At 39.9% G+C, this 71,619-nt stretch overlaps 5 protein-coding genes across 8 annotated transcripts; 3 read left to right on the forward strand and 2 right to left on the reverse strand.

Annotated features, from left to right (window-relative positions):
- The first annotated feature begins 7,106 nt into the window (after positions 1–7,106).
- Positions 7,107–9,457, forward strand: LOC5576229. Its single transcript, XM_001655957.2, has 4 exons — positions 7,107–7,510; positions 7,572–8,546; positions 8,612–8,851; positions 8,964–9,457. Exons 1-4 carry the CDS (start codon positions 7,478–7,480, stop codon positions 9,327–9,329), a joined length of 1,614 nt encoding a protein of 537 aa, XP_001656007.2. The 5' UTR covers positions 7,107–7,477; the 3' UTR covers positions 9,330–9,457.
- On the reverse strand, positions 9,156–42,600 carry LOC5576228. 2 transcript variants are annotated; one of them, XM_021853795.1, is made up of 5 exons: positions 42,506–42,600; positions 42,092–42,442; positions 11,081–11,217; positions 9,938–11,014; positions 9,156–9,871 (listed from the first exon to the last, which is right to left on the reverse strand). In XM_021853795.1, the coding sequence occupies exons 3-5, from the start codon at positions 11,123–11,125 to the stop codon at positions 9,479–9,481; spliced, it is 1,515 nt and encodes a 504-aa protein (XP_021709487.1). In that variant the 5' UTR covers positions 11,126–11,217; positions 42,092–42,442; positions 42,506–42,600; the 3' UTR covers positions 9,156–9,478. The 2 variants fall into 2 exon arrangements, with proteins under 2 accessions (XP_021709487.1, XP_001656006.2); XM_001655956.2 differs by having other exon boundaries at positions 42,092–42,564.
- Positions 42,601–48,990: 6,390 nt separating this feature from the next.
- LOC5576227 (actin-related protein 5) lies at positions 48,991–51,125 on the forward strand. The gene has a single exon (XM_001655955.2). The coding sequence runs from the start codon at positions 49,129–49,131 to the stop codon at positions 51,094–51,096; it is 1,968 nt and encodes a 655-aa protein (XP_001656005.2). The 5' UTR covers positions 48,991–49,128; the 3' UTR covers positions 51,097–51,125.
- Positions 51,126–59,264: 8,139 nt separating this feature from the next.
- LOC5576226 (protein angel homolog 2) lies at positions 59,265–61,948 on the reverse strand. Of its 3 annotated transcripts, none has more exons than XM_001655954.2 (4): positions 61,680–61,948; positions 60,909–61,536; positions 59,991–60,425; positions 59,265–59,933 (listed from the first exon to the last, which is right to left on the reverse strand). In XM_001655954.2, exons 2-4 carry the CDS (start codon positions 61,530–61,532, stop codon positions 59,550–59,552), a joined length of 1,443 nt encoding a protein of 480 aa, XP_001656004.2. In that variant the 5' UTR covers positions 61,533–61,536; positions 61,680–61,948; the 3' UTR covers positions 59,265–59,549. The 3 variants fall into 3 exon arrangements, with proteins under 3 accessions (XP_001656004.2, XP_021709488.1, XP_021709489.1); XM_021853796.1 differs by having other exon boundaries at positions 60,909–61,515; positions 61,680–61,947; XM_021853797.1 differs by having other exon boundaries at positions 60,909–61,515; positions 61,584–61,681.
- Positions 61,949–64,846: 2,898 nt separating this feature from the next.
- Positions 64,847–70,332, forward strand: LOC5576225 (zinc finger protein 850). Its single transcript, XM_001655953.2, has 2 exons — positions 64,847–65,117; positions 68,801–70,332. Exons 1-2 carry the CDS (start codon positions 64,890–64,892, stop codon positions 70,250–70,252), a joined length of 1,680 nt encoding a protein of 559 aa, XP_001656003.2. The 5' UTR covers positions 64,847–64,889; the 3' UTR covers positions 70,253–70,332.
- Positions 70,333–71,619: the final 1,287 nt, after the last annotated feature.

A 71,619-nucleotide genomic window follows, 5' to 3' on the forward strand; every position in this document is an offset into this window, starting at 1 on the left:
TCAATATTGAAGGTAAAGAATTAGAAATGGAGGTTGATTGTGGTGCATCAGTTTCGGTGATTAGTAAAAAGCGATATTTGTCGAAGTTTAAGAATCCTTTGCGCAACTATAGTGAACAACTAATTGTTATGAAAGGAGCAAAATTAAAAATTGAGGCAGGGGCAACGGTCTTTGTTAAATATAATAGTAAAGAGGCTTTAATGCAATTATTGGTTCTCGATTGTGAAAATAATTTTATTCCTTTATTAGGCAGAACATGGCTGGACTTTTTTTTTCAGAATTGGAGACAATTTTTTTTTCTTTGGAAATAAATAACTTAAATAATGATGGTGGCAAAATCGCTCTTGATGACATTCAAATGAAGTATTCCAATGTTTTTACTAAGAATTTTTCTCGCCCTATTACCGGATTCAAGGCAGAATTGGTTATAAAGGACGAAACTCCAATTTTCAAAAAAGTTTATGACGTTCTTTATAGATTAAGGGGCAAAGTTGGTAGTTATGTGGATAAATTGAAGAAAGAAAAGGTTATCACACCTATTGATACGAGCGAATGGGCCTCACCAATAATAATTGTAATGAAGAAAAATGACGAGTTTAGATTAGTAATTGATTGTAAAGAATCTATTAACAAATCGATTGTCCCAGATTCATATCCTTTGCCATCAGCACAGGATATTTTTGCAAATTTATCTGGTTGTTACATTTTCTGTGCTCTGGATCTTGAAGGAGCATATACACAGTTGGAATTGACGGAAAGGTCCAAAAAGTATGTAGTCATCAATACCATGGAAGGCCTCTATAAATTTTGAAGCATCTTCAAGTGCATCTATTTTCCAACAAGTTATGGATAAAGTTTTGGAGGGAATTGAGAACGTTTCTTGCTACTTAGATGACGTTTTAATTGCCGGAGAGACCGTCGATGAATGTAAGACCAAACTACTAGCTGTGTTGGAGCGTTTAGCTATTGCTAATATTAAAGTCAATTTAGAAATGTAAAAGAGCTCACACATTTGGGGCATGTAATAAGTGGACAAGGACTCAAGCCCTGTCCGAACAAGATATTGACCATAGAGAAAGCAAAGGCGCCGAAAAATGATTCGGAATTGAAGTCGTTCCTTGGAATTTTGGGTAAAGTAAACTCAAAAATTAGGTAAAAATATTTCTCCGTGTAGTGTTTCTTCAGCCGTGAAACATTTCGAAAATTCCAGAACATTCTATGAATTAGAGAGAATAACATTCTACTGAATAGCTGTTGCAGTGTTCCATAATTTATTGTTGTCTTTCAAAATCACAGTTGTAATGACGCAGGGAAATATCGACTCATAGAACAGGGATTTCCAAAGCTGTTATGGGGGACCATCATAGTAAACATGAAATGTTGTTTTTAGTTTCACTGTAAATAAAATAAAAAACTATTTGGCGGACAATAATCTGATTCAAACTCGTGTTTTTAGGTTAGAACTGTTGAAACTCCTTCTGAATCACATATATAATTCCAACCCAATCCAAGTTCGACCGAACTACAATTTGCTTGAAGTTGGTTTATTTACGATTAGATCACCGAACAACACATATATCGAAGTCACACAAAATTGAGAACGATTTACACAAAATCGAGCATTTCAACCAACATATCATTTGGGTTATGTCAATACATTCTGAAAAACTGCTTTTTTGTTGATTTTTTTCGCTTTGAAATATTAGGCTTATCAATGTAACATGGAATTTTTGAAAAAAGCATATATCTGCACAAAATTGCTTTTGCAGCTTGAGTGAACATAGATATATTGGTTCAGATGAGCTCGATTTTGTTTAACTTTTTCAAAAGAGAAGTTTCCAAAAATTAACACAACAACGATGAAAAGTCTAAAACATTCTACGAATGGGGAATAAACATGGTCCATAAAACTCTAGAAAATTCTGTCAAATAACTGTTAGAGTGTTCTACAATTTGAAATTACAATGCTCAAACAATCAAATTTACTGTAGTAGTGCTCTAAAATTTCTGTTGTAGCTCTCAGTGAAACTTTTCGGTGAAATATTTCAAAGCGTTACTGACAGACAGACAACTCTGGGATATATATATATATATATATATATATATATATATATATATATATATATATATATATATATATATATATATATATATATATATATATATATATATATATATATATATATATATATGATTAGTTTAATTTACAAGTGTACGTTGCATATTCCCTTATATATGTGATCTTTTCGCGATGGCTTACCCTATTAGCACTCACACCAACCAAAGATATGTTCAGTAGTGGTAGTATCCCATCAGTATCGATTGAATGTCAGTGTGCAACGTACCTTCGTGCTGTGCGTTCACGAATTCTTTCTGCTCTTGGAAGTTTTCTTAAAAACTACCTAAAGCAATAAAACAGTACTTTTCAGTGCTACAAAAACAGTACTTTTCAGAGCTAAAATTGAAAACGGTACTTTTCAGTGCTACTAAAACAGTACTTTTCAGTACTATTTTTTCTACTATTGATCCCTTTACGATCCTTGTTTGGACCCGAGCCTTCGATTTTTCGTTGGACCCGTTGGCGTGAGCTAGCGGTAGTAATCCTTCTTGGACACCGTCTTGGGAAAAAACCTCTTAGGAGGTCTCGTCTTCTTATTCACTAAACATGGTTGCAACAACAAATAAAAGGAAGGGTGAAATTCTGAATTCACAACTTCCTTCCAAAAAAATGGGATTTAAAACTGTCACTAAACGTGGCAAGAATGGAAGAAAGGACGTTTCTCCGGAATGCGAACTTTCTTCCAAGGGTGAAATGAATAATTGTATTGAAATGAGCAATCAGTTCGATGCTCTAGACAAATTTTCCGAACACCAAATCGAAGCAGCTTCTAGCCCAGGCTCTTTGATTCAAGTGAGGAAGCAAAGAGTGCCGCCTATCGTGGTCAGTTGTTCCGAATTTGGGGGTTTTAGACAGGAGATCTTGAACTCCATTAGGGGAATCAAGGTTTTCTTCCAAATCGCAAAGAAAGGAGACTGTCACGTTTTGCCGAAAACTCTCAAAGATCGCCAACTTCATCTCTAAAATCTTGAAGAAAAGAAGCACATTTTTTTTTTACTTATGACGACAAAACGGAACGTTTGTTCAAAGTTGTCTTGAAAGGTCTCTCAAGTGACTATAAGTCACCTGAAGAGATCAAAAATGGAATAAATTATTTACTTGGATTTTCCCCGGTCCAAGTAATTATTATGAAAAAGAGAACCCAATTTGGCATTCTTCGGAAAGGGCTTTCTCAAGAATATTATTTAGTTCACTTTAACAAACAAGAATTGAATAATATAAAGCTTTAGAAAAAGCAAAACTTTTGTTCGGTGTCCGTGTGACATGGGAACATTTCCATAAACCTGGAGGAAATTACCAGAACCCCACTCAGTGCCGTCGGTGCCAAAAGTGGAGTCATGGTACAAAAAATTGCCGCATGGATGCTAAATGCATGATTTGCGGAGGTTCTTCTCATGCCAAGGACGTCTGTCCAGTGAAGGAAGATACCGATAAGTTCATATGCGTCAATTCTGGTGGCAATCATAAGTCCAATTTATGGGCTTGCCCTTCGCGTAGGCGAGTCGTCGAGGCTCGTGCCAGGCAGATGAAAGATAATATCCGTTACGATAACGGTCGTTTCCGGAATTTGCCTGGTAGAGTATCGAACAATGCTCATTTTTCAGTTAACGATCGCTTGATCAAGAATCATACCCACCAGGAAGATCATAATCATGCTCGTTCGAATCTTTTAATTTCGAATGTATCTACCCACGGAAAATCCTTCGCCGATGTCGTAGCAGGTAATTTGAACTCCTCCCCTATTCGTACTATGATTTCAATTTTCTAAGTGAACAACTGAATCTATTGATTGATGCAATGTTCAAAGCCACCACTATGACTGAAGCAGTTCAAGTTGGTGTAAAATTTACTTATCAAATTGTTATTGGGTTACGTTTATCTAATGGATCCAATAAATAATAATTTAAATATTTTTGATTGGAATGCTCGTTCTTTGAATGGTAAAGAGGACGAGCTGTTTAATTTTCTTACAGCTAATAACGTGCATATAGCACTTATTACTGAAACATATTTAAAACCTGGATCCAAACTTAAAAAAGACCCTATTTTTTTTGTTTATCGTAATGATCGACTTGATGGGGCATGTGGGGGAGTTGCAATCATCATTCATAGGCGGTATAAAACATCAACTGTTTTCGTCATTTTGAAACTTGAATAAAACTTGAAACTTCAGGTGTTTCAGTTAAAACACAGCTTGGTCAATATACTTTCATAGTTGCCTATTTGCCTTTTCAATGCTCTGGACAGCAAGTTAATTTGCTCCAAACTGACTTGCGAAAATTGACTCGTAATAAGTCAAAATGTTTTGTCATTGGTGACTTAAATGCCAAACATCGGTTATGGAATAATTCTCAAAGTAATTCCAAAGGCAGCATTTTTTTCGATGAGTGCTCTTCTGGATATTTTTCAAATCCTTCAACGATTGTTTTGGTCTTGACCAACTCTATTCATCTTTGTAGCCAATTAGTTACTCATGCTAATTTTGAGTCTGATGTTCTTGTTACGTTTCAAATATCCCATGAATCGATTCTCAATCCTATCAGCTCCATTTTCAATTATTTTCGAGCCGACTGGAATATATATGAAACATACATTGACTGTTATCTTGATGTTAACATTACTTTACAAAAAAAAACTTGACATTGACAACGCTCTTGAAACTTTAACAAATTCCATTCTTGAAGCCAGGAGCATTGCAATTCCAAAATGTGAAGTAAAATTTGAATCCGTGATTATAGAAGATTATCGTAAAGTCTTGATCCATCTTAAAAACATGAGGAGGGCCCATTCACAAATTTCATAATGCTGAAGGGGAAGGGTGGGTGTCTTTAGAATGTTACAGCTCATACAAAATTTGTAGATCATTCATACAAAATGCGTTACGAGGGGGTGGGTGAGTGTCAAAAATGGTCATTTTTAGCGTTATGAAATTTGTGAACAAACCTGGAGAAGGCAATTTCAACGTAGTTTTTCTCAATAAAAAAAAAATTGAAGATAAAATAAAAAAAAAAAAATAAAAAAAAATTGAAGATAAAAAAGCCAATACCGGCATTGAAAGAGGAAAACAAATTATTAGTAACTAATTGCGAAAAAGCTCAAAAGCTTGCTACGCAGTTTAAAAGCGCGCACAATTTTAATTTAGGACTTACTAGTCCAATTGAAAATCAAGTTACTCAGGACTTCGAAAATATTCTCAATCAAGAGAACATTTTCGAAAATTCCTGGGAGACTGATTTGGAAGAAGTGACAACTATTATTGAAAAATTCAAAAATATGAAAGCTCCTGGCGATGATGAAATTTTTTACACCTCATCAAGAAACTTCCAAAAAGTAGCTTATCATTCTTAGTTGATATGTTTAACAAATGTTTTTGATTAGCATATTTTCCTGACAAATGGAAAAATGCTAAGGTTGTACCAATTTTAAAACCAGACAAAAATCCTGCAGAAGCTTCTAGATATCGTCCAATCAGTTTGCTTTCCTCCGTCAGTAAACTTTTTGAAAAGGTTATTTTGGACAGAATGATGGTCCACATCAACGAAAATACAAATTTTTGCGAATGAACAGTTCGGATTCCGCCATGGACATTCGACCACTCATCAACTTTTACGTGTAATAAATTAGATCAGTTCCAAGAAATCTGAAGGCTATTCTTGCTCTTCTAGGCATAGAAAAAGCATTCGGCAGTGTTTGGCATGAAGGTTTGATCGTAAAATTAAGAAACTTTGATTTTTCAACATACATTGTTAGAATAATTCAAAGTTATCTGTCAAATCGTACACTTCTGGGTAATAGGGTCCTAACAGCCTGTCCCAATTATAATACCAAACGCTTAAGTTTAGGCCAAAAACACATGTTTACTCAAGTTTTTAATGTTTTTTTTTTGTTTAAGTCCAAAAAACATTTTTTTTAGATTTTGTCACACTCATTGGCTTAAACTCTAATTTTGGGTGTATTTTGCTTTCAGTGTCCCTTCCGAAATGTCAGATAGGAACAACCCCAGTGTTAAAACTATAAGCCCTGTGGTGTTTTTGTCGATTAAGCGAACGTCAAACATGATCAAAAGTGTCAAGGTTCATTTATGGACCCAATTTTTGAATTAAAGTTTAAGTATGATGTAGCCGTTATTTGAGCGGGAAAAATTGCTAAAATAGTTGCAGTAACATGCTTTTTCGTGTCATTAAATAAAAACAAGATTTCGTTAAACATTTTAGGACCCAATTATCAGAACTCCAAATCTGAAAGACTTCCTGTAAGAGCAAGGCAGCATTTTGGGACCAATATTATACAATATTTTCACATCTAACTTACCTGAGTTACCTCAGGGATGTCAAAAATCCTTGTTTGCGGATGACACAGGCCTCTCTGCCAAAAGAAGAAGTCTGCGTGTCATCTGTAGTCGATTGCAAAAAAGTTTGGATATTTTTTCTTCATACTTGCAAAAATGGAAGATTTCTCCTAATGGTTCCAAAACTCAACTAATAATATTCCCACATAAACCAAAAGCTCTTTATTTGACACCTTCAAGTAGACATGTTGTCACGATGAGAGGGGTTCCAATAAATTGGTCAGATGTTCTTCTTCTTTCTGGCGTTACGTCCCAACTGGGACAAAGCCTGCTTCTCAGCTTAGTGTTCTTATGAACACTTCCGCAGTTATTAACTGAGAGCTTTCTTGCCGATTAACCATTTTTGCATGTGTATATCGTGTGGCAGGTACGATGATACTCTATGCTCTGGGAATCGAGAAAATTTCCTTTTACGAAAAGATCCTCGACCAGTGGGATTCGAACCCACGACCCTCAGCATGGTCATGCTGAATAGCTGCGCGTTTACCGCTACGGCTATCTGGGCCCCTTAGTCTAAATTATAGTTTCTTTAGTCAGATGAAGTTAAGTATCAAGGGTTCATGCTAGATAAGAATTTAACTTTCAAAAATCAGATATAAGAAATGAATGAAATGTTTAAAAAAATGACGATCTTGAAAACTTCTAAACATGTTCGTTACAGTTTATTCGAATCTTTATGGTGTCTTCTGTGCAATTATTGCTAATTGTAAAAGGAATGATCACACTGAATTCACCAAGACGATTTGAAGTAACAGCGACGATCAACACGATTTTTTCGCGTCACGAACGATAATACATTATAGTCTTACGGCCTATTCAAAGCGTGCTCTCAAAGTAGGAAAAAAATATCTTATTTTCAGTTGGCCCATTGATTTGACACCGGCCTTGAAGTCAGCTGTTCATAAAAGGGATGCGAAGAAAGTGTGAAACGTGGTGTGAAGCACGATACGACGAACGGTTGTGATGGTCAAAACAAAACGCAGTTAAAAACTTTCAATTGCTGTCCATCAATGGCTATGTCAATAAATTCATTGCCGGTCGAGGTATGTATCAAACGCCATAATCAATGCATAGGAGCAACTAATGACGATCTGTTTGCCGCAGGTTTTGGAGAAAATTTTTATCTACCTCCCATTCAAGGACATCCGCAACGTTGGTCAAGTTTGCCATATTTGGAAAGATGTTCTTAGCGGTTTACGGTTTCAACGAAGAATCCGGGTGAAACTCCAGGGTGACTTTGGGGAAGAAGTTTCACCGGCGAGCATGAAATTCTTAAGCACATGTAAGAATCTGTCCATAGTACAACTCTATGCCGATAAGGATGATTCCGAAGGAGATAATGAGAATGGCGTCGAACCATCCTCACCCTGTGCAATGCATCATGAGGAAGACTCTACGGCGGAAAAAAATATTGCAAACATTTTGTTTGGAACAACGGAGCTTTCTAGTTTGCACATATTTAGCAAATATAATAGTTTGAAAAGAATAATACAAAATAGATTAGGAGAATTGTCGCAGCTGAAAGAGTTGAACGTTTCGTTCAGTTATAATGGAGAATCTTGCAAGGTTGACGATCAGACCTGGTTGCTGAAGAGTACCAGCTTGGAGAGCTTCAACATTGGGTTACCATATTCGATTGGGTCTTTGCAGCTTGAGGCTCCTAATTTGAAGGAATTACATCTAACAGTAAATTGTGACGCTACGTGGAAGCTTGTAGAGCAGTATAGCAAACGATTGGAATCACTGAACGTAAATCTGTACGACATCGAAACGCTGGACCAAATAATGACTTGTAGTTTCCCGTGTTTGCAACATTTGGAATTAGGCATATATGATGACAAAGAGCTGCAGTACAGCTATTCCCAAACAGCAGACCGCGCGGCAGACGATGAACAATCACGAAAATTTACTAAGCAGATGCCTTTGCTCAAAACATTTTGTTTGCATAGCAATGTAGCTTTCTACAAAATCTTCCCCACATGGTGTTCACTCAGGACGAGTTTGGAGAGCCTTGAATTGCAGAACATGGAAGTCGACGCCAATGTGCTGATTAATGTTCTATTGATCCAACCTCTGAAGGTATACATGCCATTCGATTGTTTCATGAACGGGACTTTTAATGGTGCTTGTTTTCCCCGTTCTAGAGCTTAACAATTAAACAATGCGAAATCGTCAATGACCTGCCTGGCTTGCATATACGAATGGTTGGCCTTGAGCGGTTGAAGCTTATAAATGTTGTCAATAATGTTCTGCTGGAGCACAATTTTTGCGATTTAAAACATTTTGAGTTGGTCCATGGTTTTAAATATGGAAATGATTTACTGCAGAAGGTGTTCTACAACTTTACATCGGTGCAACATTTGAAATTACGTTTCAGAACAACGGTAAGATTGTTTCTTCAAGGCGTTCAATTGGTGTAATTTGTACATTTAATTCATTTAAAATTTAAGGGGTTGTTTGGGCACAACTGAAATTTTGATTTCCAATGCATTTCAGCTTGACGAAGATGCCCTCCAAAAATTACATCAAATGAAAAACCTGAAGTCACTGGAACTGCGAGCTACAGAAGTGACGGGCGAACACTGGAATTTGTGCCAGCCATTGACCACGGTTCAACAATTTACCTTGAGTAACTGTTTCATGGTGAGGTTTTCAATGTTTGGATCCTTAGGTCGTGTGTTTCCTTCGCTCCAACGGTTACATGTTGACCGTTGCCATATCGTTGATGACACCGGAGACCCCAATGCAGTTGCGAACGGGGGTTGCGAGAGGAAGACGAGGGAAATGTTCCCCAACAGCATTGTGTCGTGGCATGATTCTGTACAAATAACACCTGCAACATTGAAGCAGCTGCTTATGTGACAAGCATCCAAATGGAATTAGTCAATTTGCTTATAACACTATTGTTAAGGCTAATTATAGGAGAGGAATCTCGGAAAAGTTACTTCAAGTCAATTTTAGAAATACATATTTATTTGATGATTTTTTAATTGGGATGTACATATTGGAACTTAGATGACAGGCCCACTTCTTCCACAGTAATCGTACAAATCTTCAATGTGACAATCGTAATATGAAATTTTACAGTGTGGAGCATATGTGCGCAGTCCTTTACTGCAGGTCTCGTCAATATCGAATAGATCAGCACGAGGTAGTCGGAGATAGCAATGGTCTAGATACAACGTTCGCAGGTGTTTGAAAGTCTGAACCAAATTCTTACATCCAATTCCGTTTATACTGCAACCATTCAGTCGGATATATTCCACCTTACTGCCTGTACACGCGATCCAATCGATTTTGTTTAAATCCATTCGATTTATTTGAATAACTTTCAGTCTGTCCAATTCCGTCGGGAGCGAAAACGGGATGGTAAGGCTTGCTTCTGTCGCAAGACATACTGCGAACTGAAAGAAGGCAAAGCATGATTAATGATAGTTACGAGAATGTTAGCACATAACTTATAAATTTACCTGTCCAATTTCTCCACATTTCACACCGATTGTCAGACGTTCCAGCCTTTTATAATTTTTGCTTATTTGCTTCAATATAGAGCTGAAATCTGTTTCCTGTGTGCCTTCTACATCTAAGACTTTTAAATTTGGGAACAGTGGTAACAATTCTCCATAAACAGGTTGGAAAGATAGTCGTTCAATGGAATCTGATGTCAGTGGCACATTTGTAGCACAAAACGTGCAGTTTAGCAATGAAAGCCTGTGCAAAGACGAACGAGCAAGGAATATATTCAATGAAACCGTTTCTATACATTGTTTTCCCAATGTTAATTCAGACAAACGTGTTGCTGGTGCAAGCTCTTTTCCAGTTACGATTTGGTTGGATTTATACAAGCTCAAGCTCTCTAAACAAGGCATTTTCTCCAGCATTCTCTCGAGGTGCTCTAATGACGGTGGATAAATGAAGCAAAGTTCTCGCAAATAATCCCAGCGTGAACTAGATATAATATCGGATGTAGCAGCATTGAAAAGATCTTTGTGTAAACCGGAGAGTTTCAGGCTACGTAATTGTCTCCGTAAAGCACCCACGCCTTGAGCACTTATTTCGTTCACCTGATTTGATTCTAGAGTGGTCAAACTGCCACATTCTATTACATAGTTCCACTGCCCATTCAATACAATACGTTTTAGTTTTGGATGACTGATTTGTATGACTTCACCATCGTAACTCCCCTGCAGATCAAGATGCAAAGTTTCTAACTCTATCAAAACTTGCAGAGCGGCCTCGACGATATGTTTGCCAGTTTGTGTACTTGTGGAGATTTTGAGTTTCTCGAGGGAAGATCCTGACATATAGTCCTTCAACAATTTCAATTCATTTTCTCCGAAATGCGAACATGAAACGTTTACATTGCGACAACGTCCCATCATCTCCTTTGCATAAGGTTTCTTAACAAGGTCATCCAATGTCCTCAAATGTAGAAATAGCCTTTTGCAAAATTGGGGGCCAAATATCACCTTGTGCCACAGTTTACAAGTAGCGGATATCAGCAGGCGTTCGTGGAATGTGAGATGTTCGAATATTTTCTCCATCATCTGAAAGGCACGAAAAAGAATGAATCATATTTCTCTGTAATCTAAACAAATAATATGTTCACACACCTCTGGTGGAAGATCGTTAACGGTCATATTTTCTGGTAGTTCCATGCTGACTTACTGTGGCACGCACTTGTTGAACCAAATATCGAATAATAGAGGATTGCAAGCCAGGTGAATAAAAACTAACGGAGATAACTCATCTTCCAAAACAAAACAGAAACCATTATATTGTTACACAGACTATCGAAACCAACCACTCTGCATTATACCATCGTATATGCGTAAAGCTATAAGTACACTATGACACATATTTGGCTTGGATTGGTACCGAGACAAACAAATGTTTGACATTGCACAGATTTAGTCAGAGTTGAAACTGATGATTGTCTGTTGAAGTATGCTTAGCCACACAATTAGTAAAGCGATAACTGATGATAGCTTAAGTGATTTACAGCAATCCCTCCATGTGCGCGTTTGCCTCACGAAGCGCATTTTATTTCAGTTCTACGGTCCAATTATTAGTCCGTCATTGAAATTTGTACGCGTCATTGATAATTGTTGATGAACCCAAACTTTTGCACGGGAGTGTATCTGCATTTTTCACAGAAAATTCTCTACGTGTTTGTTTAGATTTCTCTATAAATCAATTTGATTTTCCCGCATTCCTTCAAAACGCCCTCGAATTTTTTTGTTTTAATTTCTTCAAAAATACCAAATGGGATAAGTGTACACAGCATTTAGGAAGTACTGACTTTGTGCAACGCAAATTATTAGTACCTACCACGGTGTACTATATATAAATATATTATATTAACTGTCACGCTACGGTGAGAAAAAAAAACCCGTAGACGACGGTGACCCCAAAACAGCGTTACACGGACTATTCAAAAAATCATAACTTTCCAAATATTTGTCCAAATGCTGAAAATTTTTCACTAACGAGAACATTGTGGTCAAACACTTATAAAAAAAATGACACACATGGTCGTAGCAAGGTAGACGGTCCATGAGGGGCTGAGCAAAGATGCTCAACCTCAGAAAAAACAGCGTTACAATTGTTCAGAGCCATCAGACAAAATTATCATAATATTATTTCACCGTTGGAAACATTCAAGACCAGCATTGCAGGGGAAAATATCAAACAGAGTCGTAGCAAGGAAAATGGAGAATGGGGTGCTCCCATTTGAAATGTTTAACAAACCTATAAAAAAATATTTCGGTGCCGTGATGCAATCAATTTTTGATTTTGTTTCACGATTCAACACTTCTAGTGTAGATCTTCAATATAAAAATACTAAACATGGTCATAGCTAGGAAAAACAGATATAAGAGGCTTCCATTAATAAATCGTTCAATGTTTTCAAAAAATCATAACTTCATGATAAACAATCCGATTTTTTATTTTATTTTACCATTTGAATGCTTAAAGTTATGTCTTTCAGAGAAAAAATAATATTGCACATAGACGTAGTAAGGTATAAAGTTTTTGAAGGGTATGCAATATTTTTTGTTCTCATTTGTATGTAAATCAGAATACAAAGCGATGCCATCAAGTTTTTTGTCTCCAGAAAATCGATTGTAGAAGTCAAGTCATTACATTTGAATAGAGACATACATTTTTGATAAAACTCAAAATTTGTTTTACCTTTAAAACTATGGCAAACCTTTTTTTTCTCCTGTTTGTCTGTAGCTCGAAATTCAATGCAAATACATGTGTTTTTCAACATTAACCCTCTAATACCCAACCCCGCCTTTAGACGGGGTACATTTTGGAATTTTGTGTATTTTTTCGCAGCTCGGAAATCAAAATGATTTTATTTTTGGCTTAAACCTTGACTCATAACACGCATACGAGAAAAGTTATTTATGACTTTTGAAACTTTTTTGTATTTTTGAAAATTGTTTGAAAAATTGTATTCTTATATAACCTACAAATGCCTGGTATTTATTTAACGTGTAATATAAAAAATCGTACCTTTTATATTTTTCTACTATTAACCTATAACAGAAGAAGGGCTGGGTGGTATTAATATAATTCCAAACCTGTGTTTCCGTTAATTACACGAAAAATAAAAATATTTTCAGAAAAATATTTGAAATTTATTATTTTTAAAAGTACCGTGAAAACTTGATTTTTTATTGTTGCCAAAAATCAGTAACTAGAAGAGGCTTCAAGAAAAAATGAAAAATGATAGGGATGTTCAAAAATAAAAATTATAAAAATCAAAAACCAAAATTCATAGATTTGCGAATAAAAATAAATCATTGCCCAAAACGTGTTTAGAACGATTTTAGATAACTAAAAATGATATTTAGATCGAAAATAAAAATTTGGGTATTAGAGGGTTAATTTAATTGTTGAAACCAACTAAACCTATTCAAATAAGTAAAGAAACTTCTGATTACACTCAAAATTTGTTTTTCCTAAAAGTCTGCTAAAAACCCTATTTCATGAGTCTGTTTGCCTATAATTCGAAATCCAATATAATGACAAGTACAGTCGACTCTCCACATCTCGATGTTCTACATCTCTATATCTCTCCCTATGTCGATGATTACATAAGTCCCTTCAGTCTGCATACATTTTCACTCTCCATATCTCGATATCTCCATATCTCGATGTGTTTCTGTTGTTTTTTCGTTCTCAATTTGCTCTCCGTATATCGATATGACCAATATCGAAGGTTACTAGACCAAAGTTTTGGGATTCAAAACAAATTAGGAGCGCAAAATGACGTTTGTTTGTGTATTACTTTCTTGGCAACGAAGTGTTTTTCAATCTAGTATTCATCAAAAATATGTTCTTTGTCTCGATCTCTCCCTATCTCGATGGTCCCTTTGATATCGAGATGTGGAGAGGCGACTGTAGTTCTTTTCTGCATGAACTTTCTTATAAGAGTTAAGTTAACACGTTTAAAAAGAAAGGGACATTTTCTTTTAACACTTCAAATAACCTAAAAAAATACGAGAAACCCTATCTCATGACGTTTGCCAGCAGCATGTTTGCCTGAAAACCAAAATTCTAAGCGATGACATGTAGATTTTTCGGAATGAATTTGCTTATAGAAGTTAGATGAACATGTTTAAATAGAAATAGAAGCTTCTGATCACACTCAAGAAATGTTTTACCCTAGAAACTATGTAAAACCTTTTTCAATAAGCAAATATGCTTCTGAATAAAAATTCAAATTGATAGTTAGTTATTTTTTCAACATGAAATTGATTGTAGAAATGAAGTTAACATGTTTGAGAAGTAATACAAATTTTTGGTTACACTCAAAATTTATTTTACCCGAAAAACTACGTAAAAATTTGTCCAATAGATATTTATGCTCGTAAAAAAATAATTAAAGCAAAAACATATTATTGTTTTCAACTTAAAATTGATTGTAGAAGTTTAGTAAACATGTTTGAAAAGTAATGCAAATTTTTGATTACACTCGAAATTTATTTCACATGAGAAACTAAGACAAACCCTCTATCAGCCTGTAAACCTGTAACTCATAATTGAAGGCGATGAAAAATATTTGTTTTCGTTCGAAATTTATTTGTAGTACTTATATTAACATGGTTGATTAAAAAATATAAGAAAAATCCAATTTTTTAAATTATATGTATCTAAATCAAAATCTAAGGCAAAGATATGTAGCCTTTTTTATATCAATTTGAATGAAGAATTGAAGAATTTTCACTTGAAAATTATTGAGTAGAAATAGAAATTTGTGATTACACTCAAAATTTATATTACCTAAGAAACAGAAAAAAATCCGATTTCATTAGTCTGTTTGCCTGTAAAACAGAATTCTAAGCAATGACAAATAGTTCTATCGGCATGAAATTGCTAATAGAAGATAAGTGAACTTGTTTGAGAAATAATATATATTTCCTTATAACACTTCAAATTTATTTAACCTAATAAATCACGAGAAACCCTATTTCACGAGCTAGGTTGCTTGTGGATCAAAATTGAAAGCGATGACACGCAGAAGTTGGGTGAACATGTTGAAGTAGATGTTGAGATTTCCGATTACACTCAAAATTAATTTTCCGTAAGAGATTACGTTAAACCCTGTTTAATAAACATATATGCTAGTAAATAAAAACTCAAATCGATGGATTGTAGCAAAACAAAACAAAAAAATATTGTAGATGTCAATTAAATACAGTATTGGAAAAAAAATTGGCAACTTTTTTGATTTTCCATACAAAATTACCAACTTTGGTAAGCTATATCTCGGTTTTTTTGTAGACCGATTTGATTGAAATTTTGACAGAACATCAGACATAACATTAATTTTAACATATATTTTTGAGTGATTTTTCAAATCACAAGTTTAAAAGCAGTAACTGTTTGACTAAAGTGAATTTTTTGACAATTTTTTATAAATGACATACCTAAACATATTGTATTAAAAGCTTCATGGTATTATCAGCAAAGTTGTAAATTTTAACGAGATGAACAAGTTTGCTGAAGACAGTTTTTGTGTAGGGCTATCAGATTTTCAGATAAATAGTTTTGAATTTTTCGTCGAAATTTACACTTTAGTTAAACCGTTATTACTTATAAACTCGTGTTTGGAAAAATTATTGAAAAATATGTGTTAAAATTCAAGTTATAGCTGATGCTCTGTGAAAATTTCATTCGAATCGGTCCATAAATAACTGAGATCTAGCTTACCGAAGTAGGTCATTTTGTATGGAAAATCGAAAAAGTTGCAAATGTTTTGTCCAATACTGTATGTTTGAGAAGTAATACAAATTCTGATAACTCTCAATATTATTATTTGAAACCTAGTGCAAAAAACATTTATGCTTGTAAAAAAAATTATCAAAGCAATAATATTTTGTTTTTTTTTTTTTAAACATCAAATTGATTGAAGAATTTCAGTAAATAGGTTTAAGAAGTAATGGAAATTTGTAATTACAATCAAAATTTATTTCACATAAGAAACTAAGGTAAACCCTCAATCATGAGCCTGTTTGCCTGTAAATCATAATTCAATGCGATTACATTTATTTATTTTTTTTCCTTATAAATTTACTAATAGAAGTTATTTTAACTTATTTGAGTTTAGAATATATTTTTTTATTGCACTCAAAATTTAGTATACTTAAAAAACTATGATTAATCCCAATTTTTTAAGTTTTATGTCTCTAAATCAAAATCTAAGGCGACGATATGTAGTTTATTTTTACATTAAATTGATTGTAGAAGTCAAGCGAACATTATGGAGTAAATTTTACCCTAGCAAAGCTCGCGGGAAACTCTCAGTAGCAAGGGACCCCTCGAGCTGGGTCTCAAGGTCGGCTTACTACCGGGCAATCGGAGGGGCTTCACGAACAACGTGCAGATACTGTCACCTTACTTGGGTTATGGGATTTTAAAAAGGTGGAATTTGAGGAAACTAATGGCATTTATTGAAATTCTATTGTAAATGGGGTGTGGGTTGAATTTATTGAAAATTTATTGCAATTGTGGGTGTAGAGTGGGTGTAGAAGGTTTTGGGACACGTACCGGTACTGTTGGTGATGCTGATGTCTCGATGCCGATGGACGAGCGCTCGCCGACGATGTTTCTGCTGGCCGGCTGACTGGACCTCCGGCGGATTTCCCAGCAGGGTGATGGTGGTGGTGGTGATCGGAAAATTGACTGGTGGATCGGTGAGTAGATCGACTTGATGAAATGGTGCGATCTACTGGTCTCTCTGGCGTCTTCTCTCTTTGGCAAGCATCGACAGAGCCCAGGACAAGGCCGGATTGACTCTGCCGAGAGAGGTCCTCCTTTACGGTTAGAGCACCTTTGGGCCCGAGGAATCGCTCCTTGGTGATTATGGCCTCGCAAGACCAGAGCGGTGTTAATCTTTTACGGTTAGGCGTAGTGGCCAACTAAGGACCACTATGCCGAATCGTGTGCTTCCCCAACTTTCGTTGGAATACAAAATGGCGAAGTACCTTAAGGTACCACAAAAGGTCCTGTGAGGGCAACGGGGATGGGTTTTAGAAAATTGCTTTACTAGTCATATTCTAGTCTAGCGTAAGTAGTGTTAGGGAGAAAGTTATACAGGCATTGAGGAGTGCAGTCCTACCTGATTGAACACTTAATATCACCCGTTTCACTTCACCACTCACTTGACTTATAACGTAAGGACACTTTTAATTTTCAATTTTACGATCCGAAGCACACGAACGCCAGAACTTAAGTGAGAGATGGCGAATTAATTTTGCGCCTCAATCCTTACAATCTCTCCTATTATGAGACGTGCATTGTTACCACCCCTTTTGTATGATATTCTACGCCCGCCGAATATGTATGTTGTTGTACCCACTCAGTTATGCAATATGTCTCCCACTTGTACCCACTCTACTTTGTAATGCTTTAACAATTTTTGAATTTGAAATGACTAACCCTACTAATCAACATACAATTTTTATCAATTTACATTTAAATAACCCTACTAACCCAACACCTACTAACCAAAGAAATGTAACAGTATCAAAACATATAAAGCACACATTAAAATTCTAAAAATCCTGTAACACTCGGTTACACTATCCCCCCACCTCGGAAAAATAAATGTTTAAATACATTGAAACATTTATTTTCCTACACAAAACAAAATAGAATCAATTTCAAAAACTTCAAGACAATTACCAAAATATACGACAAAACATAGTTAATTAAAATACGACACGTAGTAGTTAAAATATCTATAAGTTTACGACGACTACATAACACGTTAAAACCTTGTGTAACTAAGAGCGAAATTTCAAATAAAATTTGCTATAATCGATCACGTGTGGTCCCTAACTGTGCCTATGTGCGTCTATAAGCACCATGATGAACATCTATGGTGAGTTCCTACTACACTCATTCCGTTACTGCCTCATCACGTTCGGGTATGAGGATCAACGAATGCCGAATACGATTTAGTCTACTACCGTGTGTGCTCGCGTGCGGATATATTCGATTAGAGGGTGAGGTGCAAAGCAGAGTTGAAGCCGATAGACTACGTTGGACCTGATTTCAATGCGATAAGTGAACTTGTTTCATGATTCTATTCTTTAGGCTGATTGAACTTCTTTATTTCCAGCTTCATTCCACCAGTTGGCCACCTGGTGATGTAGGAACGATTCTGAAAACAAATTTCGTTCGATTGGATGAGTGTTTCATACTGAACAGGTACGTAGCTACACACGGTATCTACAGTAGAGTAATGTTTCTTATTCTTGACCCTATAATTAGATATTCTATTCAATTCTATTTCTAGATGCATATCTTTTGTCATTGCGCACTAACAAAAGACCACAATGTTTCAATCCGGATTGATATACGACACATTTTGATAAACCTTCTCTCTTTCTCTTTTACAGACACACGACAATTTATCAGCGAAGACACAAACCGTGCTTGCTGAGAACGACAACGACTACGATGGACTATGCCATAAAACTATTACAGACGACGACGATGATACTGACGATCACGACGACGGGGACAACTAAATGCACTTATTAAACTTCAATAACTTTACACGATGAACAAGACTCAAACGACGATTCATGACTCTTCACTTTGGTACTACGATGACCTATGGATTTGGACTAACACAAAGGATAATTGGACAACGACACCTAACAACTGGATCACACTGTTCATTTGGTTCTAAGTTCTACGCTTATTAACGAACACAAACTGGAACGTGACCCAGGACGAAATACTGCTGACGATATGGCTCGACGAAGACCTAGGATGAACGACGATGACCAACATTCAGCTAAACTACAGTTTTACTATTCGCTACTACGTAACTAACGTCCTTCCAGTAATTCGTATGGTAAATGCAACTCATACATAACTGTTTATTTTAGGAGAGACTTGCCCACTATTCATTACCAGGTCGAAGATCATTGGCGGAGAATACTCCGAGACTCCGGCCTGCTTCGTCCGCTACCTCATACGAGCTACTACCCCGCTTCGCGATAATGATGCAAGGGGTATACAGAGGCCCATATTTGGCATTATAATGCTCTACAGCTGACGACTGCCGGAAGTTACGCTTGAACACCTTCTGGCCAACTCGGTAAGCTGGAGCAAATTTCTTATGCCGTAAGTTATAAACCTTTCTACTCTTTTCATCAGTTTTCTGCAGATTCTCCTTGACTTTTTCTAATAATTTTCCTCCTACTTCCTTCCGGTATTCTTCTCTAGCCTCTACCGACAGTTCACCTTCATCTCTCTCACGCCTATGTTCTTCCCCCTTTACAACCTTCTCATGTCCATAGAGGATCCTGTAAGGCGTAAATCCGGTAGAAGCGTGGACAGTCGTGTTCATCATCTCTTCGATGTCTCCGACCCTGGTATCCCAAATCCGTTGATCGGTTTGCATATAGGTCCGCAGACACGCGTTAATGGTTCTATTGGCCCGCTCCACCGGATTAGCTTGGCTGTGGTGCCTCGCATTAGGCCAGTGACGGATCCCTCTCTCTGCCAACAGATATTGGAACTCTTTCCCGGTAAAGGTCGTGGCATTATCACTAATGACCACTTCCGGTGTTCCATATCGCCGAATCCAGATGTCTTCCACGATCTTACAAACTGCCTTGGCCTCAATCTTCTTCACAGGAACCAGAATAACCCATTTAGAAAAAAGGTCCATTAGGACTAACAAATGGCAGTTTCCGTTTTTACTTCGAGGAAGGCTCTGGATAAAATCCAATGCTAGAATCTGGAATGGCCTATCCGTGAGTTTTTGCTTTCCCATTTCCGGTGCTGAAGCAGCATTACCGGGTTTGCACTGCTTACACGTAACACACGCTTGTACATGTCGTTTTGTATCTATTGCCATTTTTGGCCAATAGTACCTGGTTTTGACTCGATGCAGAGTCTTTTCAAATCCAGGATGCAGAACGTCATCGTGTTCCTGTCGAAGTACCGACTCTCTCAATCCCTCTGGTAAGCATAGCTTCCATTCGAATCGATAGTCAAGGACATCTGACGCTGCAGATACGAATTTGAACAGCTTCTTATCTTCGATCTTGAAGTCTGCGAAACTCTGCGGATCCTGTTCGACTTTTCGAAACTGCTTCGCATACCATCCATTGTCCTGGGTAATGTCCAGCACTTCTACGGATCTGGACAGCGCATCGGCAACAATATTTTCTGAGCCCTTTCGGTGTTGAACCACCATATCATACTGTTGAAGAAGAATACTCCAACGGCTCAACTTTGATGACGGCTTCCATTTCGTGTTCATAATGAACGAAAGAGCCGAAGAATCTGTGATGAGGGTGAATCTGGTTCCTTCCACGTAAGGTCGGAACCGTTCAATCGATTCTAACGCTGCCAGACCTTCTTTTTCTGCAGCTTTCCAAGCCCTCTGTGGCGTGGTGAGCTTTCGTGAGTAGTATGCAACAACGTGTTCCGCCCCTTCGATTTCTTGTGTCAGAATGCCAGCAATCGCCAAATCGCTGGCGTCGGTCTGGATTTTGAACGGCAAATCGAATCGGGGGTTAGCCAGAACCGGTGCAGTTATTAGTTTTTCCTTCAGAACGTTAAATGCTGCTTCTGCCTCAGCATTCCAGGTCACGATCTTCGGCTTACCCTTCAAGAGATCAGTCAGTGGAGTGGTCAAATCGCTGAAGCAGTCAATAAATCTGCGATAATAATTGACCATCCCCAAAAACCTCCTGAGTGATCGTACCGAAGACGGTCTCTCAAAGTTGACGATCGCTTCTACTTTCTCTGGATTGGGTCGAACTCCTTCTTTTGAGAGAATGAATCCGAGGTAGGGCAATTCTGCAACGCAAAATTTGGATTTATCCAAGTTAATCGACAAATTTGCCGCATTTAGTCGCCTTGCTACCTCTTCCAGAGTCCGCAAATGTTCTTCAAATGAGTTACTGGCAATGACAATGTCATCCAGGTATACAAAAACATTGGGTTCTAGTTCTCCGTACCCCAAAACCTGGTCCATCAACCTCGATAACGTCGCAGGGCTGTTAACCAGTCCGAAAGGTAGCCGGGTAAATTGGAAAAGTCCACGCCCAAAAACCCTGAAAGCAGTATACTTCCTGGAGTCCTTGTCCAACGGAATTTGCCAAAAAGCTTTGGACAAATCTATAGTTGACAAGTACTTCGATGAGCCCAATCTGCCCAAGATTCTATCCTGGTGCGGTAGTGGGTATGCATCGCGTCGGGTCCTCTCGTTCAATTTTCTTGCATCGAAGCACATTCGTACTTTGATCTTCTGCTGTCCATCTTCCCCTTCGGTCTTTTTCATCACCGGCACGATCAATAACGCCCAATCGCTGCTAGATCGTTCTACCACTCCAGATGCTATCCACTTGTCCAATTCCTCGTTAACGTTTCGTTGAACCTCTGGGGACCAAGGGTATGGGTTCAATCGTACTGGAGATGCATTTTGAAAATTTTCCTCAAATTCAATTTTATGGCTAATTAATGATGTAGTCTCCAACGGCCCTCCTTCTACAAACGCTTTAAACTGTTTCTTGACCTCTTCCAGTCGATCATTCTGATTTGGAGACAACCTGCAATCTTCTTTTATTTGCTCTCGTTCGGCTTCGGCAATTTCTTGGTCATCTAAGGAATTCTGAACTGTAGGTTGTATATTGAACAACTTCCAGAAGTTCATTCCCAGAATGAGCCGCCTCTTCATTGAAGGAGCTACCAGAGTAGTGAGAATCCGCGTTTCGCCTTCAAAAGTTACTGGAAGGTTCACGTAACCCTTCACTTCCAACCGATTTCCTCCCGCTGTCGTAACCTTCGTCGTCGTGTTGAACAGCTTCAACTTCAGCTTCCTAATCAAATCCTCGCTACCTGTTCCTAGGATTGATACCTGTGCTCCACTGTCCAACAAACCTATCAACCGTAAACCCAAAACATTTATTCCAGCAAATGGTCGATTGTCTCCTTCTATAGCCACGAGCAATTCGCTGACATCCGAACAATCTGAAACGAATACTGTTGGAGGTTTTCTAAGCGGGACTCGACGACCTCCTACGCCGAACCCTTCGCGTTTTTTGCACAAAATGGGCAATTATCCCTCCTGAAATTAGGAAAACCGCAAACGGTACAAAAAACTTCCTTCGGCGCCAAACATACTGCATAGTAGTGAAACTTTCCTCTACAATTGAAGCATGTTGTCCTATCTGGAACCTTGTAACCTGCGACTCGCTTCTCTAATGCACCTCTACTAGAGTCTGGCTGATCTTCCCTATATTCTCCCTCTTTTCGAACTGACGGTTGCTTTGGTCCGGAAGTATCAGGTTTATCCTGAGGACGTTTCCAATTCGACTGATTCGGCTCTCTGGTCTGTGGTGATGGCCTCCAGGGTTTACCCCCAGACTGGTTTCGAGACTGGAACGATTTAGCTGAAACTTCGTGCACTTGAGCAGCAGGTTTCTGCGTCGATTCCTGGTCCCTGCCTCTATACATCCACATGTTGACTGAATCCAGCTTCCTGCCCCATTGTCTAAGGGCCTTCAAGGTCCGAACTCCTTTGACAACCAGCACGTTCTTGTAATCCGACCGAAGATTTCTGAAGATGATGTCGAATTTCCTCTCTTCCGACGGTGGGACAGCCATGTAGCGGAAGATTTCAACTACAGCGTTGTAATAATCCTGAAACTTCTCCGAGCGTTTTTGTCTGCGTTGTGCAGCCTGTTGCTCATAATGGAAGTCCATGTCCGGAGGCTGAAACTCAAGTTTCAATTCTGCAATCAGCTCACTCCAGTTACGAAAATCGCAGTTACGTTTTCCTTCCATGTACCATGTCCTGGCATCACCAGCAAACAGATGAATGGCCTCGTTGAACAGCATTCGTTTACTCAGTCCCTCCGCTTCTGCCATAAACTCTACTTCTTCAATAAACTTGTTCAGCTTCTTCCCATCATCCTTCCCATCATAGCGCATCCGCCAGTCTGCTACTGACCGAGGCCTTCGCCTGAGACCTCGGGAGCTTCCCGAGTCTTCCTCCAAACTACTATCTTCTTCCGTCTCGCTATCTTTCTTGCCTTTCTTCACTGCATGCCTTTCCTTTTTCTTACCTTTCAAATGTCTTCCTAAGTCAGCTACGTTAAAGTCTTTTTCGTCTGACGCGATTGACCCAGCGGATTGTCTGTCCATTTCTCTCCTAAGATTGTTAAATTTAGTTTCCATAAAATTATCTATGTGATCTAACAGCTTTTTCAACATTTCCTCGGAATGTACTTTCTTTTTCGGTTCTTTAATCTTCTTTAACTTTGGCTCATTCACTTTTGCTTTCCTAACAGTTGACTTCTTCTTACGCATTTTCTTTTTCCGTGTGTCTTCCTCCGTACTTTTATTTGAACAATCTGTCTCCCTCCAATCTGAGTCGTCGCAATCTGTACCCTCGCGCTCTGAGTCATCTTCATCTTCTTCGTGCATACTAAGTCTCATTAAATCTCGATCTACTGCTTCAACTACATTCGTTTCTACAACACGATTTTCAATCCGGAACGGAATCAACAGACTTAAAATCTCCTCCACTAAGCTATTCACATCAACCTTTTCTTTCAATCTATCTAATCGGTAATACAAGTGAATTAACCTGGTTTGAACCGCGGACATATCGAATTTCTTTGTTTTGCTATGCTCAAGCTTATCGCGAATCTTCACCAGCTTTTCTTCTATCTGCATCATCTCTCTCTTACAACCTTCCTCTGAATCTATTACTTTAATTGTAAAATCATTAATTTCGCGTTGTTCTTTCAGCTTGTGCCGCAATTTACGCTTTTTCATGTCACGCGATTCGCCACTAGAGTATTCCACTCCACGAATTATGAGTTCATGCTCCAATTCGTCATCAAGCAAATGGTCGGTGTTCATCGAACGGTATTGCAGAAGTAAGGATTCGAAATTCATTTTGTTAATTATTAAGAAGAAAATTTAATATTACTAACACTAGATACGAGTTCAAACAAATCAAAGATAGAATAAAAATAAAATATTTACAAAAATTCACTAACAACTTATACTAGTAATTCAAATGAAAATAAAAGTAGTAGATTTTCTTTTTCTTTTTGTGTTTTAGTGTTCAATTCAGGACCTTTTATTCAATTCAGTTACTAAACTAGTCAAAACGTGTTATTTGTCGAAGTTTTCTGCTAGAAATTTTAACTAATTTCACTGGCGCATAAACATTTGCGCTCTTTTCCGACTCACCAACTGGCCACTGTCTTTCAATTCGTAAAAAGGATCCAATTTATTTCGAGCGGTGTTGCAAAGTGCACGGATCCTACGCAAAGCATAAATTTGCGTACTCTCCTGCCGCCTGTTAAAAAATCTCTAGATTTTTAAATTCTACACGATCCTCCGATTACCTTTCGTGTGTTGTAGTTGGGCGCCAAGTTTTACCCTAGCAAAGCTCGCGGGAAACTCTCAGTAGCAAGGGACCCCTCGAGCTGGGTCTCAAGGTCGGCTTACTACCGGGCAATCGGAGGGGCTTCACGAACAACGTGCAGATACTGTCACCTTACTTGGGTTATGGGATTTTAAAAAGGTGGAATTTGAGGAAACTAATGGCATTTATTGAAATTCTATTGTAAATGGGGTGTGGGTTGAATTTATTGAAAATTTATTGCAATTGTGGGTGTAGAGTGGGTGTAGAAGGTTTTGGGACACGTACCGGTACTGTTGGTGATGCTGATGTCTCGATGCCGATGGACGAGCGCTCGCCGACGATGTTTCTGCTGGCCGGCTGACTGGACCTCCGGCGGATTTCCCAGCAGGGTGATGGTGGTGGTGGTGATCGGAAAATTGACTGGTGGATCGGTGAGTAGATCGACTTGATGAAATGGTGCGATCTACTGGTCTCTCTGGCGTCTTCTCTCTTTGGCAAGCATCGACAGAGCCCAGGACAAGGCCGGATTGACTCTGCCGAGAGAGGTCCTCCTTTACAGTTAGAGCACCTTTGGGCCCGAGGAATCGCTCCTTGGTGATTATGGCCTCGCAAGACCAGAGCGGTGTTAATCTTTTACGGTTAGGCGTAGTGGCCAACTAAGGACCACTATGCCGAATCGTGTGCTTCCCCAACTTTCGTTGGAATACAAAATGGCGAAGTACCTTAAGGTACCACAAAAGGTCCTGTGAGGGCAACGGGGATGGGTTTTAGAAAATTGCTTTACTAGTCATATTCTAGTCTAGCGTAAGTAGTGTTAGGGAGAAAGTTATACAGGCATTGAGGAGTGCAGTCCTACCTGATTGAACACTTAATATCACCCGTTTCACTTCACCACTCACTTGACTTATAACGTAAGGACACTTTTAATTTTCAATTTTACGATCCGAAGCACACGAACGCCAGAACTTAAGTGAGAGATGGCGAATTAATTTTGCGCCTCAATCCTTACAATCTCTCCTATTATGAGACGTGCATTGTTACCACCCCTTTTGTATGATATTCTACGCCCGCCGAATATGTATGTTGTTGTACCCACTCAGTTATGCAATATGTCTCCCACTTGTACCCACTCTACTTTGTAATGCTTTAACAATTTTTGAATTTGAAATGACTAACCCTACTAATCAACATACAATTTTTATCAATTTACATTTAAATAACCCTACTAACCCAACACCTACTAACCAAAGAAATGTAACAGTATCAAAACATATAAAGCACACATTAAAATTCTAAAAATCCTGTAACACTCGGTTACATAAAATAGATTTTTTTGATGACACTCAAAATTTATATTATCTAAGAAACTAAGAACAACAATATTTCATGAGCCTGATTGCCTGTAAATATAAAATCAAAGCGACGATATTGAGTTTTTTCAAGATAAATTTCTGTAGAGTAGAAAACATGTTTGAGAACAAAAATAAATTTTTGATCACACACAAAAATTGTTTTATCTAAAAACTATGAATACCATAGCTTTAAGTGAATTAAAGTTTAAGTATAATCAAAAAAATTATTTCTACTAAAACATGTTCACTTGGCTTATACAATCAATTCAATGTCAAAAACTGCATATTGCTTTAGATTTCAGATTTTCATTGGAATGTTCATAGTATTTAATTAAATAGTTTTTGAGTGCAATTGAAAAACATATTTTTTCCTCAAACATGTTTACTTAACTGCTGTGAAGAAATTTATATCAAAAAAACTTGATGTCACCGCTTTGGTTTTTGCTTTAAAGGCAAACAGGCTCATGTAACAGATTTTTTCTTAGTTTCCTAGGTAACAAAATTTATGTTAAGTGTGCTATTACCTATTTTATATGTAATCAAAAAGGTGCTATTACCTACCCAACTAACAATTTTAGCGCTATAAGCCAAGATTATTTGCTTTGTGCTGTATAACAGTTGAATTGATGCAGCGAACGCAGCAAAAAATGAAAGCTGTCAAAAATAGAACGATTAGCGTTAATACAGCTGTAACGCAAACGTTTTGCAGCTACAAATCTTAGCTGAATAAATTTCATCAGTTATTGCTTTTGCTGCTTTCACTAAGCTGTAACTCAACACCATAAAAGATAGCAACCTAATGATGTGGAATAAAACTCGCCATTATCATTCCGGCTGCTTCTATACAATATGATTTCTTATACTGCTCAATATATATTTAAGAAGCGCTTTGTCGTTAGTTATACAGCGAGCATACAGCAGTATGCTGTAAAACAATAACTTGTGGCGCATCTACTCAGCCTGTTTTTTTTTTTTTTGGTATTCAGTTGGTTTGGTTCAGTTTTTTGTATGGTATTCAGTTGGAGCTGCCTGACAGCTTAACTTGTCAAGGCTGAACCCTCGGTCTGGCTTTTGCCAAGTTTCCCCTCTACCAGGACCAAGCATTATGAAAATCAGCAGCTCCATTAGAATTTGTTTGAAATAGTAGTGCATTACTAATACTGTCTAGTCGAAATGGTTTTCAATAATTTGTCATTCAAGTGCTATTCTGATTACTATTGTCTTTTACGTAAGATTAGAGTCTTAAATGTCAAGTGTCGTCAAGTCTTAACAAAATTAGGCTGTTTAGTAGTAGTTCTAGTTAATTTCATTTTTTGTTGTTAAAAATATGTATTGTTCATTACGTACATATATCCTTAAAGAAAAAAGTCGCTTTCCTTGTCTGTTCAACATTTTTTCGAAACTAGCAAGTGTACCCTAATGATCGATCTCAGCGTCTTACTTTCCATAGTCATTTTTATAGTGAATATTGAAGAGTAAAGTTACCTTAGGCTTCTATTACAGTCTCCTACAAGATTCACTTTTCGGTGGCAAATGCAATGCTTCACAACGCCTACTTTCTACTCGTAAATTTTGCGAAAATGAAGCTGGAATTAGATTATTTATACTGCTGTTACAAAAGAGGTATTTCTTATTATGGCAATGTAAAAACCATATTAAAATAAGATTGTCGCCACTCATTTCTACTCAGTGAATCTACTAGTCATTTTCCTAAGAGTTCCTAAATATTCCCTACGTCGTATATGATAACGATGTATCTAGCTAGCTAATAGTAAGAGTGGCTACGGATCATTCTGGTTAGCAAAAGGCAAACTGAACGCCACCAATAGTATTAATGTCCACTTCGAATAGATTAATTACTTGAAATGGGCATCAATTCTATCAATGACGCAGAATGTCCGTTGGATCATATCCGAGATATTATTGCGTCTATGCCATATGAATTATGACGCGGCTTTAAGCAAAAAATGCCAAAATGTGATACCACCACTACAGGTTACGCCTTTGGTTTCCATCATATGGGCTAATGGATTATGCCCTCCCATCGCGGCAAGGTCGCATAACCAAGGGGAGGGAAAAAAGTGTGGCGCATCTACTCAGCTTTTTTTTTTTTTTCTTTGCGGTGTCTGTGTCAGACGGCTAAGACCGGTCACGGTCCATCTTGCCCAGCATCTACTCAGCTTGTTGGATGTAAACAATGCGTTTGACGTTTCGCACCCTTTTACAGCCTGATGAAGTGGTGTAAGCGCGGCTATGGCATCTTTTACGATCATTATAAAAAAATGTGTGAACCGTTTTCGATGTAGAACAAAATGGTGTGTTTTCTTTGCCTTTCGATATAGACTGTATTGGCAACAAGGACAGCGTCGAGTCTTGTGGATGCAGAGATCGTGAGTTCGATACCAAGCGGTGGCAGGTAACGTTGGGAACATTAAATTCAGATACTTATGATATGAGTTCCGGAAGCTGTGAAACAGCTTGAAAATAGTATTTAATCGATAATACAGCGAAGCTGTATAATAATTATTAAACAGTTGCGAAATGGTTGAGAAAGCGCCTTCCGAAGATGTTACACAGCTACTTGTCGTATAACTGTCGAGATAGAGCAATGATTGGTATGAATAAGAGCTGCCAACACAGCTTAAAAGTAGCTGAGTAGATTCGCCAGATTTGTTGGTAAAAGGATCGCATAGAAACTTTCGTTCGTATTTACAGCGCCTTTACTCAGCATAAAGCCGTATAAAGAGGGCCTAGAGAATGTTTATACAGTGAGGACCCGATTTTGTCAGCCCCTCGATGAATTTTGGGCTCACAAAATGGGGAACCTGACAAAATCGGGTCATTTTATTTTGTTCCTGTTTTTCAAGTTTTTATGTGTTACATGGTTACATAGACTTTTAAGAGGGCGATGGACATGAGCGTATCCAGTTTTTTTTATCTGGGGCTCCCCCCTCCCTTATATTGGTAATATCGATTTTTAACACTTAATTAAAGGCATTTTCATTGCCCCCTCTGGCTACGCCCATGCGCGCATGACATCAAACATCATCATCAATTTGAATGTAAAAGTGGTAAAACATGACGATAACAATTTATTGACAAATTTTAAATAGGCTGACAAAATCGGGTCAAAAAGCTGACAAAATCGGGGGCTGACAAAATCGGGTCAGTACTGTATTTGCACTAAATGTTTGTTGGGTATTTTATATGTTAACTCAACTTCTACAATCTATTTGATGTTGGAAAAACAATATATCATTGCTTATATTTTTTTTTACGAACATAAATATTTTTTATCAGAGGTTTACGTAGTTTCTTAAGTGAAATAAATTTTGATAATAACATATTTTAGCTTCGAGTTTTTATTCACAAACATATAAGTTCATGAATTAAGGTTTGACGTAGTTTCTTGGGTAAACAAATTTTGCGTGTACAAAAAACTGCTATTACTACTTTAACAGGTTCTTCTAACTTCTTTTAGTAAGTTTATTTCGAAAAAGCTATGTGCCATCGCTCTGAATTAAGATTTACAGGCAAACAAGCTCATAAAATTAGTGATTCGTAGTTTTTTAAGTCAAATAAATTTGAAGTGTTATTGAATAATATCTATTTCTTCTCAAACATGTTCACTTATCTTCTATAAACAAATTCAATCTGAAGAAAACTACTTGTCATTGCTTTATATTTCTAGAAAGATTCGCGAATCAGGCGAAACTGACAAAATGTGCACAATTTAAGAAACTATAGCGTTGAAATTGTAGCTCGATTGTCTATCCACTGCACTTGAACTTTTCCCCTATCGATAATTTAACTATTCAAAAACGCAAATTTGTAGAAGACGAAACTTCACCTCATACCAAACCACCCACTTTATTGATTACGCCTGTATTTTTGTTTATCAAAGTGATGGGCGCATCTGAAATCGAAATCAAAACACGGCGAGAGTAAACGGCGACGGCGTACATGGCGGGCTTAATTGAAACCAGAATGAAAACACGGCGCAAAAGTAATAGGCGACACTGAAAATAATATCGATTACAGGCTCATAACATTGGGCGATACTGGCATTCTTGAGTGCGTTTAAGGCGAAACCACAGACAAACAGACGTCACACTCTCATCGCTGTTCATCGATCAACCTTTTAACGATCGATTCGAATATCTTGTAGGTGGTCAATCGACCATCCGCAGCGCTCGCGTCGTTTTTGTTCGTGTTTGACGTTTACACATTACAGCCACCTGTTGGTCCATCGACCAACTACAGCGTTTTTAGCATTGGGCGTACATGTTTTCGGGACTATGATTTTGATCGCGATTTGTTCTAAGTGTTACGTCTGTTTCTCTGTGGCGAAACCTTATATTTTTTTAGTACTAGGTTTATAAAATGTGTATTAAAGTGAAAAGGTTAAAGTTTGAGTATATTTTCTCCAATTGGGATTAAAAATTGCACATGAGAATTTCATTGGTTATTTTCTCAATGTTATTGAATTGTCAGATAGGCCCTTATCGCGAATCCCTCTCGAATTTTGATTTACACAAAAACAGACTCATGGAAAAAGGATTTTAGAAGTTTCTTAGGTAAAATAAATTTTGAGTGTAATCAGAAGTTTCTATTTTTATTCATACATCTTATCTTGACTTCTGCCATTAATTTTATGTCGAAAAAAAAACTACATGCGATTGCTTTGAATTTTGAGCTACAGGTGAAATAAAAGGTTTTTCTTTAGTTTTTGAGTGTTTTCAAAAATATATATCTCTATTAAATTTTATTAACTTTACTTCTACAATCAATTTTATGAAGAAAAACCTACATGTCATCGCTTTAAATATTAATTTACAGGCAAACGGGACCAAGAAATAGGGTATACCCCTTTAAATACCTTGTATCTTACTACGACTATGTGCCATATTATTTTTCCCTGAAAGCTATAAATTTAAGCATTTAAATGGTAAAAGAAAATCAAAAATCGGTTTATTTAGTGTAAAGTGATTATTTTTTGAAAATATTGAACATTTTTTAATGGAACCCCTTATTTCTGTCTTTCCTAGCTACGACCACGCTTAGTATTTTTCTATTGAAGATCTACACTAGTAGTGGTAAGCTCCATCGAAGTTAATAGAGCTTAGTGACATTTGAACACACGTAGACTAGCATACGCTCGTCATACACAGTTTGTTTTTGTTTTCCTCAAAGAAACTTGCACACGCTTTCCAGACCCATCAAAATGCGTATGGAAATATTACCCAATTTGAAAAATTTACACCCGGATTCTGGGTGTTTTTCGAGACAGAGTGTGAAGAAGCTCAACTTAGTAGCAGTTGATCTACCATATATTTCTGATATATAAAAAAATTCAAAAAATTATAATTTCCAATTAAAAAAATAAATCTTAATAAAATTAAAGCCAATCTAACTTCATAACATTAAGAAAGCTTACATCGTAGTAGCAGTTGATTTGATCTGACAACCTATATAAGCTCAGTTCAATTGTGAAATGTTCATTCCTCAATAAACCTTCCTAGAAGCTAGACATAATTTTAGGTTATGGGCCCAGTCTGACTTTAACCCCTGAAGACCGAAGATAGGAAAATTGTTGGAATCTGAAGCCCTCTTGGAAATCGGAATCGTTATTTAGAAGCAGCCGTTTACTTTGTGAAGAATCTGGGAACGATGGCAAGCAGCGCGAAGAAAGCTGGCATTGTGCAGTTCGCTGGTGATGGGTTCGATACTTGGAAGTTCCGGGTCGAGACCCAGCTTTCGGGCCATGGAGTACGGGATGTTCTCGATGAAGATGCCCCGGCAGAAACGGCTACTGAAGCGGTCAAGAAGGCGTTCAAAGAGAAGGACGAAAAAGCAAAGGCCTTATTGGTGGCATTCATAGCAGACAGCCACTTGGAGTATGTACGGGACAAGGCCACGGCCAAGGCCATGTGGAAGTCTTTAGAGTCGACGTTTGCGAAGAAGGGATTTGCGGCCCAAACATACATCCGGAGGTCGCTTGCCATGCTGCGGATGGAAGAAGGATGTGCCCTGAAGGACCACTTCCGGGACTTCGACGAATTGGTGAGGCAGTTGAAAGATGCCGGCGCAAATCTGACGGAGTTGGACCAGGTGAGCCAACTGTTTATCTCGTTGCCAGCCTCGTACGACGTCGTCACCACGGCAATTGAAAATTTGGAAGAAAAACAGCTCACCCTGGCAACAGTGAAAAGTCGTTTGTTGGCTGAAGAACAGAAGCGAAACGGTCGTGATACATGCATCGGACTATCAAATCGATCCGACGGAACGGTACTGGCAGCAAGAACCGAGAAGCAAAAGAAAGGCATCCGTGAAGGTAACCCGAAATTTGCTGGAAAGTGCTACGGTTGCGGAACCTTTGGCCACAAGCGGTCAACATGTCCGAAATCTAGAGACCAACGAGTACGAGCGCAAGCTGCAGAAATTCCCAGGGATCGTGAAGTCGCGTTGATTGGTTCCGTACCGACTGTAAGTTCAAGTGCGAAGAGCAAGATAGTGTGGATTCTTGATTCGGGTGCCAGCCGGCACATGGCCAAAGAACCTGGAGTGTTCTATGGAATGGAGACACTTGCTGAACCTGTCACGATTGAGAGTGCGATGAACAATGGCAGTATGAAGGGCGCACAGCAAGGAACAATCAAAGGTATCGTATCGACACGAAGCGGCCAGGTTCGTTTGGCCATAAGCAAGGTTTTGTTCGTTCCAAATTTGAAATTCAATCGGATCTCGTTGGGAGCGCTTGGAGTTGATGTCGAATTTATGAAGAATCGTGCCATCCTGACCAAAGACGGGGAGATCATCGGTGAGGCCACCAAGCAAGGTAATCTCTTTTATTTGACCATGGATGTGGAAATCGTTGGCACTGCCTTGACAACCGATGATGGAGTCAGCAAGCACGATTTGTGGCACAAGCGCTACGGACATTTAAGCCATCGAAATCTATTGAAGCTTCAAAAAGCGGAAATGGTGACTGGAATGGGTAAGTTGAAAACGGAGGAAGCCTTCTGTGAAACTTGCGCCGAAGCAAAACTGGTGCGGCTACCATTCAATGGATCAAGACCTCCTACCAGCAGGCCGCTGGAGAGAGTTCACACGGACATTTGTGGAAAAATTACACCGGCCACATTTGATGGTTACCAGTACTTCGTGACGTTCCTGGACGATTACACTCATTTCGCAGTGGTATACCTTATGAAGCGAAAAGACCAGGTGTTTGAATATTTCAAGATCTATCAAGCAATGGCAACCGCAAAATTCGGTGTCCAGATAGCAGCCTTGAGATGTGACCTAGGACGTGAATACTTTAGCAGCTCCCAGTTGGCTTATTATGAGTAACATGGCATCCAGGTGGAGTCAACGGTAGGTTATACACCACAGCACAATGGGGTCGCTGAACGTTTCAATCGGACCATTTCTGAGAAGATGCGAACGTTGCTGCTTGAGTCTGGGGCTCCAAAGTACCTTTGGGGTGAAGCACTGTATAACGCAGTATACGTCACGAACCGAAGTCCAACGGAAGCACTGGAAGTTGAGAAAACACCAGCTGAGATGTGGCATGGCGAAAAACTGAACATTGAGAAGTTGCGAGTATTCGGTAGCTTGGCGTTTTCGTGGATACCAAAGCAAAAGCGAAGCAAGCTCGATCCAACTGGTAAGCGATGCGTGTTTCTTGGATATGCACCATGCGGCTATCGACTGTGGGATCCGAAGGCCAGAAAGCAATTTGTGGCACGTGATATAAGATGTAACGAAGTCGAGTTTCCGTTCAAGATTACACCAGCGGCGCAAATGAGTGGGTGTTTAACAGAACAGTCGATCCCACTTGTAGTTCCGGAATTCATTGAGTCAGAGGGGGACGGTGTGGAGGTACCGGAAATCGACCCTGCCAACGAAATCGAAGTTGCTCCGGACAATATTACGATTGCTGACCCGCAAGATGACGAGTCGGAGCAAGAGGGGGAAGAAGCCGAAGACGATGAAGCCGAAGACATAGTGTTAGAACCGTCGGCACTCCCACCGCAAACGGTAGATAAGAGTTCCTCCCAGGACGGGACAACTCCGAGGACCAGTGGTCGGGAGTGCAAGAGACCAGGTTGGTTCCGAGATTTTATGTCTTCTTATAGTGCAAATACTGCTGTAAATATTCCCACTCAGATTCCTATGTGCTAGGTACGACGACATCGATGGCCATCCAGAAGCAACACGGTGGTATCAGGCTGTAAATGACGAGCTTCGTGAGTTGAAGCACAACCAAACCTGGACATTGGTGAAGCGACCGGCGACTGTCGTTCCAGTTCCATGCAAGTGGGTGTTCGCTGTGAAGACCGACGCTGATGGCAAACCTGTTCGCTACAAGGCTCGCTTGGTAGCCAAAGGATTTATGCAAAGGAAGCACATCGACTACGAAGAAACATTCGCACCCGTCGCCAAGTTAACAACAATCCGGACCATTCTGGCGGTGGCAAACACTCGGGACCTCGAAATACATCAGATGGATGTTCGTACAGCGTTCTTAAATGGCAAGTTAACCGAAACGGTATACATGGAGGTACCTGAAGGCGTAAAATCTAAACTGGACGAGATATGCTTGCTAGAACGTTCACTCTATGGCTTGAAGCAATCGCCAAGGTGTTGGAACAACCGTTTCAACAATTTTCTCCAGGATCAAGGCTTTGTTCGGTCGAATCATGATTATTGCCTTTACGTGCGTCAACAGAAAGGAGAGATAATTTATATCATGGTATATGTAGATGACTTGTTGATCGTGGCGGTGGAAGAAATCAAGCGAATACTCAAGAGCGAATTCGAGATGGCTGACATGGGTCCACTTCATCACTTTTTAGGGATCAAGGTGGAGAGAGACCGCGCAAGAGGTGTCATGAAGCTTTCCCAAACCGGACTTATTGACAAGGCACGATTCGAGATGCAAGATTGCAAAGCGTGCAAAACACCTGCTGAAGTGCGACTACAGCTGACACGAGCAAATGGAGATTGCCAATACCCGTACAGAGAGCTGATTGGAAGCTTGATGTACATTATGATGGGGACACGACCAGACCTGTGCTATATCGTTGGCTATTTATCACGATTCCAAGATGCAGCTGGACCTGATCATTGGCAACAAGCGAAGCGAGTACTTCGGTACTTACAAGGGACAAAGCATCATCAACTGGTATACAAGAAAAATCCACTAAATCACCAACAGAGGATTCGTTGATACTGACTATGCAGGAGACGAATCAGATAGAAAGTGCGTCTCAGGTTATCTACTGAAAGTATTTGGCTGTACCGTGGCTTGGTCTTCAAAGAAACAAGGAACCGTTGCTATGTCATCAACAGAGGCCGAATACGTAGCGATGAGTAGCTGCATCAGCGAGGTAATTTGGATGACCGGTCTAATGACTGATTTGTCTGAAGCCAAGAATCTGCGACCCGTTCCGGTATTTGAAGACAACCAGGGTGCCATTGCCATGACCAAAAAGGAGGAAACCAAACGGGTGAAACACATCGACGTTAAATTCCACTTCATTCGGGATGCTGTGGCTGACGGACGAATTCAACTGGTATACATCCAATCCAAACATCAAGAGGCGGATATTTTAACAAAATCGCTAGCTGCACCACTATTTCAAGAGCTGCGGCAGAAGATTGGACTATACGTAATCAACTGAGAGGGGGTGAAGAAGCTCAACTTAGTAGCAGTTGATCTACATTATGCAGCCCACAGACGCTCAGACGGTTTGACCAACATTGACTCCGCCTCCCAGGTTGATGCTCATGTTGGTGCTATGTTTGACCGTGTGTGATGCTGCTTGACGAACCAATTTGACAGTTTGTGAAACCGATTTGACGGTTGACGAATCGGTCGGCCAAAATCAAACGAGTTTGATTTTGCTCAAACCACCGGTGGGCGGAGCCAAATGTTTGACGAACCGATCGTACCATCTGTAGGGATGTTGCACGAACATCGACGTCATCATGTCAAATTCAAGCTTCGACGTCCCATGAACTACCGATGCAGATGGGTGGAAAGTCAAAATGCGTGAATTTACGCAGCGTCGGTGCCATAGTGATCTATCAAATGCGCGCTCTTGAGTTGTTTCTATATAGATAGTGAAATATCGTTTCCAACTATCTCTAACCGTTTTCTTTAGTAAATTCATCAAGGATTCTTTAATTATTCCTGAACCAATTTCTCCAGAAATATCTTCAGAGAATCCATCAGCAGTTTTACCTGCGATTGAAAAAAATCCATCCATGGATTGTATTTAGATTTGTACTACAGGGATTCCATCAAAAATTTTACCAGGAAATTCTCCAGGTAATTCTCTTGTAATATCTTTAGGAATTCTTCCAAAACTCCTTCATGATTCCACCAGGTGTTCCTCCAGAAATCCAATCAAGATTTTGTCTAGTGATTTAACAAGAAACTTCTGTAAAAATTCCTTTATAAATTCCTACCGGCAAGTTCAACTGAAATTCCTTATGGAATTCTTTCAGAAGTTCCTACAAATATTCCATCAGAGATTCCTCTGATAATGAGGAGTTCTTCTTCTTCTTGGCGTTACGTCTTCACTGGGGCAGAGCCTGCTTCTCAACTTAGAGTTCAATGAGCACTTCCACAATTTTTAACTGAGATTTTCCTTTGCCAAAGTTGTCATTTGCGCATTCGTATATCGTGTGGCAGGTACGATGATACTCTATGCCCAGGGATGTCAAGGAAATTTCCATTACGAAAAGTTCCTGGACCGACCGGAAATTTAACCCAGAAACTTTCAGCATGGTTTTGCTTTGTAGCCGCGGACTCTGACCACTCGGCTAAGGAAGGCCTCTAGAATCAGGAGTTATTGTAGGGAATTAAACACAATTTCATCCAGGCATTCAATCAAGAGAACTTCTAAAGATTCAATCATAAATTTCACGAAGGTTTCATTGAGCAGTTCCTTCAGGGTTTTTATCAGGACTAGCTCTAGGGATTCTAGTTTCTCTAGGAATACCATCAAGAATTTTTCTGGGGGTACCATCAGATGTTCAGCTAGGGATTCCATAAGGAATTCTTTCAGGGATTCCATCTGAAATTTCTCCAGAGATTCTATCAGGGGTAATGAAATGTAATTAACTAGTGATGAAATCCTCTAGGGAATCAGAAATTCCTCCATCAGGCGCTCCTTCAACAATATATTTAGGATTTTCTCCAAGGAATTCCTCCATGCAATGAGTAGAGATTTGTTAGAAAGGACGTTTTCAATAATTTACTCTTTGATTATTTTTTTGATTTATATTCTAAATTTGTCGAAATAGTCATTTTTAGAATCATAGAACAGGTAGAAAATGAGGTTACGATTCGCCACTGATTCCTCCAAGGATCAAGAGTTCTTCTAGGGATTCTATCAGGAATTACATTAGGGATTCTATTAGGAGTACCTTTAGGGCTACCATTAGAGTTCTTCTGAGGATTTCATCACGAGTTCCTCCATGAATTCCATCAAGAGTTCCTTCAGAGATTCCAGCTAGCATTTCTTCCGAGATTCTATTAGGAGTTCCTCCAGAGTTTATATCAGGAGGTCACCTACGAATTCCATCAGGATCTTCTAGGGATATCATAAGGAATTTCTCTAGGCATTCTATCAGGAGTTCCAGCAGGAATTCCTCCAGGGATTTCATCAGGAGTTCCTCCTATGATTTCATCTGCAGTTCCTACAAGAATTCTTCTTCTTCTTGACATTAACGTCCCCACTGGGACAGAGCCGGCTTCTCAGCTTAGTGTTCTTATAAGCACTTCCACAGTTATTAACTGAGAGCTTTCTTTGCCAAAGTTGCCATTTTCGCATTCGTATATCGTAGGGCAAGTACGATGATACTCTATGCACAGGGCAGTCAAGGAAATTTCCATTACGAAAAGATCCTGGACCGACCGGGAATCGAACCAAGACACCTTCAGCATGGCGTTGCTTTGTAGCCGCGGACTCTAACCACTCGGATGGGATGCCTCCCAAAATTCTTCAAGGAATAAATACCTCCAAGTATACTCAAGGGTTATCAAGAATTCCTCCTAAGATTTTTCCGGGAATGTCTCAGGATTTTATCACCGGAATAACTCTACAGATTCCATCGAGAATTTCTCAAGGAATTTCTCACAAAATATCTTCAGAGATTCTTGGGTTTTCAGAAATCAATTCAGCAATTTTACCAACAATTTCTTATAAAGATTTCATAAGTAATTAGGGAATCCATCAGTATATCCTCAAGTGACTCTATGAGGAGTCTCTCCTAGGATTCAAAAAAGGAATTCCTTCAGCGATTCCTCTGAGAATTCATTCATTGAATCCACCAGGAATTGCTTCGAAAATTTCGTTAGGATTTCCTCTAGGCATTCCAACTAAAAACCCTCCAGGAATTTCTCTAAGGATTCAACCAGAGGTTCATCCATGGATTGGATCTGAAATTCGCCCAGGTAATTCTCCATGATTTCCATCAGGAAAATCTTCAAGGAATGAGCTGAAATTCTCATAGGGGTTCCACTAAAAATTCTTTCAGAAGCTTCACCAATATTTTTCCGGTGATTTCACCGAAAATTCAAGAAAATCTTCTAAAAGTTCTTCCAAAACATTCTGGAAAAAATCCTTCGGTTCCTTCGGAGATCTCACCAGTATTTTCTCTAACTATTTCTTCTGGAATGGTGTTTTTTAAGAAATTTCGCCATGAGTTCTTCCAGGGTTAAGAATATCAATAGAGTTTCGCTAGAATTTTTTTACCAGAAAAATCTAATACAGCTTCGCCAGAAGTTCTACCAGAAAATACTTCAATGATTTGACTAGGATTTTCCTTCTTCGAATATTTCAGGATTATCAGAAATTCCTCCAGGCAATTCCTGGTGGATTCCTTGGAAAAAAAAATCCTCCAAGACATACTGGAAGGAATTGATGGATAAATTCCTTTAGAAATCCTCGGAGAAATATCCGGTAGATTCTTGAAGTAATTTTTTCAAAAATTCGAGGTCGAATGCTCCATAGGTTCCCTTAAGGGATACAAAGAAAAATCTTTTAAGGAAACACTGGAAGAATTCATAAAATAATTTATTGAAGATTCCCTAGAAAAATCCCCTGAAAGTAACCTGGGGGAACCTCTCGAAAAATTGCAAGCGGAATTTCTAAAGGAATTCCTGGTGAAATCCCGTGTTTGAAGTTTTTTTGAATTCTTTTGCAGTATTTCTTGCTGAATTCCCGAAAGCTTCCTGGTGGAATCTCAAGAGGAATTCCTTAATGAATCCTTGGAGAAATTTTGGGTGGAATCACTGTTAGAGTTCCTGAAGTAAATCTCTACATTTATTTCTGTAGGAGTTTTTGAAGAAATTTCTAGCAAAAATCGCGTTGGAATCTCTGGAAGAATGTTTGGGTTAATCACTGAAGGATTTTTCGGAGGTATTCCTAGGGAAAGGTTTTTGATGCATAGGAGAAATTCCTGGTGGAATTATTGATAGAATTCCTGTAATAATTTCTTGAGCAATCTCTATACAAATTTCTAGAGGAATTCCTAGTAAAAGCACAGGAAAAAAAATCCTTATATAATCTGTATAGAATTTCTTGAAGTTTCGATGGAGGAATTCCTAAATACATCTGTGGAGGATATTTTGGAGGAATTTTTGAAGGAAGCATTGGATGAATAAATCCCTTGGAAGTTTTTGGGTAAATCTCTGGAGGACTCTGTAGAGAAAATTACAAGAAAGAATCGCTGAAAAAATTCCGTTTGGTTGAATTAAAGGAGGAGTTCTAGGAGAAGCCCTGAAAAAAGTTCTGGTTAAATCCTTATGGGAATTTCTGGTGATATATTTATTAAGAAGTATCTGAAATAATTCGTTATGTGATTCCTGAATAATGATATAACTTGTAGAGGAAATAAAGGAATCATTGAAAAATTTTGATAGCAATCTCCGGAAGAATTCTTGAAGTCAGCCTTGAAGTAAACTTTGAAAAAATACTGAAGAAATCACTTGAGGATTTTTTTGATCTTTGAAGGAATCAGTAGAGGAAACCCTGAATAATTAGCAGAGGAATCTTTGAAGAAACCTCTGGAAGAAAGCCAGCCTGAAGAATTTTCCTCGGAGGAATTTCTGGGTAAATCTGTGGATAAATTTCTAGAGGAATTGTTGATGAAATTCCTGGTTGAATCCCAGGAAGACTTTCTGGTGGAATCCCTAGTATAATCAATGGTTCTGGATAAACTTCAGAGAAAACCACTAAAGACTCCGAATACAAACTTTGAAGAAATTACCATAGCCATTCTCATATCGACGACTGCTCAGAATAAACCCCGATAGAAATCCCTCATAATTTTAGATTTCTGCCGGAATACTTCGTGCGAGTTGTAATTGTAATTCCTCCTCAATATCCATATCTTCCGGTATTTGAATTCTGAAAGTTCTGCTCTTTCTCACAACGATTATTGCCATAGAAGTATTCACCCCCACAGCCACAGAAATCGAAAAAAAAATAACAGTCACATATTCACTAGGCTTGCCGAGAGCATTCAAAACATGCGAAGAAATATGGTGTTGCTGCAACAAACCTTGACAGTCGGTCAAACGGTTGCAGCAACATAAATCGGTTTGACTAACTTGGGGGCGGAGTCAATGTTGGTCAAACCGTCTGAGCGTCTGTGGGCTGCATTAAGAAAGCTTACATCGTAGTAGCAGTTGATTTAATCTGACAACCTATATAAGCTCAGTTCAATGGACCGATGCACGAGTTCATTATTTGACGTTTGAGCGGTGCCGTGTTATTTACGTGACCATGGCAACGAGTGAATTTGGCACCGCTCAAACGTCAAATTAGTGAACTCGTGCATTGGTCCATGGATCAATGCACGAGTTCACTAATTTGACGTTTGAGCGGTGCCGAATTCACTGGTTGCCATGGTCCCATAAATAACACGGCACCGCTAATACGTCAAATAATGAACCCGTGCATAGGTCCATGGACCGATGCACGAGTTCACTAATCTGACGTTTGAGCGGTGCCGAATTCACTCGTTGCCATGGTTACGTAAATAACATGGCACCGCTCAAATGTCAAATAGTGAACCCGTGCATCGGTCCATTGTGAAATGTTCATTCCTCAATGGACCTGTGCACGAGTTCACGAATTTGACGTTTGAGCGGTGCCGAATTCACTTGTTGCCATGGTCACGTAAATAACACGGCACCGCTCAAACGTCAGATAGTGAACTCGTGCATCGGTCCATAGACCTTCCTAGAAGCTAGACATAACTTTAGAGTGCATATTGTTTTCCTCTAAGGTTCACAACTACATCTACACTAGGGCACCCATACCATTGGGCGTGATAACCACTATACGCCAATCGCGTATTATCCTCGATTTTATCATAGTACGTGATTGGCGTATTAACTTCGATGGAGCTTAAAATTGGTTGCATAGCGGCACCGGAATATTTTTTTATAGGTTTGGTAAACATTTCAAATGGGAGCCCCCCATTCTTCATTTGCCTTGCTGCGACTCTGTTTGATATTTTTCCCTGCAATGCTGGTCTTGAAAGTTTCCGACTGTGAAATAAAATAATAATATTTTTGTCTGATGGCTGAGATATGCAACCCCCTGAAGAAAGCGCTAGTTCTTGAAGCCTACCACCATCTGTGTGGCGCTAGTGCTGGAGTAAACAAATTTAGGCTTTGTCCTCATCAAACCCCGTGCGGAAGCGACAAATGTCGTATGAGAAAACCATTATTCTATTGATAATCATTTATCGTTGTGCCTAATAATATGTGGCTATATTATCTAGCAATTCCAGAAAAAACTGGATAAAGTAATACGCACTCAACACCAGATTGATAGGTAAAATATGAATGTCGCATTCGAAAACGAGTGTGTCTCGTGCCTAAAACGGTATTTTTGGACGAGCTGTCAAATCAGCACCTTCTCCAGCACCAAATTTTTGGCTTCACTTCAGTTGTTCGTGGATGACAGCCGTTTCAGTCCTGTGGAGATATGAGCTCTGAACCATTGTAACGCTCTTTTTTTAGGAAGACATATTTTCACACCCCCCTTAAGACTCTGTACCTTGCTACGACTATGTAGAATATTTTTGTTTAATAATTGAAGAGTCAAGCTTTATGACTGTGAAAGAAGATAGTTTTAGAGTAATGGCTGTTCAACGCTAATCTGTGTAACGCTAATTTTTAGCACCGTTTCGTGACAGTTAACGTTAATTTTTATGTCGTGGTACCTAGCTACTTGTAATATTTATTAGAGCTTGTAACTTTTAGCGGATAGGCTGATTATGCTACAGGGCCCTGGACTGAATCTTACCTTTATCGGATTGCCATCGCCTTCAGTGGAGTTTGGACTCACCATTCCCGCTTTAGATTCTTCCATTGGCTCATCCGGTCCTTTCCCAAAGATCTCCGTTCGAATGGCTTCGCCCCTATAGATGATGCACTTTCTAGGGAAGTGATCGAGTTCTTCCAGTTTGCAAAGACACTGTTCACATACGGCGGATGGAAAGTCATCAACAACCGTCAATTTAATTCCGATTACCCGCTCGAAGAGGTCGGCGATGGCACGGGGGAATTGTCCGCCGTTGCTGCAGGAAAAATGGGAGCTAAACCGCTCGACACCGAATAGCAGAAGCGACAGTACGATTCCGGTCCGGATGTTGGTCTGCGGAACAAAACAGCCAAGGGTAATATTTTCACTGGATATTTACCTAGTTGTGATACAAACCTACGGACTAGGAACTTCAATTTTGATGGTATTCTTTAGAGAAATATTTTTTATACTTATTAAGTATTTAAAACAAAAAAAAAACAAGAATAAGCGAAACAGACCAGGGAGCTTTCGTTTACTTTTTTGTTTGCATTTATGATTGTTTATAAATATTATGACAAAAATCACGATCAAGGGGGCTTCGAATGATTTTTCAAATCTGTTGGTAATCTGTGTAAAAAGGGGAAAATTCTCGCATCACTTTTCAAAAGGTCCTAAAGCGAAGCCCCAGCCGACAAGAAAAGCGCTCAATAGGCCTTTTCATGTGACAGGTCCGTCTATGCATTTATTTACATCGGTGGAGGACCGATGCATACACGAGGCTATCATTTTGATAGAAGAACTGTCAAAGAGCTCCCCGATCAGCTGTTTTGGAACGTCATGTGAATAGGCCTATTAAGGCTGTGAACCATTTCACCAGTTCGTTTAACTGTTAGTCAAAATTTGACATTTCGATAGGGCTTATTCACAAATTTCATAACGCTGAAAGGGGTGGGTGGGTCCATTCATTCGCTTAAAAACAAGCAGCTACCAGTGTCGTAAAAATTCAGCCGAATGATACCCGATCAGTGCGAAAACGAACAAAAACAAACTCCGCTAGCAAGAAGCCAACCTGACTTCGAGTGCGAATGCGACGAGAAAGAGAGTGGGTGCAACACACGCACACATTCAGTTTCACCCACTGTTGGTGTCATTTCAAAATTCAATTTCACCTAGAGGCACTGAAATTGAAAATTGAATATAAAAAAAAAACAAATGAATTTTATATTACTGGTTCGGGGTCGTCCATAAATGACGTAGCTTTTTAGGGGGGAGGGGGGGCTTCACGAATTTGTGACGATGTGTGACGAGGGGGAGGGAGGGGTCATGGCTAGTGGACGTAGCATTTTGAATCACGTCGGTAAAATTAATTATTTTTTATCAAACTTCTTTTTTCTTTGTTTGACCTATAAAGTTGGATTATAAAATGTTGATTCAGCTTCAAAACATTCATGACAAGATTGAAAAAAATCTAAGAAATTTTAGATTTTCTGTGATGCAATCAAACAGATTTTTTTAATGCTTTAAATAATTATGTGAACATTATATTCATGTCTTTATAAATTAATTTGTAAATGAACAAATTAAAAGATCAATAAATAATTTAAAAATGAATGATTTAACAACTTGGAAAACATTGTATTAGTTTTATTCATATTTTCTGCTAGAGCTTATTTCTTTAAAAAACATATGTTCGTTTTGGCAAATATTACACTAAAACAAGATATTTATTCCGTGAATTATGCTCTCAATGTTGCAAAAGATCTCCACCCAGTCAACTCATCGATTTGTTTTAATATATCAATGCTCTTGATGGAATAGCCTGAATACAACTTGGTGGAAAAGCCTGGACAACAGATTCAATTGTTGTCGAAATTGTTCTATTATTCAATTTTCTTAATAACTCGGTTATTAGAAGAAAGATTTTTTTTGTATTCTATTATTTCGTTATAGATTATGTAAGATTATTTCAGTATGGGGAACGATAATGAAGTTGAGCTAATATATTAATAAAGATGAATAATTGGTATAATAATCGCTAAGATTTTCTGAAAATTCCACATATTACAAGTGTAATCTTTTCTACATCTGGCACTAGATTGCTAAATGGATTTCAATTTGGATGATAATGATGAATATCCCTTTCAAATTTAGCTATATTGTTGATCATTTTCATTGAAATCTATTTCATATCAACGGATAATTAAAAAAACAAACCTCTAATATACCGAAATTTCTTCAACATGTTTTAAAACCTATTGTACCCTAACTCGTTACTGTTAGCTTCATCAATTCAATCAAAAAATTTTCCACATTTTTTCTATATTTTCAGCCGTAAACTTGCTTTTCATGGTAACAGCAAAAGTAATACAATTTAGCCAACAACTTAAATAGGAAAAAGTTTATTTAAAACTGTTTTCCAAATTACTTTTGAGCGCTACTGCAAATCAAACTTTTATTCGTTAGATGATCCTTACGTTTCAATCAGTAATGACTAATAAAGTTTGTAGTGTACTTCTGAATTCTTTTTTTTTTTGTTTTAACTCAATTGCTAAGGAAAACAAATAAAAAAATATAAGGAGGGGGGGGGGAGTGCTTGATATGCTACGTATTTTCCAAGGGGGGGTATCAGCATTTGTGACGAAATGCTACGAGGGGGGAGGGGGGTGTAAAAAAGCAGTGAAAAAATGCTACGTCATTTATGGACGGCCCCTTCCAGAAAACGGCAATGTGATGCCTCCAGTTGATGAATTGTCTTTTAATAAAAAATACAACTTTTCCAATTTGCTAATGTTTTTGTGGGGTATTCTGAAGGAAATGATTTTTTTCACTAGCGGAATTGAATTTGCTGTCAGTAGGTGGATGAGAATCAATGGGGAAAAATAATTGAAAAACTGAATGCACGTTCTACCAGATTCGTGCATGTATTGTCAAAAAAACATTCACACAAAGAGGAATTCAACGATGACGGATCCTACTGAGGATCGGCGAGGTTGACTGTATATTGAAATACCGGGTACCCCCGTTGGTTTGACCACATTTAATCTGAACACTTTTTAATTTGTACCCCGCTAATTTGCACATCGTTCAGATTAAAAATGGTTCAAACGTCATTTAGTTCATAGAGCGTAGTGAAGTGAAATGGAACGCTGTTGAACGGAGCGCAGAATCAAAACAAAACAGTGAAAAAGGTAACCAGAAACACGGTTCTAGGGTGACTAGATGTTCAAATTAAAAATGAACCCTGATGGTTTGCATGAAGTATCGTTCAAATTAACGGGGGTACACTGTATGCAGACACTGCACATTGGTCCCAAAGCCATATCTAGGAAGACAAAAATGATTGCGCCAAAACCGTCAATTTTAGATATATGGTGTCTTCGGCAAAGTTTCTCCATATTTTTCAGACATTTTTTTCAGAGATGTGAAATTAGGGTGGCTCACATGGTTTACGAGATCAGCACATAAACTTTTTTGCTGACGCATTTAGGACTACACAATGTTCTACAATGTTTTAGAACAACCGATTTGGAGCAACTTTACCGAAGAACCCAATTTTCTATCTCTTATGGTTCGCGAGTTATGATTTTTTTTTAACATAAAAGTTAGGGTGGTACTGAAAAATCAGTTTTTTCTTGATAACTTTTTATACGATAATTTCTCGCAAAAACTTTGTTCCGAGCACTTTTAGAACTTTTGATTGCGCAACTTTTTGCCAAAGAAACTACTGTTCTATCTCTTATGGTTACAGAGTTATCAGAAATTTTCTTCGAAAAAATGGTTGTTTTCAAATGCCGATATCTCCGAAAGGCGCAAACGGATTTTCAATCTTTTGTCGGCATTAAAAAGATCATTTCTTTTTCTGATTAAAGTGAAAAAAGCTGTGAGGACGTTTTTTGTTTGAAAAGATTGACAAAATTTTGAAAATGATATGTTTTTTAACCGAAAATTGTCCATAACTTGAAAAACATTCGAGATAGCTCTTTGGTACCTTCAGCAAAAATGTGCAAAATTGAAAGTTTTGAAAGTGTTTCATACAAAGTATTCATGGAAAATCATTGCTTTAAGATATATTCACCATAAACCGAATTTTGTATGGTAGTCCTAAATACGTCAGCAAAAAAGTTTATGTGCTGATCTCGTAAACCATGTGGGCCACCCTAATTTCACATCTCTGAAAAAAATGTCTGAAAAATATGGAGAAACTTTGCCGAAGACACCATATATCTAAAATTGACGGTTTAGGCGCAATTATTTTTGTCTTCCTAGATATGGCTTTGGGACCAATGTGCACTGGCAGCTACACACTCGGCTACCAATGGCTTTTAGGGCGAGATCACAAGTCATGCGAGAACTATAGTTTGAACTCTCCGAATGTGTGATTTTCAACCTTACTAGATATGTTTCTTTTGCTGTTCTCATTCAGAATTTATTTGAGAATGGATCATTGAATGTAGTTTTGTCAGTGCTCACCGCATCAAAACAAAGGCGCCACTGTATATGGGATTTAACATTGTGACAGAATTGCTGTTCTGTCAAACACACAAGGCTACGGTGGCGCTATCTATGCTTTCCATAGCGGCGGTTTTGGTTATTTTAATGATCCATTGTCGAGTTTTGGAACGGTAAACGACCCGGTGTTCATATGGTCGGATCTTGAAAAACATTAGGGCACATTCGCAAATTTCATAACGCTGAAGGGGGTGGGCGGGTGTCCTTCACATGTTACAGCTCATACATAATTCGTAAAATAGTCATACAAAAAGTGTTACGAGGAGGTGGGTGTCAAAATGGCCAATTTTAGCGTTATGAATGCAGCGCCACACTAAAAAACTAATTTCAAAATACGGCGAGTTGAAGCGCGTTGCGTGTCTCACTGGCGCGATTCGGTTTGGTGGCGGTGCGACTATATAGGGCCCATTCACAAATTTCATAACGCTAGAGGGGGTGGGTGGGTCGTGGGTGTCCTCGTGATGTTACGGATCATACGAAATTTATAAAATATTCATACAAAAAGTGTTACGAGGGGGTGGGTGGGTGTCGAAAACGGCCATTTTTGGCGTTATGCAATTTATGAATAAACCCATATATTACTATTATGTATCTGGTAGAAATCAAGACTAACACTCAGAAACACGGGTAGTCACAGAATGACTAAATGTTAGTAATTTATGACTATTTTCTATCTGCCTCTCTTTCATTATGAAGGGAAATTTATTCCTATTTGTCAATTCACCTGGGTTGAAGCATCACTAAGCTTCAACCCAGGCGAAATGGCATTTAGAGTAGAAATTCACAGCAGAATGAAAGAGAGGCAGATAGAAAATAGTCATTATTGCATAAACTTTAGTAATTGGGTCCTAAAATTTGTAATGAAATCTTGTTTTTATTTAATAACACGAAAAAGCATGTTACTGTAATTACTTTAGCAATTTTTCCCGCTCAAATAATGGCTATATCATGTTTAAACTTTAATTTAAAAATTTGGTCCATAAATGAACCTTGACACTTTTGATCATGTTTGACGTTCGCTTAGTCGACAAAAACACCACAGGGGTTTTAGTTCGACCACTGGGGTTGTTCCTATCTGACATTTCGTAAGGGACATGGAAAACAAAATACACCCTAAATTTGAGTTTAAGCCAAAGGATGTGACAAATTCTAATAAAATTTTTTTTGGGCTTGAGCCAACGGAAAACATTAGAAAATTGAGTAAACATGTGTTTTTGGCCTACACTTAAGCGTTTGGCACTAAAATTGGGACATGGCTTTAGGACCCAATTCTGTGACTATTTTTATTTCTGAGCGAACATTTATTTATTATTATTGTTTTCTCGGGCCCCGTGCGTCGCAGCTAATATGTGAATAGTGCACTGTGTTCATACACGTTAACTTTGAAGTACCCATTAATGGGTACTTTCGTACCCATTTAAAAAAAAAGTGGTTTGACTCATTTAATGGGTATTAGCCGTTTACTCATTAATGCGTAGTATGCACCTGAAACGTAAATCGCTCAAGTAAAATTTCTCCTTTTTACCCAAGTAATTTTGACAGCTGATTCAGTATAAGCGAAATGTCACTTTTACTTGCGGAATAATTGAGCGGCACATTTTTCCGTTCGGAAAAGTGACAGCTCCCTTTGATTTGTACGGCAGACGTTACCGACGTTATGAAATCAGCTCTACTTCTCAGCTGCGTACAGCTCAAGTAATTTCGGTAGCGGAATCATTCCTTGACCGTTTCTTGTCCTATCCTTTTGCACAGTACTTATGATCAGCGTACCGGCCATAAAGGCAGGTTTGCTACTGACAAGAAAAGGAATCGCCTATCTCGATGCGTGGAAAATTTCTCCCAAGAAATGGTCAAGAAAATCACTTTTTTCTGATCGCAGTACGCAGTTGAGAAGAAATGTCACTTCAAAGGGGGCTCTCTGTAGGAAATTTCTTGACCCTTTCAGTCAAGGAATTTCTTTACTTTTCTTGAGCGAAACAGCATACTTAGCTTAAAGCCTGATTTGCTACTGAAAAGGAATCGCTAAAGAAATTTCTCGCCGATTCCTTGCAGAAATTTTCTACAGCGACTCCCATTTGAACTGACAGTTCTTTTCAGCTGCGTACTGCGATCAGAAAAAACGCATTCTTGATCAATTCCTTGCAGAAATTTTCCATGCATCAAGATAGGCCGAGAAATTACTTGTCAGCAGCGAATCAGGCTTAAAGAGTATTTGCCACAAACTTCAGAAGATGGGTAAAATTTACCCCTCATGTTTTCACAAAAATGGGTAACCACAGGATTTTTACCGTGCATTGCCGTGTGGCAATCAGTCGGTCAAATCGCTTGCACCCTCTGGTGCCGAACTCCCATTATAAGCGTCGGCACAACAATCGGCCAATTTTTAAACCGATAGTCGACTCTGGAGCTGTCAGATCGAGCTTGTTTGTAAACAATAACGAAAAAGTGTTTTGTACCGCGAAAAACACGCAAAATATCAAGCTTTTTCTACCGAAAGAAAGTGAAATTTGTTTAAAAGTTCGTCAATTATGAGCCTTTTCGATATCGAGGACATCAAAGTGAAGCCGGACATAGTGTGTACCTACCCGGACCCGACCGTTCCCCCGAATGCAGCGATTGTAATCGATAATGGTTCTTATCACTGCCGTGCCGGTTGGGCTGGCAAGGATGTTCCGTCGCTGGTGTTCAAAAATGTCCTGGCCAAACCGCGGAAGGATCGCAGTAAGAAGGACACCAGTGAAGTGGTCGTGCCGACGGTGCAAATCGGCAATGATATCACGAATATTGAGGCGGTGCGGTTCCAGCTGAGGACACAGTTTGACCGGAATGTCGTAACGCATCTGCATGTGCAGGAGCAGATTTTTGATTATTTGTTCGGAAGGCTGGGGATTAATGATGACGGGTGCGTTCCCCATCCGGTGCTGCTGACCGAGTGCGTTGCGAATCCGAACTACAGCCGCATGCTGATGTCGGAACTGATGTTCGAATGCTACGGAATCCCGGGGATCGTGTATGCTGTGGATGGTTTGCTGAGCTATAGGATGAATGGAGGACAAGACAGTGGACTGATTATATCCTGCGGATATCAAGCAACGCACGTTATTCCTGTTCTAAACGGAAGGATGGTAGAGGACAAGGTCCGGCGAATCAATTTGGGAGGATTCAACATGATCAATTTCATGTTCCGTTTGCTGCAGTTGAAATATCCGGTGCACGTGAATGCCATCACCCTGAGTCGGGCGGAGACAATGATTCACAACTACTGTTCGTTTGCGTACGACTATACGGAATCTCTGAGGAACTGGGCATTGCTGGAATTCTACGAGCAGAACGTCATCAAGATTCAACTTCCGTACAATCAGAACGTTTCCGCTCCGACATTGACTGCAGAGCAACGACTTGAGAAGCGGAAGGAGCTTTCTCGTCGTCTCGCCGAGATAAACCTGAGAAAGCGGGAGGAAAAGTTGGCGGAGGATAAGGTCCTTTTAACCAGAATGCTTGCCGCTGAGGACACTTTGGATGACGAAGATAACGTCGGGTTTACTCTGCATGAATTCAGTGTTAAAAACGTTGACGAATACAGAAAGATGATCGTAACGTTGAGAGAGCGAATTGCAAAAACGACCCAGAAGATGAACTCCCAACAAACGAACAACCAACCGGAGGAAAAGCCACTGCAGTTATTGCAACCACCCCCAAACATGACCATCGAGGAATGGGTAATCGAAACTCGCAGGAAGCGTGACGAGATTCTGGACAAAAAACAAATCCGCAAACAAAGGAAACAGGATCTGGCCAAGCGCCGAACTGCGGCTGCTCAGGAACGAATGCGTATCATATCGCACCTGGCCAAAAAGGAGAAGGGTGTGGATGATTTCGGTATGCGGGACGAAGATTGGGACGTGTACAAATCCATTAGCCGCGAGGGAGATAGCGACAGCGATGCGGAGAACGAAAAGCTTATCGAGTGCGAGGAAATCCTGAAACAACACGACAGCACCTTTGTGGAACCGGTGGTGGCCCCCGGGAACATTGCCGAGTTCCATCAGCTGCACATCGGAGTGGAGAGGATTCGAGTGCCGGAAATTCTCTTCCAACCGAGTATGATCGGGGTTCAGGAAGCGGGACTGACCGGTACCATCGATTACGTGCTGAAGCTCTTCCCAAAGGACGATCAAGTGAAGCTCGTTGGCAACGTGATGCTTACGGGAGGTTGTGCCAACATTCGGGGCTTTAAGGAACGGTTATCGCGAGAGTTGCAAGCCATTCTACCATTCCAGTCGGTGTATAATTTGATGGTGGCAGGAAGTCCTAGCCTGGACGCATGGAGAGGAGCAAGTCAATTCGCCAACTGTCAAGAGTTCAAGCAATCTCTAATCACTCGACAGTTGTACGATGAGTATGGTGGGGAATACTTCAAAGAACATACGGCCAGCAATTTTTACTATCCTACACCTAGTCAGGTTAACTCAGCTCTGAATGATACTTTCAATTGATAAGGAATAAAATATATTTAAGATTTGAATGTACACGCTTTCATTGTAAGAGAACTCCTGACCCATGGGAAGAATCGATACATCCATAAAAAAATCTATTTGAACAAATCGTTACGCATATACAATTTGGACATTTACGACAAAATCAAATAAAAATGTCTTATGTCGTTTTCGTTCTTAGGAACTGGGTTGGTGATCAACACATAAAAAAATCAATGTCCAGCAAACTGTAGTTCGGTCGAACCTGAATCGGGTTGGGGTTGTAACTGTGATTCAGAACGGGTTGCGCCAGTTCCAACCTAGGTTCAAAACGAATTCGACATTAATTAGATAGATAGATATTTTGCCGTAGAACTACACAGCCAATTTAGATTACCGACCCCAGTAAAATTTTACTGGGTTTTGGAACTACGGTTTTTTCGATAATTTTACGATTATCGAAAAAACCCAGTGAACCAAAATATGTTTTGATTGATGGAAATTACTGACTTCGTCAGTAAAATTGTTGAGCGTTTTTACTGGCTTTCCAGTTTCCCATGCTTCATGCTTTGCTTTTCCGGATACTGTTTTTTTTTTTCAGAAATCAATACAAATTAAAACCCAATCGACATGAACATGAACATCAACATGCATTTTTCGTACGACTAAACATCTACTGTATGCTCATATCTCAGTGAGCCTGCACGGAGAAAATGAAGTACTCAAAAGTGAGTTCATTCCACTCAATTCCGGGGGTTCGTGCGTTAACCTAATTTTGAGTAGATGGGGTAGAAGTTGTTTTCATTTGCAGCCATGCGAAAAAATACCTACTGGCTAAGTTTTTTTCACTCAATCGGCAGATCAAATAACTCAACTTCCAGTACTGTGCCACTTACTCAAATTTGAGGTAACGCACTAAGGTTCAGTTTTTGGGTTGTTTTGCTCTTCGCTCTCTGACAACAATAGAAGGAGCGAATGAAATAGGGAGAGAAAAATAACTCAAAAGTGAGTTAAAAAATACTTAAATATGGGTTTTCCGTTTTCTCCGTGTGTGCATGCTATAAAACGTTTGACTTCTACTGTGCGCTCTGTTTTCAATTTGCTCGTGAGAGAGAGCGAGACAGCACCAACACACGGCGCACAGTAAAAGTCATGAGAACAAAAGAATTTATGGCACGTATAGAGGCTCATGGAAGTAATCGAAAAATGTGTGACAAAATCATCATTTGTGTAGTTTGCATACAAGAGGCAAACTCAATGATGCTGATGAATTTACCTCTTGTATGGAAACCAATCGAATTTACCAACGTAAGCAGTTAAATCGTCCTGAGCCGTATTGATTGCTTAAAATGGTTGAATTTCTCACTAAATTTCGACTACTTACCACGAGAAATCGTAAAATAGGTGCAGGAAAAGTTTGGTTGCCATGAGCCTATGCATGCTATAAAACGTTTGACTTTTACTGTGTGCCCTGTTTTCAAGTTGCCCGTGAGAGAGAGCGAGACAGCACCAACACACGGCGCGCAGTAAAAGTCATGAGAACAATAAAATTTATGGCAAGTACAGAGGCTCATAGCATTTTGTTCTTCAGGGCATTTCGTTCGAATGGCCCTATCCGGTATATTTTAAACGGTGCACAAACTCTTCATTTATAATGTTGAATATCAGATCTTCATGATTTATGTAAACTAAAATGATTGTCATGCAAATAAATAAAGGTAACTTGGCATGTCCCAAAAAATAGCCATTTTTTACCCGACTTGACCCAGTGACCCTCCGGAATAACTCCAGCCACAGGAATATTTCCGAGTTCCTCTGGCTACTTCTAGATACTAGAAATATGGGCCAGTGAACTGACAAAAAATCATTTGAATCTGTTAAGAATTCGCTGAGCGATGAGGGTTTCAGTATGTTTGCTTTCACTCTAAGGAGGTATACAAAGTATCGGACACCTTCATTGCGAAGCTACTACCTCAGAGTCAACTACAAGTACCAACGTGTCAGTCGCCAATGTTTTTTTGCAGTACCAGCGAAGCAGAGAACTGAAACTTAAACACAAACCAAAATCGATGGAATGGAATGGCAAATCCTCGTCCTGCTTACAGGAAATCTGTCAGTTTTTCGCTAGCAAATTTGCCAGCGTATTCAGCGAGGAAAGTATAAGCAATGATCAGGTCATTTGTGCAGTCAACAATGTCCCCATGAATGGCCAAGCTCTGGGGAGTTTTGATTTGGATATCAATGCTGTATCCAGGGCCGCTCCGCAGTTGAAATCGTCCAACCATCCTGGATCTGATGGAGTTCCCTCAGCATTTCTCAAAGAGCATATTGGAAATTCGCTTGCACCGCTCTGTTGTTTATTACGATTATCTCTTTCTTCCGATTCTTTTCCTTCCTGTTGAAAAGTGGCAAACATGTTCCCGGTGTAAAAAAAGAAGGAAACGCGATGTGGATAATTACCGTGGTATTACGTCCTTGAGTGCTGTTTCGAAGTTATTCGAGCTTGTTGTAATGGAACCTTTGCTCTCTCACTGCAAGCACCTGCTGGATTCCGATCAACACGGATTTACCGCCGGCCGCTCAACAACCACTAACCTACTGTGCTTCACCACTTTCATTACCGCCAGTATGATCGCTCGAGTGCAGACTGACGCTATGTACACTGACCTGTCGGCCGCTTTTGACAAGTTGAATCACGATATTGCTATTGCCAAACTTGACAGATTTGGCGTCTGCGGTAATCTTCTAAGCTGGTTCGGCTCTTACCTATCCAATCGTCAGCTAAGAGTTGTGATAGGCGATTGCAGTGCTGACAGTTTTCACGCTACATCCGGTATACCACAAGGAAGTCACCTGGGACCACTGATTTTTCCTCTTTACTGCAACGACGTTCATCTCGTTATCAAAGGCCCCCGCTTATCGTATGCAGACGACCTGAAAATATTTTTACGGGTATGCTATGTTGCCGACTGTTTATCCATACAACAGCGGCGGTGGTAACGCGCAGAAGATATGCGCGCAATTCAAACGCAACGTCAAAATTCAAGTAGGCTTGGATTGTTTCGTTCTTCAAGGACGTAAATGTTTTAAATTTGCTAAATCTGAAACATTTGGTGATTTTGATTATCACTGCGACGGTATGGGATGTGGCCGTAGGTTGGACCGAAAGCAATATAACAACCTGATTGCTAGACGGTCAAATTATAACTAACTCAATTTATTGCAATTCAAAAATACATTTAAAAAGTCATGGCATGCTGGGGTTTTCAGTCGCATCAACTTCAACACTTCTCCTCGACGGTAGAACTCCAGCTGCCTCACGGAATCTCGTCAACTTCAGGTTTGCCAACGGCTTAGTTAGCATGTCGGCAACCATCCTGTCCGTCGGACAATACTCAACGGAGATCTTTCCTTCTTCCTTCATTCAATGGTACTTCGTGTCGATGTGTTTCGACCTGTTGTTGATTCTTTCAGATTCTAACTGCCTCATACAAGACTGGTTTTTCTTCGTGGATACGAATCGGTTTCGTCACGTCCACAGCAAAATCGGTCAGCAAGCGATTGATCCACTGCAATTCTTGGCAACACTCAGCGAGCGCCACAAATTCCGCTTCGGTGCTGCTCAACGCGACACACGTTTGCTTCCGGGATGCCCAGTGGATTGGTCCACCACCAAACGTAACCAGGAATACGGAATTCGACTTCCGAGTTTTAGCATCACCGGCCCAGTCAGCGTCGACGTAAACCTTCATTGCTGCTCGTCCTGGTCCCAGTACAAGCTCATGGTCTTGGGTGTGCTTGAGGTAACGGAGGATCCGTTTTGCCTCCATCCAATCCGCCTGTGACGGGTTGCTTACCGATCGCCCAAGAATCGATACGCTGACCGCGATGTCCGGTCGGGTGTTCACTGCCACGTACAACAAACCACCAATCAAGTTGGCGTACTGGTGATTGTTCGGCAATTTCTCACTCTCCTCCTTTTGTTGCAGGTGGCCAGGGTCCAAAGGAATCTTCGACGATTTCGCTTCAGTCATCCCAAATCGCTCCAGCAACTTCTGAATGTAGACTCGTTGGTTCAGAGAAAACTGCTTCTCGGTGCGTCGCACTTGGATGCCCAAGAAATGCCGAATGTCTCCCAACGATGTCACCGTGAAGCTACGGTTTAATGCTGTCATCAGTTCGGCGTACTCCTCCTCAGTGTGACAAGCGATGACCATGTCGTCCACATATATCACCAGATAGGTGAATTGCTTGCCTCGTTGCCGAACGTACAGACACGGATCGTTTGCTGATTGCGTGAACCCTAGTTGCTTCAGCACGCCATCCAGCTTCCGGTTCCATACGTGTCCCGCTTGCTTGAGACCGTACAGACTCTTCTGTAGCAAACATACGGCGCCTCCACCACCCACTTCGTAGCCAGGCGGTTGCCGCATGTAAATCGTTTCGTCCAGATCACCGTGGAGGTAGGCCGTCTTGACGTCCGCATGTTTCACTATCATGCTCTTCGCACTGGCGATTGTAAGCAACGCTCTAAACGTTACCTGCCGCACCACGGGGGCAAACTAGCGTTGGGCAAATTTGTCTATGACATCGATGTTACTGAATCGATTCACAATTGAACTGCCGAATCGATTCACCGATTTAATCGAATCCTCTGAATCGATGTTTTTGAATCGATTCGAATCGAATTCATATTGAAAATTATGAAGTTTAAAATGAGACCAAGTGCATTTGCTTTCGATTTTAACATCCTTTAATTTTATCAGTTTTGAAATATTATAGAAAAGATTTACTACAGCATGACTAGTTTAAAATTAGATTTATTTCCATCAGCTCGTTAATAGATAATATCTATATTATCCTTCAAGTTCAACAAAATGAATCGAATTAAAAATCGAATGAAAATAATCGATTCATCCGATTTCAGATGCTTCAAACATCGATTCAAAAAATCGATTAATCGGAATGAAAACATCGATTTTTGGAACATCGATTCAAAATCGCCCAATGCTAGGGCAAACACCTCGTCAAAATCCGTGCCAAACTTTTGGGAAAATCCTTGCGCAACCAATCGAGCCTTGTACTGCGCAACGTTGCCGTTCTCATCGAGCTTGCGCTTGAAAATCCACTTGCTGCCGACTGGCTTGCGATCAGCAGGCAGATTCGCCAGCTTCCAGGTACCGTGCATCTTCAACGACTTGATCTCATCATCCATTGCAGCACGCCACTGTACTGCCTCTGGACCGTTGATTGCTTCAGAGAAACTTCGCGGTTCCGCCAAAAACTTGCGCGCCATGCCGGTGGTCTCCCGGAATCGAGCTGGCAGCTGTCCTTTCGTGCTTCGATTTGAACGCCGGAGGGGCGTCTTCTCTTCTTTGTTGCCATCATCATCGAGCACATCTTCAGACGGTGAATCATAATATGAGGAGTTGGATTCGCACTCCTCCTGAACCGACGCGTCATCGTCGGATTCATCTTCCACAACTGGTTGTGAAAGCACTGACTCGTACTCCACCATCGTCGCTGACGGTGACCGCGACGTCGAATCATCGTTCTCAACGTCGTCTTCCATCTCCACGAAACGTACATCACGGCTGATGACCACTTTCTTCGTTGCTTGATCGATGAAGCGGAACGCCTTGTGGCAGTCCGAGTAGCCAACGAAAGTCAACTTTTCCGCCTTCGGTGCCAACTTGCTTCGCTTCTCTTTGGGAATGTGGACGAACGCAGTGCATCAAAAATGTGCAATCGTGCGTAATCCGGTTTCTTGCCAAACCACAGCTCGAACGGTGTCCTCTCGACGGACCTCGATGGCAGCATATTCTGCAAATGAACGTCCGTGTTGACCGCTTCCGCCCAGAACTCGTAGCCCATTTTCGCGTCGATCAGCATGCATCGAGCCATCTCAACGATCGACCGGTTTTTCCTCTCCGCGACTCCGTTTTGCTCCGGTGCATACCCAGCCGTGTACTGAGGAGCGATTCCATTTTCTCGGTAGAACCGTCCCAAACGCTTCGATTTGTATTCGCCTCCCTGGTCGGAACGAATAACGGTCGGACATCTTCCAAAACGATTCTTGACCATACTCACGTAATTTTCTATTACATCCGCAGCTTCCGACTTCTTTTTCAGGAAATACACCACGGTGTATCGGCTATGGTCGTCAATCATCGTGAGGAAGTACCGCGAACCACTCGGCGACACGGTATTCATCGGTCCACAGATGTCCGTGTGGATGATGTCCAGCACCTTCGCAGATTGACGATGATCCTTTCTCGGAAATGGCAGCCGAGCTATTTTACCTTCGACGCAGCACTCGCATGTCTGGAACACGCCACATTTCTGAATGCTCACGCCAGTCGCCAAATCATCACGCACCGCTCGATGTATCGCATCAGGATCACGGTGGCCTAATTTGCGGTGCCAATGATGGATGCAATCCTTACTATGGTGTGACGCAACCATACCACGCTGTTTGGTAGCCAGCTGGTATAGCCCACCAACTTTCTTCGCAACCGCTGCGACAGCACCGTCACTTTGGATAACGCAACCACGGCGATTGGAGAAAATCACCTCGGCTCCCTTGGCGACCAATCTTCCTACCGAGATCAGGTTCGACTCCAAATCTGGAACATAGAACACTTCGGACAGGATTACCTCTTGCTGCTTACCTTGTTCGTCTTGGCAAAACAGTCGCCCAGAACCGACACCTTTCACCAACGTCTCGTTTCCATCGGCCAGCGTAATGGAAATCCCCGAACTTGGCTTCAGCTCGTCGAAAAACGAACGGTCACAGCACATGTGCGACGTTGCTCCTGAGTCGACGATCCACACATTTGAATTCGCGGTCGTAGTAGTCATGAACGCGAATGGCGTTACCATGCCAACCGTCGCCTTCGATTTAGATTTTTTCTTCGACACGTGGCTCTGGCTAGCACCGCTGCTGGTTGGCTCTCTTCCGGCTCTTGATGCTGGGCACTCTCGCTTCATATGCCCGGGCTTGTTGCAATTGTGGCAGACAATGGACTTTTTGTCTCCACCAGCACGCAGAATGGACTCACCTCGATGGCTTTTTTCGGCTCGCTTTTGGGCTTCATCCAACAGCTTCCGTTTCACCAGCTCCATGGTGAGCTCCTCATCGGAACGGCTTTCCAACGCTGTCGTCAGGGTATCGAACGAGTCGGGCATGCTCTTCAGCACCATCGCTACCTTCAGGCTAGGTCCAGGTCTTGTCCAGCATTCGCGAGACTTGCGAACAGCTCCTCCATGTGGAAAAGCTGGCACTCCATGTCCCCGTCGTCGGCGTACTCAGCTTTGCACAGCTTTTTCAAGTACGACACGCGGGTGCACATCGTCGTTTTCTGGTGATGTTTTCGCAACGCTTCTCAGGTCTCCTTGGCGGTCTTGCAGTTCCGGATCAGCGGGTGTTGGCTGTCGTCGACGAGCAAAACGATGGTGGCCCGTACTTTGGCGTCTCCTTCCTGCCACGCGTCCGTCAGAGGTTCTGGGCGGCCTCCGTAACGTGTTTACACAGGTTTTCGCGCACCAACAGCATCTCCACCTTGAATTGCCAGCATTCGTAGCCGCCGCTCTTCAATTTCTCCAGGCCGAACTTGCTCCCATCCATACCGGGAACGTGGAAAAATCTTGATTACGGGGTGAAATTTTTTCTTCTCGAATACTCTCTCGAACTTTCTACTAAATGGCCCATAACCTATGGGATGTAGCCGTAGGTTGGACCGAAAGCAATAAAACAACCTGATTGCTAGACGGTCAAATTATAACTAACTTAATTTATTGCAATTCAAAAATACATTTAAAAAGTCATGGCATGCTGGGGTTTTCAGTCGCATCAACTTCAACAGACGGTATATCGACATTTTCAGATAATCGCATTACGTGGATTTATCTTGCAGAGCACAATACCACCCGAGAGATGCTTCGCCGAAGGTTTTTATCATTTTTTGACGAACGAAGAGTTTAGTTTAAGTTTTATCTCTTGACTGTTTAGTGCTTTTGTTAAGTTTATGTCTTCTGATTGTTTTATATATATTTTAAACATCATTGGGGCAACAATTTGCCTGTTGATGTGTTTCAAATAAATAAATAAATAAAATCGTCAGGGAAATGGCTAAACATTTGACAGAACTCTATTTTCATCATGAAGATTGTTGGGAAGATGTTGGAGATGAAGTTTTAAAACATTTTAATCAAATGAACATTCCACCAAAGTCGTAAGAACGGAACTGTCACACTAGATACGATACGTCTGGTAATTCTAAGATAGAAAAACAATAGCGGATACATACTAAATCTTCATATTCTTTAAGGAGGGTCATCACGCAAAAACTAACGTATTTCCTGATTTCCGATTTGATAAAAAATAAAACACGTGTTCTTATAACAAAGTCAAAACATACCGATTTCACAGAACATTGTCTTCCATAAAGCACCAATTCTGCCGCACCAAAAGGCTACAGGCTCGGTTCCTTGTGAGCTTTGAGCAGGAACCGTCCGGCCAGGGCAAAGTGATCCGAGCCGAAGTACATGTTGGGAATCGTGTAGATTTCCCGGGCTTGCTTCACCGTGGGCAGAGCGTACGTGGCAATCAGCTTGAGGTTGTTCTCGGTGAGCCGGTTCTCGTTCGTACACTGAAACTTAGTGTAGAACAGATAGTCCACCGTGATCCATTGCCCTTGGAAGGTGGTAGCTTCCTGAGTTTCGTCTCCAATGTTGTGTCTGTAGGCGGATGTGAATTTAAACCGATGCTTCAGAGCACCCTGGTTGAAGTATGGGCTGTTCTGCTCATCGTCTGGGCTTGGGGTCCGGGCTTTTGGTTCCTTGCTGGAATGATGTAACTGTAAAGAGGAATCGATTAACTGGAATGGGTTCACAATACGTCATGGATTACTAACTCGAGTGGATTTCTCCTCTTCTTCCTCCATTCGATCCAGGTGAGTTTCGTGACGACAGTCATCGGTGATTCCTAGCTTTTTCGGGAGTAACACCTTTCCAAAGGACGAGCCTCCGGGAATCGGTTCCAGCGTGTTGGTGGAAAGGTTTTCATACTGTAAAAATCCCGTCGTCAAAAGCACATACGGAGCAGTGTAAGGCTGAAGGTTGAAATCTCCACACAGAATAGTGGGTGCATATCTGGGTGTGCCATTCTCCATCCGACTGAGAAACGCCAAACGGTCCAACTCGGCCAGTAGGACCTGTACTTGGGCCAATCGGATATCCTGCCGCCGTGGATTATACAGAAGATGTGTTGTGGCCACTACCAAACACTGGCTTGGGTTGGATTTCACCCTGAATTTCGCAATAATGGCCACATTTTCACGGTCCAAGCGCTGTAATTTGAATAAATTTATAATTCATTAGATGGATTATACACAATCAATGGATCTTACTAAGCCGAGTGGTTAGAGTCCGCGGCTACAAAGCAAAGCTATGCTGAAGGTGTCTGGGTTGGATTCCCGTTCGATCCAGGATCTTTTCGTAATGGAAATTTCCTTGACTTCCCTGGGCATAGAGTATAATCGTACCTGCCACACGATATACGAATGCGAAAATGCCAACCTTGGCAAACGAAGCTCTCAGTTAATAACTGTGGAAGTACTCTTTGAACACTAAGCTGAGAAGCAAGCTTTGCCCCAGTGAGGACGTAATACCAAGAAGAAGAATCTGATGACCTAAGTCATAGGACCTTCAATAATTCGAAATCGTACTATTTCATGCGTTAAATACCAGACGTATTTTCAGCCTAATTCTCTATGGACTATTTCCACATTTTTTAAAAGTCGCCGCAAGACCCTGCATACCCGAAAACATACCTTCACACTCGGTTGATAGTACTCGACGTCATGATAATCCACCAGCTCGAACATGTCCCGGCGGTAGTAAATCGCGCACCCATCGGTCTTCTCCCCAGTTCGCTTCTTGAAAATCATTTCGTACCGAAAGTTGGCCAATCCACTGCTGAACTGGTCCTTGTGGTTGTCCTGCATTTCTTGCAGACACAGAATATCCGGCCGGACAAGATTGATTTCGGCCAGCAGCCGGTCGTAACGATGAGGCCAGGAAAGCGTGACCTGGTCGTGCTGATCGTACAGATCCTCGTGCATTTCCAGCAGGTCCTGAGCCAACATGTTGTAGCTCATCAGGGTGAACTGGACATCGTCCGGATCGCGACGTACCGCCGAGGGAAGCGTTTTCCACTTGCGGCACGTTTCGGACATCTTCTTTTGGCGAGCGTAGCGTTGAAAAATCCTGTTCACCGGACTGCCCCCGGCCGACGATTCCGGGCTGCTGGACTGCTGTTGCAGGGAATTCGCACGGGACATACGCTTGAAGCTACCGCCCTGCTGCGAGGCCGCTGTCCTGGCCAGGGAAGGCGGAAAGGGCGGTGCTTGTAGAAGTGCAGAACAAGTGAAGGGATATCTGAGCAGACGTGTCATGAAACTGTTACATAGATGAAAGTTGTTTGATTGCAGCTGTACACACATTACCTCTTATATAATGGCCCGTGTAAAAGAGCAAAGTGTAAACGATCGGCCGTTGGTTGAAACTAAACAGAACAAGTTTGTTTTACTAATAGGCCTTACCTTATTCGAAAAGCCACTACGAATCTACAGCGAGGGTCACCGAGGTAAAGTTTTTTTTCAGTTTCTGGAGTCTAATAGTCTTGTAAATTTGCAATGAAAACACTTCCGTGGAAACAATCACTAGTCAATCGTAAAATCGAACATTTTGTCCACGAAAACTACACGAAATACAATATAATTTTGAGAATATCACAAATTCCTGCGTAATCCTGTAAGCTTCTGGCGGACCTGAACAAAAATATTTTCAGTCGCAATGTCAAAATCAGCTGATGATGCCTTGACAGATCGGAACCGATAAATGGTTCGACTTTTGTGCCGACTTTTGAGATTGTACACGGAAAACCGAAACAACTAAAATTTAAGATAAAAAGTACTCAAAATGAAGTACTTCTCCAACACTACTGTTTTGGATATTATTTAAGGCTCAAGAATCCATCATCCAATCATCAGCAATCATCAAAACTGAAAAACCAGTTTTTTCGCTCAAATTTAAAGAAATCCTCAGGAAAATCTATCATCGCATTTCAGATAGCAAGGAAAATGCCATGATAGATTTTAATGAACATTGCATCGGTTTTGAGCAAAAAAACTGGTTTTGAAAAATAGTAAAACGATGATGGTTATTTTCCTCTTAACTGTATGGATACATTTAACTCAAACTGGAGGTACATTCGAAACTACACGGAGAAAATGGAATATACTAAGGGTTCATTCACAAATTTCATAACGCTGAAGGGGGTGGGTGAGTTTCCTCACGATGTTACGGCTAATACAAAATTAGTAGAATATCCATACAAAGAGCGTTACGATGGGGTGGGTGGGTGTCAAAAATGGCTATTTTCGGCGTTGTGAAATATATGAATGAACCCTAATTAGTATGAGATATACACGCTACAATGGAAGTACCCATTAATGCGTGATCTGTGATCACAGATACCTGTAGGCAAGAACAGGAAAAAAATCTGTTTAATTACGGATAAATCTGTGTATGTGGCATCACTGTCGCCAACCATGTTCACGGTCTGCTTTTATAGCTAGTGCTTTTATTAGCTGGTTGAAAATACTGCCATTTGATTTTGCTGGGAACAGCTGATCTTTGTTTATATTTTCCACCAGCAATTTTTAAGTAGTGTTGGTGACATGTACCGTGTATTTATCCAACTCGGCGAGCCTCGTTGGATAAATGTAAGGTACCGCGGGGCAAGTGGGTAGATGGGGTAAGTGAAAACAATTGATATATTTTACTGAATATGTGAATTAACGTTTTAAACTCATGCGTAAACCTTTGAGGCCATTGAGAACATTACATTCAGTGGAAAAAACGTTGCGGAAAATAATTTCCTGTACCACTTCTTAGTTGTCCTCTGTGACAGTTTCAAGCTGCAATAAAAAAAGTTTTAGAATTAATTCGACGTAGACCTAAAAATAACTAAATTTAAACACCGTCAATTTGCTTATTAGGTGGGGCAAGTGAAAAGTTTATCATTAGAGATTGAATTTGTGTTTTCTCTTTAAGGCGAAGTAGACCGTCATTGAAATTTATACTTGTCGTTGATGATTGTTGCTAATTCATCTCACGATTTCAAACTAAAGAAAACCAGTTGGTTTTGCACTGCCACAGCTGAAAAAGTATCAGCATACTTTATGCATGTTAGCGCGTACAGTGATACTTTTTCAAGTCAATGTAAACTATCAAGGCTGAGGTTTATCACTTTGAAATGCAAGCTGAAAAGTCATCATTGTTGCCAAAACGGATGACGGGATACTTAGCCTTAAGTAGCCATAACTAAACATGGTTCGCAATTATCATAGAAAAACATAACGAGCTGATAATTCAAGAAACACTATACTCAAGCATTAAAAGCTATTAGAAATCATGGAACTTCTCTAAAAGATGTTGCCAAACATTGCAATATTAATATGTCTACTTCGGGCAGCCAATTAAAAGGAAGACGTTGACTGAAAAGTTGCAATATTAGAGAACACACGGAAATCTCGTGGAATGTCTATGTAAAGCTAGTTCAAAGCAAGTGAAAAGTAAGGAGACATTTTTCAAAAACTTTTTTTGTATTTTTTCCTTCAATTTTTCATAAAAATCAATTTCACCATGCTGCTTATATTTGGTGGGAGTCAAGCTAAAAAATATACACGACCTCATTTGTTTCAATTTAAAGTCTCTAGAATTTGAAGAATCTCAACTATGCGAATTTCACTACCCACTTGCCCCACGGTACCTTATACAACCCGTGCTGAAAAAATCATCATTTTGCAACTTGTTGCTTAAATAACTATTCTTTTATCGCAGTACGCAGTTGAAAAGAAATGTCATTTCAAATGAAGCACACTGTGTTCTTGACCATTTCCTCCACAGAAATTTTTACTTCTCTTGAGCGGAACTACTTCGCTTTATTATTGTTTATATAAGGGTTTGTTCACAAATTTCATAACGCGAAATATTGTCATTTTCGACACCCACCCACCCGCTCGTAACGCTTTTTATATGAATAGTTTACAAATTTTATATGAGCCGTAACATCACGAGGACACCCACCCACCCCCTTCAGCGTTATGAAATTTGTGAATCGGCCCTAATTATTATTTCATCGACAACACTCAAGCGGTTGCACAATGAAAGTCGGTGCAAAAATCGGCCGATTTTTCAACCGACAATGAGCCATTTTACAAGACGTTTCGGAACAGCTGATCGCCGCAACGGCGTCAATTGACAGGAGACCTGGGATTAAATCCAGCGTGATTTTCAATAATGCCTCATCTTACCAAACGAGGACATGGAGAAAATGACAAAAATGAGATCCAAAAATGTTCGTTACTGCAACATTACACCTAGTTATTGTATTAGCTACCTCTTTGTTACCCATATTGCACATAAAAAAGCACTTTTGTGATCAGAAATATTTTAATAATTTTTCTCCATTTAAGTTTTCGCCTGGATGAAAAGCTACGCTAGAAATGCGCACAGTCATCAACCATCATCATCGCGAAAACTGACGCCGATGATTGAAAAATCCCAGGTCTCCTGTCATTCGACCAGGCTTCGTAAAATGGCTTATAAACAGCAGACACTGAAAAAAACGGCTGAGAATAAGGGTTACTAAACGCACCGCTGATGGTTTGTAACTGGTGTCCATACATTTGTGGACCCCTCGCAATCAATGTTTTCATTCTTTCGATTTTTGTTTTTATCGCGCTATGTTTATAAGACGGCGGCGGACAGGTTTTCCATGGATTTGCAATTTGCCGATAATAATAGTAAAAAATCAAATTTCGTGTTCTAAACTTACGAATAGTATGGAATGTGCCAGCTTGGGAGGCGTCTGCCGATGTTGTCTCACAAGTTCCGGTGAATTTTCATCAATTTACGAAATATACAACGATTACTACCTACCGAAAGTGATCCACGCCTGCACTGGATTGACCGTAAGTAACTTTCTCACGGTGTGTCTGAAACCGTTATTGACAAAAAAAATGCCCATTGGCACCAACTATTCGAAAGATATCTCGCATAACTTGTGATCTCGCCCTAAAAGCCATTGGAAACCGAGTGTGTAGCTCCTTTTTTCTAAGCAAATGAATATACAGTCATCTCTCCCTTACTCGATATTGAAGGGACCATCGAGTTAGGGAGGTATCGAGTTACAGAACACAAAAGCAGTGCAACTGCGTTCCAAGGGACCATCGAGTTAGCCATGAAAACCAACTTTTACTATGGTTCTCTAACTCGATATCGAGATACGGAATATCGAGTAAGGGAGAGTTAACGGTATAGTATATATAGTATGTATTAAATATTAAGCATTTTCTCCGCGATTTTGAAAATGTTTCATCGAAGAAATCTAAGTTTATCGATTGATTTGAAAGCTTTGGGCTATTTTGGTAGAACTATACCTTGCTTTTAAATATTTTCTAAAATCGGGATTAATCTAGTATCATCTTCGATGGAGCTTATCACTATTAATGTCTTTCAAATGGTGGGGACCCTAACGAAAGGCGGAATCACAAAAGGCGGAAACTCAAAAGACAGACTAACTTAGACGTGTAACAAAAGGCGGAGAATAACATAAGGCATAATCTAAAAAGGCGGAATCATTCAAAAACAATTTTAAAATGATTACTTTAGCTTCCAAACCATAATTAGACTGAGCTGTTTAGGTTCCTTTTCATATCAGCGTTTTCAAAATCACTAAGCGGACTTAGAATTTCTTTTGAAAAACGTTTTTTTTTTGTTTTTCAATTTATATGTAGGTATTATACATAGATGATAGGTAAATACTATCAAATTACGCTACGGTGCCACTATAACCGAGAAATATCTTCTCGCACCAGGTTGATGTTAGGTGCAATAACCGTCGCCTGTTTCTATTTATTTTATTTATTGTCGCCTGTTTCAGCCTTAGGTTTGCGCTAAATTTTCGATAAATCTAGACAATTTTGTTGCTTTTTCTTCTTGGCACTACGCTCCCACTGAGACGCAGTCTGCTTCTCAGATTAGAGTTCAATGAGCACTTCCACCGTTATTAACTGAGAGCTTTCTTTGTCAAAGTTGTCATTTTCGAATTCTTATATCGTGTAATTCTACGTCACTAGCTCGAAAGTGACATTAGCCCGAATGATAGATAGTCTATTCTTTGAAAAAAAAAAAAAAATATCTAATACATTATCAGTGATTTGTCCTTCTTTTAATCATCGGCTATTCTTTCTGGACTTATCACCTTGAATATGTTTGCCGCTACTCATATTCGCGGTTATGTTATGGCACAGAAAAACAGACGTAACAGCTAGAACAATTACCCATTTGAAACTTTGTCTCGCAAATGTTACTGTCCAATGCTAAAATTGCTGTGTTTGGCAAACCGAGAATCAGGTGGCAGTAGTGCGCAAATGCGATACGAGCGCTACGACTGGCCAGTCGGCCAACCATAAAATATTAGAATTGTGCACAATTTTGCTGTACGATGCACATAATTCGAGTATTCGTCTGTTTGTCAGTGGTTATAGAATCCTCGCGTTCTAAAATGCTTCATAGAAGTGCCTTTGTAGTTATTTTACCCAATACGGTGCTATAATAGATTTACTACAAACTCTATAATTCGGACCTGAGAGAGACTCGCGAAGAGGAAAAATATCAACGTCATATGCAGCCCAGATTCCCCTCTCACGAAACGTCAAATGCAGCCCACCGTTTTTATGGCTGAAAAAGTGAAAAGTATTGTGTTCAAAGGAAAATGTTATTAAAAACCTCAGTCGACGGAGCAGTTTTTTTCCAAAGTTGCTGATAAATCTAAGCAAAAGATCAATTATTTCTAATGTCTGCTACGTTTGCTGGCATGAAATTTCACTCAAACGGTTATTTATGATTCGATGTGATGCAAACTCAATCATTTTTTGCTGAGATGTTCATGTGAGGTTTTGAACAGCATGCGCATAATTGGTATAAACACTAAGTGGAATAAGAAAAAACTCAGCAATCACAGAAAAAGAAGACCGTCTTCGCGAGTCTCGTCTCAGATTCGGACCATCGCATTGGCTCATGGAACATCGAGACATGGAACAGAAACGCTTTGGATAGTTGTACAGAATACAAAACTGTTAAGTCATATTCTTTACTAGTGTGAAAATCAAATTTGATTTGTTCATTCCTATCGTAGGATTACCACCCGGACAACTAGATCTTTTTTTTACAAATTTGTTCGAGGTGGATAGGAATGACCTAGGGAAAGTGTAACAGTTATGGCCATAGTGTTTCCCTATTTGGCCAAATGATAAATTTCGAAATCATTAACATTTGGAATCTTTTTAAATGGTTTACCGTGACGGCCGGTCGTTTGCTCTGCTAGTTCAAAAAGTCCGCCAAATTTGAATTAGCCTTATGTGAGTCGTTATCAATCCGCCTTTCGTATTTCCGCCTTTCGTGATTCCGCCTTTTGTGTGTAGTCGCCTTTTGTTAGTTCTGCCTTTCGAAATTCCGCCTTATCCCGATCAACCAGTCAGTGTTTGTCGGTAGCGATCGATATCGATTCGTTTTTAACCGTTGGCGATCGCCATCGTTGGACAAAGATCTATAAAGAAATTGTTACACTGCACAATGGTCGAAAAAAAAAACGAAGTTTGGCCAAAACTAGTTTTGTCGCCTCAATCGATGAAATATGTTATCTGAATATGTTATTTGGCATTTTTATTGTTTCAGAAGGGGTTATTCACAGATTAAGTAACTTATTCTTAAAAAGTTTTTTTTTATTAGAAATGCAATCAAATTTGGCTGAAATCACACATTTTGTTTGTATTTTAACGAGTTTGATCAAAATATGTATGAAGAGTGGTTAAATATATTTTTTATCAAAATATTGAATTATTCAAATAACTCTAACTTGCAAATCAGCAAATTTCTGCAAAAAATTTAAACGTTTTTTGTAAGATCTAAGGATGCATTTTAAAGTGCAATATTCGAAATGGCGGCGACATGACGCGACAAGAGTTGTTTTTCATGTTCAAAATCATCAAAATTACTAAAGTGTAATGTTGAACAGTATTTAAGCTTCAACAAAATATTTTTTTTTCCATCCTTACGTTCGATAAAAGTGTTGAACCATAAGCTTTCAGAGTAACTTTGGGAAAATATTGCATTCCTTAAATATGAATTTTGTGCTTTATCTTATTGATACATTTTTCAATTTTTTGACTTCACTCAGTTTGACGTCATGAAAGTCAAAGAAATTCAAACTTTAGTTCAATTTCAATTAGGAATCATAATAATATAATACATGAGGTATATTTTAAAATGATAAAAACCATAAAAATCTCAAAAAAGTGTTTTGGTAGTTTTGGCCGCTCCTTTATATGGAGCCCGACCATTGTGCACTGGTTGATCGGGATGTGTTTCCGCCTTCCGTGTTTCTGCCTAACGTAGGACACCCACCTTGCTTTTAAATATTTTCTAAAATCGGGATTAAATCTAGTATCATCTTCGATGGAGCTTATCACCATTAATGTCTTTCAAATGGTGGGTGCCAAATTCTTGGAAAGTTTTGTTTTCGTTAGTAACAGTTTCAGATTCACCGTTGGCTATTTTGTCATTGCTTCATTGCGCGGTTTCCTCAATCCAGATTCACCAATCGGACGGGCTTCCGGAAGTGCTATGCGATGCGTGTCTCTCAAAGCTGGTCGTATCCTACGAGACTCGTCGTCTATTTCTCCGCTCGAACTGCCAACTGAAAGAACAGCTGAATCGACTTAAGCTGCCTGAGGAGCAGATTCTAGGGGAACTTAATGGCACTGAAGTTAAATACGAGGAGACCACGACTCTGGCGGAGGACAGTGGGATCATTCTGGATAGCGGACCAATCACGACATGGGACAATGAGATTAATATGCACATCGAGCAGCTGCAGGACGGTAGCAGTGAACTGGCCATTAATGTTGAGGAGGATTCCCTGGATGAGCTAGTGACTGAGAAGTGCGAGAATCTGGAGAAAGGTGGCTTTAGTTTTCCGCTTGTGGAACCACTTGATAAGGGTTTGGAGGATGGTAGTATTTCTATCGCGAACGAAAGGACTGAAGATGACCTTTATGAAATAGAAGATTTTTCACCGTATTCCGATAGCAGTGAAAGTTATCCAGAGCGAATCAATTCTGGCCAAGTTAAGGATGAAAAAGAAGAATCACAGGATTGCTCAATCTGTGGGAAAACTTTCAAGAGTGCACGGCTACTGCAGCGACATATTCGATACCACAATAATGGTAAAACAGATTGTCCCATTTGCTCGAGAAGTTTCACCCACACCAGTAATCTAAAAAGGCACCTCAACTCCCACAAACCTCCAGAGGAAGGGTTTCCCTGTTCCAAATGCTCAGGAAGGTTTGAGAAAGGACACCAACTATACAACCATCTCAAAGTTCACAAATCACCCAAAAATTCAGACTCCTATCGCATGCAATGTGAACAATGTGAAATGGAAACCACTTCCTTGGCTGGTTTCGTATATCACATGTCCACTGAACACAATATCCCAAAGGATCAGGTGAAGGCATTCCGCTGCCATCTCTGTCCGATACGATTCGTTTCCAAGCAGGGCATGTTCAGACACATCCAAGGCATCCATCAGAATCAGAAACCCGCTCAAAATCCCTCGAGAAGATTCCTCTGTACCGAATGTGGTAAATCCTTCCGTCGGATGAAGCATCTGGAGGCGCACAGCAACTCCCACGCCGGCATCCGGCCGTACCGGTGCGAAGAATGTGGCCTGGCGTTTGCGCAGAAATCCGGCCTCAACATCCATTTCCGGGTGAAGCACCAACACCAGAAGGTTCACGCCTGCAAGATTTGTCGGAAGTCCTTTGCTCAATCCACTCATCTAAAAGACCACGAGTTGATTCACACCGACCGGAAGGAGCACGAATGTCCGGTTTGCAAGCACCGGTTTCACGTGAAGAGCAACTTGATGGCACACATGAAAACGCACCGGAGGCATCCCTACTGCTGTCGGGATTGTGGGAAGGAGTTTACGCAAAGTGTGCGGCTAGAGCAGCACATGGCGACCGAACACGAGAAGAAGTAGCTCCTGAGCCATCAGGTGAGTCAGCCCAAAGAATACCAAAGATTTTTAGGATTAAGAATGGTAATACAAACTTGAATGGATGGAAATCGGGGGTTATTTCGAAAGAAATCCAGGTCTAGAAGAGAGGCTAACAATGGCTCCTAAATTTTGCTTTATGATAAGGTTGATTCCACTATCAGGCCTCTGTTTAGAGCCTTGGTCACTATTTTAATACAAGTCTCTTGAAATCTCTATTTCAATTGAAAATCTCATGAGTCTCTTTTTCAACGTTCAGAAATTTTTCAGCGGCTTTTACCCAAAAAAAAACATTCATTCATTCAAATTCCTCCATCGGTTTCTCAGGGAATGGATGTAGGTATACTTTTCCAACGCTATTTTGGAAGTCTTTCGGATCTAACATTTGAAAAACCGTGGTATACTCTCAACTCTTTATTCACGACCGTTGATCACGCTTGCACGAAAAAGGACCGTTCCTTTGCTATCTCTAGTATCTGAACTGTCACGCTCATTTATAGGGTGTCCCAGAAAGTGTGGGCACGTTTTTACCATACTGCCATTTCATGACTTTTGCAGATAAAATTCTGATTTTCACACATTTTATTCTCGCACTCATTAAGAGTTGAATTTGAATTTTTCGATTCAGTGATTTTTTCGCTGCCTGTTTGTATATGATGTAACATTTCTGGAAGCTCTTCTTAAATCTTAAATCTTAAAATTTGTGCACAAAAGTCATAAAGTACGTACAAGAAAAATCTGAAAAAAATATATTCATCATTGGCCGCAAGGCTGGTAGCGAGTCACTTTTTAGTGATTTGGTCACTTTTTTAAGCCAGTCACTTTAAGGACATTATAAAAGGACGCCATGTAGACTACTGCATAAGTATTTGTTAAATAATCACTTTTTTCAAACAGTGATAATGTTTGTGAGGGAGAAAGCATATCATTAATACAATTGTAAAATCAAACTGTCGCTACTAAGAAAGCCACCAATACTACAAAACAACACGATAGCAAGCAGTCGCCGTGAATTTAACTGTAGTGATGGAAAATTTATAAATCAAGGATTCAAGTGATTTTATTTTCATCCGTGAATCTTTTGTGATAGAGTGTATACAGTGCCGTAGCGTGCGGTTGGCTAGGTTGGCACCCGCCAAGGGCGCCAGCCATTGGGGGGCGCCAAAATGCGTAAAGTATTTTGTTAATTTTGAAAGGCATTTATTAAATAAGGGCGCCTCTTAAAACAAATTTCCAACAGAATTTTTTTAACATAATAATGGAAAATTTGAACAATTCCTGAATCGCTTTCAAATACTTTTCAGTATTTTGGATGATTTCCATACATTTATTTCAAATTTTAACATTATGGT

This window comes from Aedes aegypti, chromosome 3, assembly GCF_002204515.2.
Source record: "Aedes aegypti strain LVP_AGWG chromosome 3, AaegL5.0 Primary Assembly, whole genome shotgun sequence".
In the NCBI taxonomy this organism is placed as follows: Eukaryota; Metazoa; Arthropoda; class Insecta; order Diptera; family Culicidae; genus Aedes; species Aedes aegypti.

Bases quoted from the DNA above. Each gene is read 5' to 3' on its own strand.
- LOC5576229 (XM_001655957.2), top strand. From the start codon at position 7,478: ATGGCTATGTCAATAAATTCATTGCCGGTCGAG. The intron at 7,511-7,571 runs GTATGTATCAAA...TGTTTGCCGCAG, and splicing joins TAAATTCATTGCCGGTCGAG to GTTTTGGAGAAAATTTTTAT. The intron at 8,547-8,611 runs GTATACATGCCA...TCCCCGTTCTAG, and splicing joins TATTGATCCAACCTCTGAAG to AGCTTAACAATTAAACAATG.
- LOC5576228 (XM_021853795.1), bottom strand. From the start codon at position 11,125: ATGGAACTACCAGAAAATATGACCGTTAACGATCTTCCACCAGAG. The intron at 11,015-11,080 runs GTGTGTGAACAT...CGTGCCTTTCAG, and splicing joins TTAACGATCTTCCACCAGAG to ATGATGGAGAAAATATTCGA. The intron at 9,872-9,937 runs GTAAATTTATAA...GCCTTCTTTCAG, and splicing joins AATGTGGAGAAATTGGACAG to TTCGCAGTATGTCTTGCGAC.
- LOC5576227 (XM_001655955.2), top strand. From the start codon at position 49,129: ATGAGCCTTTTCGATATCGAGGACATCAAAGTGAAGCCGGACATAGTG.
- LOC5576226 (XM_001655954.2), bottom strand. From the start codon at position 61,532: ATGACACGTCTGCTCAGATATCCCTTCACTTGTTCTGCACTTCTACAA. The intron at 60,426-60,908 runs GTATGTTTTCGG...TTCAAATTACAG, and splicing joins ACTATCAACCGAGTGTGAAG to CGCTTGGACCGTGAAAATGT. The intron at 59,934-59,990 runs GTTAGTAATCCA...TCCTCTTTACAG, and splicing joins AAGAGGAGAAATCCACTCGA to TTACATCATTCCAGCAAGGA.
- LOC5576225 (XM_001655953.2), top strand. From the start codon at position 64,890: ATGTTTATAAGACGGCGGCGGACAGGTTTTCCATGGATTTGCAATTTG. The intron at 65,118-68,800 runs GTAAGTAACTTT...TCCTCAATCCAG, and splicing joins ACGCCTGCACTGGATTGACC to ATTCACCAATCGGACGGGCT.